We start from the raw sequence: 72089 nt of genomic DNA, 5'->3' as shown, positions 1-72089 counted from the left end.
TCCAGAATGCTACCTAATCATGCGAGATCTTGATGCCATAATAGTCTTCCAGCATCACAGTGGAGAAAGGTCCAAGGCGGGGCCTCTGGTGTTTACTGGATTTGGGTGTAACTCAGCTCAGGACACCGCTCCCAACAAAGAAAAGCTGTAATGGTGAGTGTGAGAGTCCTGGCATGCAGATGTGGGGAAGGAGGAGTTGGGGAAAGTTGTTTAGAAGGCTGGTCTGAGGCAGGCCTCCCCAGGGGTCCTCTCTGGGAATCTGTGGGCCACATCTCCTGGCTGGCACGGCCCTTCCCTGGGCCCACTCTGGTCAGCAGTGTCAGGGCTGGGCTGGCGGCTGGGAATCCTGGAGTCCTGTTTCCTTGCAGTCAGTTGGCTGGGACCAGTTTCTGATAACCAGTGTTGGAGGCATCCTCAGCCTCTGAGATTGTGCAGTGAGCACCAGATGGACACCAGGGAGAATCCAGACCCTGTGTGTGTGGTTCATGCAGGGGAGGAATTGTCCTTCATGGAGTGCTTGGTTATTTTTCCCAGGGCTGACCTCATTCCCCTTGTTTTCTGATTACGTCAGAAGCATAACTCAGCATAACTCTTTCTAAGAGTCTTGCTTCTGTTTTCTCTGACAATAACAGTGTCATAGACTAGATAAATTAAACAAAGCAGTTCTTTTAAAAAATTTTACTTAGTAAATATAATTTTCCAAAGTAGTTTATGGGTTACAATGGCTTTTTTCCCCCTCATAATTTCCCTCCCATCTCCCACTCCCTCTCCCATTCCATTCACATCAAGATTCATTTTCATTTCGCTTTATATACAGAAGACTGATTTAGTATATATTAAGTAAAGAGTTCATTGGTTTGCACCCACACAGAAACACAAAGTGTAAATTACTGGTTGAGTACTAGTTACAGCATTAATTCACATTGGACAACACATTAAGGACAGAGATCCCACATAAGGAGTAAGTACACAGTGACTCCTGTTGTTGACTTAACAATTTGACACTCTTGTTTATGACATCAGAAATCTCCCTAGGCTTTAGTCATGAGTTGCCAAGGCTATGGAAACCTCTTGAGTTCCCTGGCTTCACTCTTATTCCGATAGGGTCATAGTCAAAGTGGAAATTCTCTCCTCCCTTCAGAGAAAGGTAGCTCCTTCTCTGATGCCCCTTTCTTTCTACTGGGATCTCACTCGCAGAGATCTTTAATTTAGGGTTTTTTTTTTTTCATAGTGTCTTGGCTTTCCATGCCTAAAATACTCTCATGGGCTCCTCAGCCAGATCCGAGTGCCTTAATGGCTGATTCTGAGGCCAGAGTGCTGTTTAGGACATCTGCTGAGTATCCCGCTTCTCATGATGGATTGCCCCCCCCCCTTTTATTATATCAGTTAGTATTAGGAGACACTAGTCTTGTTTGTGTGATCCCTTTGTTTCTTAGACCTATCAGTGTGATCAATTGTGAATTGAAATTGATCACTTGGACTACTGAGATGGCATTGGTACATGCCACCTTGATGGGATTGTATTGGAATCCCCTGGCACATTTCTAACTTCACCATTTTGGGCAAGTTAGCTTGAGCATGTCCCAAATTGTACATCTCCTCCCTCTCTCCTTCCCACTCTTATATTTGACTCAGGTTTTTTTCCAGGTTATGAGGGGGCAGGAGGACACTGTACATTGAAACTTGGATGTCATCTTTGCCCTGCTTATTACATGGATGGGCTGTCATCTGTCTCTGAACTTTCAAGATACAAATTTTAGCTGATCACATATTTATTTGTTTTATTTTTTTTGCCTTTGGTTTGTTTTTGAAAAAAATTTTTAAATTAAACTTTTATTTAATGAATATAAATTTCCAAAGTACAGCTTATGGGTTACAATGGCTTCCCCCTCCCAAAACTTCCCTCCCACCCACAACCCTCCCCTTTCCTGCTCCCTCTCCCCTTCCAATCACATCATGATTCATTTTCAATTCTCTTTATATACAGAAGATCAGTTTAGTATATATTAAGTAACGATTTCAACAGTTTGCCCCCATATAGCAACACAAAGTGAAAAAAAATACTATTGGAGTACTAGTTATAGCATTAAATAAGAGTTTACAGCACATTAAAGGCAGAGATCCTACATAATATATTTTTTAAAAAATTAATTAATTTTCTTTTTCATTTCCAATTTAACACCAGGGTTTTTTTTTTTTTCATTTCCAATTATCTTTATATACAGAGGATTGATTCAGTATATAATTAGTAAAGTTTTCATCAGTTTGTACCCACACAGAAACACAAAGTGTAAAAATACTGCTTCAGTACTAGTTATAGCATCACTGCACATTAGACAACACATTAAGGACAGATCCCACATGGGATGTAAGTACACAGTGACTCCTGTTGCTGAATTAACAATTTGACACTCCTGTTCATGGCGTCAGTAATCTCCCTAGGCTCTAGTCATGAGTTGCCAGGGCTATGGAAGCCTTTAGGGTTCGCTGACTTTGATCTTAGACCGATAGGGTCACAGTCAAAGTGGAAGTTCTCTCCTCCCTTCAGAGAAAGGTACCTCCTTCTTTGATGGCCCCGTTCTTTCCACTGGGATCTCACTAACAGAGATCTTTCATTTAGGTCTTCTTCTTCTTTTTTTTTTTTTGGCATCTTGGCTTTCCATGCCTACAATACTCTCATGGGCTCTTGAGCCAGGTCCGAATGCCTTAAGGGCTGATTCTGAAGCCAGAATGTTGTTTAGGACATCTGCCATTCTATGAGTCTGCTGTGTATCCCACTTCCCATGTTGGATCTTTCTCTCCCTTTTTGATTCTATCAGTTAGTATTAGCAGACACTTGTCTTGTTTGTGTGATCCCTTTGTTTCTTAGACCTATCCAGGCCATCAAATGTGAACTGAAATTGATCACTTGGACTAGTGAGATGGCATTGGTACATGCCACCTTGATGGGATTGTATTGGAATCCCCTAACACATTTCTAACTCCATCATTTGGGGCAAGTCTGATTGTGCATGTCCCAAATTGTACACCTCCTCCTTCTCTTTTTCCACTCTGAAATTTAATATTTATTTATTTATTTATTTATTTATTTATTTATTTATTTATTTTGACAGGCAGAGTGGACAGTGAGAGAGAGAGAGAGACAGAGAGAAAGGTCTTCCTTTGCCGTTGGTTCACCCTCTAATGGCCGCCGCGGTAGCGCGCTGCGGCCGGCGCACCGCGCTGTTCCAATGGCAGGAGCCAGGTGCTTATCCTGGTCTCCCATGGGGTGCAGAGCCCAAACACTTGGGCCATCCTCCACTGCACTCCCTGGCCAGAGCAGAGAGCTGGCCTGGAAGAGGGGCAACCGGGACAGGATCGGTGCCCCGACCGGGACTAGAACCCGGTGTGCTGGCGCCGCAAGGCAGAGGATTAGCCTGTTAAGCCACGGCGCCGGCCCAGTTAACATTTAAACACCTAAGAATAATTGTGTGCTAATTACAGAGTTCAACCACTAGTACTAGAACAACAACAACAACAACAAATACTAAAAAGGATAAAGTATTACATTGTACATCTAGAGTCAGGACAAGAGCTGATCAGGACATTGTTTCTTATAGTGTCCATTTCACTTCAACAGGTTTCCCCTTTGGTGCTCAGATGTCGCCGGTCAGGGAAAACAAATGATATTTGTCTCTTTGGGACTGGCTTAATTCACTCAGCATGATGTTTTCCAGATTCCTCCATCTTGTTGCAAATGACTGGGTTTCATTGTTCCTTACTGCTGTATAGTATTCTATGGAGTACATGTCCCATAATTTCTTTATCCAGTCTAGTGTTGATGGGCATTTGGGTTGGTTGCAGGTCTTAGCTATTGAGAATTGAGCTACAATAAACATTAATGTGCAGATGGCTTTTTTATTAGCCAAATTAATTTCCTTTGGGTAAATTCCAAGGAGTGGGATTGCTGGATTGAATGGTAGGGTTATGTTCAGGTTTCTGAGGAATCTCCAGACTGACTTCATAGCTGCTTATCCAGTTTGCTTTCCCACCAACAGTGGGTTAGTGTCCCTTTTTCCCCACATCCTCTCCAGCATCTGTTGTTGCTAGATTTCTGAATGTGAGCCATTCTCACCAGAGTAGGTGAAACCTCATTGGGGTTTTGATTTGCATTTCTCTGATTGCTAGTGATCTAAAACATTTTTTTCATGTTCCTGTTGGCCATTTGGATTTCCTCTTTCGAAAAATGTCTCTTGAGGTCCTTGGCCCATCTCTTAAGTGGATTGTTTTTTCTGTTGTTGTGGATTTTCTTGATTTCTATGTAGATTCTGGTTATCAACCCTTTATCTGCAGTATAGTTTGCAAATATTTTTTCCCATTCTCTCTTTGCTTTCCTGACTGTTTCTTTTGAAGTACAGAAACTTCTCAATTTGAAGCAATCCCAAATGTTAATTTTGGTTTTGTTTGCCTGTGCTCCTTGGTCTTTTCCAAGAAGTCTTTGCCTGTACCTATATCTTGCAGGGTTTCTCCAATGCTCTCTAATAATTTGATGGTTTCAGGTCATAGATTTAAGTCGTTAATCCACATTGAGTGAATTTTGGTGTAAGGTAAAAGGTAGGGGTCTTGCTTCAGGCGTCTGCATGTGGAAATCCAATTATCTGAGCACCATTTATTGAATAGGTTGTCCTTATTCCAAGGCTTGGTTTTGGATCTTTGATCAAATATAAGTTGGCTGAAGATGTTTGGATTGATTTCTGGTGTTTCTATTCTGTTCCATTGGTCTATCCATCTGTTTCTGTACCAGTACCATGCTGTTTTGATAAAAACTGCCCTGTAGTATGTCCTGAAATCAGGTATTGCGATGCCACCGGCTTTGATTTTGTTGTACAAGATTACTTTGGCTATTCCAGGTCTTCTGTGTCTCCATATGAAATTCAGCATCATTTTTTCCAGATCTGAGAAGAAGGTCTTCGGTATCTTGATTGGTATTGCATTGAATGTATAAATTGCTTTTGGGAGAATAGACATTTTGATGCTATTGATTCTTCCAATCCATGAGCATGGAAGATTTTTCCATTTTTTGGTATCCTCTTCTATTTCTTTCTTTAAGGTTTGTAGTTTTCATCGTAGAGATCTTTAACATCCTTAGTTAAGTTTATTCCAAGGTATTTGATTGTTTTTGTAGCTATTGTGAATGGGATTGATCTTAGAAGTTCTTTCTCAGCCATGGCATTGCCTGTGCATACAAAGGCTGTTGATTTTTGTGGATTGATTTTATATCCTGCTACTTTGCAAAACTCTTCAATGAGTTCCAATAGTCTCTTAGTAGAGTTCTTTGGGTCCCCTAAATAAAGAATCATATCATCTGCAAAGAGGGATAGTTTGAGTTCTCCCTTCCCAATTTGTATCCCTATAATTTCTTTTTCTTAACTAATAGCTCTGGCTAAAACTTCCAGAACTATATTGAAGAGCAGTGGTGAGAGTGGACATCCCTGTCTGGTACCAGATCTCAGCGGAAATGCTTCCAACTTTTCCCCAATCAATAGGATGTTTGCCGTGGGTTTTTCATATATTGCTTTGATTGTATTGAGGAATGTTCCTTCCACACCAAGTTTGCTTAGAGTTTTCATCATGAAAGGGTGTTGTATTTTATCAAATGCTTTCTCTGCATCTATTGATAGAATCATATGGTTTTTCTTCTGCAGTCTGTTAATGTAGTGTATTATATTGATTGTTTTCTGAACGTTGAACTATCCCTGCATACCAGGGATAAATGCCACTTGGTCTGGGTGGATGATCTTTCTGATGTGTTGTTGCATTCTATTGGCCAGAATTTTATTGAGGATTTTTGCATCTATGTTCATCAGGGATATTGGTCTGTAATTCTCTTTCAATGCTGCATCTTTTTTCAGCTTAGGAATTAAGGTGATGCTGGCTTCATAGAAAGAATTTGGGAGGATTCCCTCTTTTTCGATGGTTCTGAATAGTTTGAGAAGAATTGGAGTTAGTTCTTCTCTAAATGTCTGGTAGAACTCAGCCGTGAATCCATCTGGTCCTGAGCTTTTCTTTGTTGTGAGGGCCTTTATGACTGTTTCAATTTCTGTGTCAGTTATGGGTCTGTTTAGGTTTTCTATGTCTTCCTGGCTCAATTTAGGTAGGTTGTATGTGTCCAAGAATCTGTCCATTTCTGATAGATTTCCCTGTTTGCTGGCATACAAGTCCTTGTAGTAATTTCTGATGATTCTTTTTATTTCTGTGGCGTCTGTTGTTATGTTTCCCATTTCATCTCTGATCCTATTGATTTGGGTCTTTTCTCTTCTTTTTTTAGTTAGTTGGGCCAATGGGGTGTCAATTTTTTTTTTCTTTTTCGGAAAACAGCTCCTCATTTGCATGATTTTTTGTAATGTTTTTTTTTTTGGATTCAATCCTTTTGATTTCTTCTCTGATTTTATTTATTTCTCTTCTGCTACTGGGTTTGGGTTTGGTTTGCTGCAGATTTTCTAGATCCTTGAGATGACTTGAAAGCTCATCTATTTGGTGCCTTTCCAATTTCTTGATGTAGGCACCTATTGATATAAACTTTCCTCTTCACACTGCTTTTGTTGTATCCCATAGGTTTTGGTATGTTGTGCTGTTATCCTCATTTACTTCCAGAAAATTTTTGATTTCTCTTTAAATTTCTTCTATGACCCATTGTTCATTCAGGAGCATGTTGTTCAATCTCCATGTGTTTGCATGTGCTGTAGGGATTCCCGAGTTGCTAATTTCCAATTTCATTCCTTTGTGGTCTGAGAAGCTGCATGGTATGATTCTAATTCTTTTGAATTTACTGAGACTTGCTTTATTGCCTAGTATGTGGTCAATCCTAGAGAAGGTTCCATGTACTGCTGAGAAGAATGTAAAGTCCTTAATGTAGGATGAAATGTTCTGTAGATATCTGTTAGATCCATTTGGGCTATAGTGTCATTTAAATCTACTGTCTCCTTGTTGATCTTCTGTCCTGTTGATCTGTCTATCTCTGAGAGTGGAGTATTGAAGTCCCCCAGTACTATTGTATTGGGTTCTAAGTCTCCCTTTAAGTCCCTTAACAAGTCTTTTAAATAAGCTGGTGCCCTGTAATTAGGTGCATATACATTGATAATCATTATATCTTCCTGTTGAATGGATCCCTTAATCATTAAATAGTACCCTTCTTTGTCTCTCCTAACAGTTTTTGTGGTAAAGTTTATGTTGTCCGATATTAAGATGGCTACGCCCGCTCTTTTTTCATTTCTGTTGGCATGGTATATCTTTTTCCAGCCTTTCACTTTCAGTCTGTGTGCATCTTTGTTAGAAAGATGTGTTTCTTGTAAGCAGCAGATAGATGGTTTTTTTTTCCTTAACCCAATCAGCCAGTCAGTGTCTTTTAACTGGACACTTCAGGCCATTAACATTCAATGTGACTATTGATAAGTAATAACTTTGCCCTGTCATTTACCAAAGATTTTTTCTAATATATGGTTTGAGACTCCTGTGATCTTTTGGTGTGAGGTTTCCTTCCTTTACCTTCTTTCATATTGGTGACCATGTTTCTGTGTTTCTGTGTGTAACACATCTTTAAGCATCTTTTGCAGGGCAGGACGAGTGCCGACAAATTCTTTCAATTTCTGTTTGCTGTGAAAAGTCTTAATTTCACCTTCATTCACAAATGAGAGCTTTGCAGGATATAATATTCTGGGCTGGTGGTTTTTCTTTCTTAGTACCTGGGTTATATCTTGCCATTCTCTCCTAGCTTGTAGGGTTTCTGATGAGAAGTCTGCTGTGAGTCTAATTGGAGATCCTCTGAGAGTAATCTGGCATTTCTCTCTTGCACATTTTAGGATCTTTTCTTTGTGTTTCACTGTGGTGAGTTTGATTATGATGTGTCTTGTTGAGGATCTCTTTTGATCATGTTTATTAGGGGTTCTATGAGCTTCCTGTACTAGGATGTCTCTGTCCTCTAAACCTGGGAAATTTTCTGCTAGTATCTCACTAAATAGGCCTTCTAATCCTTTCTCCCTCTCCATGCCTTCAGGAACTCCTAGAACCCGAATGTTGGTTTTTTTAATAGTATCCTGTAGATTCCTGACAGTATTTTTTAGATTTCTGATTTCTTCTTCTTTTCTTTGATTTGACTGTTTCCTTTCCTGTTCTCTGTCTTCTAATTCCAATATTCTCTCTTCTGCTTCGCCCATTCTGTTTTTAAGGCTCTCTAATGTGTTTTTCATTTGATCTATTGAGTTCTTCATTTCATTGTGGTTTTTTGTCACTGTCACAGTTTCATGTTCTACTAGTTGTTTCATTTCATTTTGATTACTCCTTAATATTTCATTTTCACAAGAGAGATTTTCTATCTTGTCCATTAAGGATTTCTGTAGTTCAAGAATTTGTTTTTGAGAACTTCGTAATGTTCCTATCAATTTTTTGAGATCTGCTTCTTGCATTTCCTCTATCTCTTCATCTTCATAATCTTGCATTGGGGTGTCTTGTTCATTTGGAGGCATCATAGTGTCTTCCTTGCTCTTGTTACCTTGGCTTCTAAGTTTGTTGTTTGGCATGTTGGAGATAATTTATGTTTTTGTTTTGTTTTGTTTTGTTTTTTTGCTGTTGTGTTTTTTTTCTTGTTATACTATGCCTCTAAGTGGGCTGTCTGCTTTGATGGATCCTTAGGGGCTGTGATGGGTTGGCCAGAGAGCTATGCTTGATTCTTCAGGTTTAAGGCTGTGCAAAAAGCTACTCGCCCAAATTGTTCACTCCCTTGTTCCTTGCTGGATTGCTCTCTCTCTCTCTCTCTTTTTTTTTTGTTTTTTTGTTTTTTTGGTTTTTGACTCAATTGGGAAGTAATTCGGCACCAGAGAGTGGAATTGAAGGTAGTTGAAATATGGCCTCTGTGAGTATTCATTTGATCTACCCCTGGGACCACACAAAGAGTTTATGCAGCTCTCAATGTGTTCTCAAGTTTCACCTAAGTTCCAAAGTTACTGAGTTTGTGGAGGCACTTTAGATATGTAAAATGGTGCCTGCTCTTTGTTTTGCTCAGTGAGTGAATAGAGAGGCCTCTGCTTTTCCCCCAATGTCTTGGGTTTCTGATGCCTTTGTCTTACCTCCCATTCGTTCCCGCGCTGGTGAGATTCTGTGGCTCGTATCCTGCGGTTGGGTTTCCATGCGGTGGGCTCCCTGTAGGTCCTCTGTGTCACATCCACTAGATCCGGAAGCATTTCCCCTGCAGTTTTTTTCTTGAGTCTTTTCCTGAGGCTACAGTAATTCCACTTTTATGAAACTTTATTTTCCCAAACTACGGCGCATGTCTTCACTATCTGCCATCTGGGCTCCGCCCCCATATTTATCTGTTTTAAAAACTATTTATGTTCTGTGATTATCTTCCCATCTCAAAATATAAGCCTGCATTCCTAAGTTAGTTTTTTAATTTTTATTTTGATATAGGGTGATTTTTTAAAGATTATATAAGTATAATTGACAGACAAAATCTGTATACATTCAAGGGCTGCAACTTGTTGTTTTGCTATGTGAGGAACTTTTAAAAGCTTATGGAATATTCACATTATATTTTAAGCCCTTTATAAAAAACCTTTTGGTGTCCCCTTATACATATATATTATGAAATGATTAGGACAATTAACTAAGCATCACCTTACATAGTTTTTAAAAGATATTTCAGATGTTAACCTGTTGTATCTAATACTGTATTCATATCATTACTGTACTCTATTATACATCTCAACATTAATTTATTTCCTAACTGCGAATGTGTCATTCAACTAGCATATTCCAGTTTCTTTCACCCTTAGCCCCTCACAACCCTCATTATATTCTGTGTTTGTGATTGACTTTTTTAGATTCCACAAATAAGTAGCATTTATTTTTCTCTGTGTTATGTCAAGCTGTCTAATGTCCACATTCATACTTTGGGATCCATGCTGTGACAACATGTCAGAATTTATTTTTTAAGTTTGGATGTGATTCCATTGTGTAAGTATCATGCTCTATCTTTTGATCTGATCTGTTGACAGACAATGTGGTTATTTCAATATCTTATTCTTGTAAATAATGCTTCCATGAACATGGATGTGCAGGTGTACATTTGAGATAGTGATTTTATTTCTTATGGATGCACATCAATTAATGGGATTGCTCTGTCATTTGTTCCATTTTTAGAGGCACCTCCATAATGTTTTTCATGGTGGATGTACCAATTTACATTCCTACAACCAATTTATATGTTCCCGTTTCTCCACATCTGGTTCAATACTTGTTAGCTTTTTTTGTACTTTTTGATAATATCTACTTTACATATATGTAATTATAACCATTTTAGTCTTGATGATCCATACTGAGCCCCTTTTCAAATACCTGTTGGCTGTTTGCATATCTTCACTGGAACAACTGATCAGATCATTTGTCCAAACCAATTACGTCATTTATCAATTTTTATTATATTTGCTTTTGATTTCTGTCTGTCTAATGTATTATTCCCTTAATCATACTGTTTGCCAATATTTTCTCCAATTATTTTCTTTCTGTTTTTATTTTTTCCTTTAGCATGTGGTTTTTTGGTTTGTTTTTTACACTCCTATTTCCTTATTTTCATTTTTGTCACCTGTGTTTGGTATCATATCTAAATCATTGTTGAATTTTTAAGCATTTGTGAAGTGACAAGTTGAAGAGAGCATTTTTTCTGTCTTTCTCTTTGTATGTCTCTTTTTTAAAACTAATTTTCACTCCCCTCAATGAACCCTTTACTTGAGGAATACAAACTTTATGCATTTCATAAGTACAAGTTTAGAAGCATAGTTATTCTTCCCACCATACCTGCCCTAACACCCTCACTCTCTCTCAGTCCTCCTCCTCCCTTTCTCATCCACAGTCCCATTCACCATTAAGACCTATTATTGATTAACTTTATACACAGAAAAACCACTCTATACTAATTAAAGAAGTCAACAATTTGGACATCAAAAAAGAAATTCTTCCTCAACAGTTGAGACAAAGGCTGTTCAAAGTCATATTGCATCTTCAAGTTAATTTCACTTTTTTGTTAGAACCTTAATTTTTAAGAAGAATCCAAGAATTATACACCTTTTGTGAGCACTTATACATAGTTATAATACAACTCTTTGAGGACAGAGGTCCTGCATGGGAAGTTATGCACAATGAATCTTTTGGTTAATTTAAAAATTAACACTTTTATGTATGACATCACTGATCACCAAAAGTTCTTAACATGAGCTGCCTAGTCTATGGAAGCATTTTCAACCCACAAACTCCATGAGTATTTAGACAAAGCCATAAATAAAGTGGAAGTTCTCCCCTCCCTGCAGAGAAAAGTACTTCATTTTTTGATGACCACTTCTTTCCTCTGAGGTTTCACCCACCAAGTTCCTTCATGTAAGACATTTATTGCCACAATATCTTGGCTGTCCATTCCTGAAATGCTCTCATGGGTATTTCAGCCAGGCTAGAATACCTTAAGGGCTGATTCTGAGGTCAGAGTGCTATTTAAACTGATTGTCATTCTGTGAGTCTGCTGTGTGGAATAATTCCCATGTTGGAGCATTCACTCTTGTTAATTCTATTATTATTACCAGAACCTTAATCTTATTCATATGGTATTTTCCCCACCCCCCTCCAGCTTAAGAGGATTTAGGACCTCATGGAAAGTTTTTAACCTGTACCCTTGGAAGTAAGACTATAGGAATGTATGAGGAGCTGTAAAGCTTTACAGCCACAAACTTTATACACTTCATAATTACAACTTAAGTACATTGTGGCTCTTCCCACCATGCCCATCCTCCCACCCATACTTCCAAACCACTCTTCCTCCTCTCTCTTATTTCCACTATTTTTACTGAGATCTATTTTCACTTGACTTTATATGCAAGAGTTCAACAAATAGTAAAAAAATGCTCCTCCACTATCAAGACAAGGACTGTTCAAATCACTGCTTCTCAAAGGGTCAATTTCACTTCTACAGATCACCTTTTAGGTGCTCTACTAGTTATCACAGGTCAGGGAGAATATGTGGTATTTATATTTTGGGGACTGGCTCATTGTACTAAGTATAATGTTTTCCAGATTCTTGCATTTAGTTGGAAATAACTAGATTTCATTTTTAGCACTGTGTAGTATTCCATAGTGTACATTGCCCATAATTTATTTTTTCAGTCTTCAGTTGATGGGCATTTGGGATGATTCAATGTCTCAGATATTGTGAATTGAGCTGCAATGAACGTGGTTGTACAGATAACTCTTTCATATGATGGTTTCATTTTCCTTGGGTACATTCCAAGGAGCAGAATAGCTGGGTCATATGGTAGGCCTACATTTAGATTTCTGAAGTATCTTCATTTTGTCTTCCATAGTGGTTGCACCAGTTTACATTCCCAGCAATAGCAGATTGGAGTACCTTTTTTCCCACATCCTTGCCAGCATTTTTTGTTTGTTGATTTCTGTATGAAAGGCATTCTAACAGGGGTGAGGTAAAACCTCGTGGTGGTTTGGATTTGCATTTCCCTGATGACTAGTGATTGAGCATTTTTTCTTGTGTCTCTTAGCCATTTGAATTTCCTCTTTAGAAAAATGTTCAGATAAGCCTTTTGCTTCTTCTTCACTGGATTGTTTGTTTTGTTGTTGTTGAGTTTCTTGATCTCTTTATATATTCTAGTTATTAATCCTTTTTCCATTGCATAGTTTGCAAACAATTTCTCCCATTCTGTTAGTTGCCTCATCACTTTCCTGAGTGTTTCTTTTGCTGTACAGGAACTTTTCAACTTGATAAAATCCAATTTATGAATTCTGGCTTTGATTGCTTGCACATCTGGGTTTTTTTTTTTTTCAAGAAGTCTTTGCCTATGCCAATGTCTTGAAGAGTTTTCCCAATATCCTCTAATAAGTTGATGTTTTCAGTCATAGATTTAGGTTTTAATCCATTCTGAGTGGATTTTTTGTATGGTGTGCAAGATGAGGGTCCTGTTTCATACTTTTGCATGTGGAAATTCACTTTTCCAAGCACCATTTTTTGAAGAGACTGTTTTTGCTACAGGGATTGATTTTAGTTCCTTTGTAAAATTTAAGTTGATTGTAGATGCTTGGATTAATTTCTGGCATGTCTATTGTGTTCTAATAGTCTATCCATCTGTTTTTGTAACAGTATCAGAATTTTTTGATTATAAATGCCCTGTAGGATGTCTTGAAATGTGGTATGTAAACACTATTTAGATAATTGACACCAAATCTGAGTTAGATTATACGTGTGAGTACCTAGTCTTACATAGAATGCTGGGGTGACTGTAGTGCACTTTAAAGTATTCTATACTTTATAAGCAAACAGAACAACAGTGTTCCAAGACTTGATCATGAAGTGTAATTCCAGAGAAGGGAGAATGTTGTTTACCCTGATTTTATCAGTAGACACTGTTTTCAGTGATTGAAATTTCACATTGTAGACCATCTATATGTATAACTATAGACAAAAAAATTTCAAAAAGCATCTCACTAAGTGTTTAAAGAGTGTTAAAATATTTAAATTAGTATCACAGCTAAAATTATGATCTTTGCAAGCAGTTTATTAAGACAAAGGATTGGCCGGCGCCATGGCTTAACAGGCTAATCCTCCGCCTTGCAGCTCCAGCACACCGGGTTCTAGTCCTGGTCGGGGAGCCGGATTCTATCCCAGTTGCCCCTCTTCCAGGCCAGCTCTCTGCTATGGCCCAGGAAGGCAGTGGAGGATGGCCCAAGTGCTTGGGCCCTGCACCTGCATGGGAAACCAGGAAAAGCACCTGGCTCCTGGCTTCGGATCAGCGAGATGCGCTGGCCATAGTGGCCATTGGAGGGTGAACCAACGGCAAAAGGAAGACCCTTCTCTCTGTCTCTCTCTCTCACTATCCACTCTGCCTGTCAAAAAAAAAAAAGACAAAGGATTTGGAAATAACTGAATTGATATTTTATCATGGTACATGGTTTGGTTAGGAATCAAAACTTTCCTTAAATTGTTGATTAATACATCCTTTACATTGTTTCACATAAGGAAAATGAGATATTTCTCAAACATATGTGGAATTAATTTGGATTAGAGCAATCGAGCAATCTCAAGCAATAAATAAGGAATTGAATGGTGCAATGATTTCTAGAATCATATGCATAATTATTTCACACAAAACCATTATCCATGAATTGTTTTAACCAAATTGAGGATGTTTTAATTGCACGTTCTACAAAGCATGGAAAATCCTCTCATATTTGTTTTTTCAAGACTTATTTTATTTATTTGAAAGACAGAGCTACAGAGAGAGGCAGAGAGAGAGAGAGAGAGAGAGAGAGAGAGAGAGAGAGAGAAGAGAAAGAGAGGTCTTCCATCTGCTGGTTTATTCCCTAGATGGCTGCAACAGCCAGAGTGACACCAATTCAAAGCCAGGAGCAAGGAGCTTCTTCCAGGTCTCCCACGCAGGTGCAGGGGCACAAGGACTTGGGCCATCTTCTACTGCTATGCCAGGGCATAGCAGAGAGCTGGATCAGAAGAGGATCAGCTGGGACTAGAACTGGTGCCCATATGGGATGCTGGCACTTCAGGCCAGGGCTTTTACCTGCTGTGCCACAGTGCCAGCTACAACTCCCTCATATTTGTTAATTTTCACTTTGTTCTTTGAAGACCAAACTCAGGATGCTATCTGCCTAGTCCTAACTACCCCATGTCTTAAGTGAGTTTTCCATGCTTTATAAAATTTTGGGAATTTCATAATGATTACCACAGTCTAATATAAGCACATTTTGTTAATTCCAAGTAATTGATATTATTCACAATAAATCTCATTCACCATCAGCAACAGACAGGCACCAATTTAAAATCTGTTTTCAGAGATTGAACTTTTTTGGATATGTCATAAAATTGGAATCATAAAGTCTTCAGTATTTGGGGTTTTACTTTTGATTTCTTTTTTCTTGTGAATTTCACTAGATCTGTAGTCTGTCATTTCATAATTAATTTTGATTGCCAAATAGCATACCATTATAAAAGATGTACTATATAACATTTTTTTCTTATAATTCAGTATTTGCATTGCTTTTACATTTGGCTTTCATGAATATTGCTGCTGTGAGCCTTTGTGTGCTTGTGGATTTTGAATATTTTTGTGGCATAGCTGGGAGAGAAACTACTGAGGCAATAAATTGTCCCTTGTAAAGTTTTTTTTTTCTTTCTTTATGTGATTTCTTTGGCAGAATCCTGTACTCAACTGCTGAATAGTAGTGTTAAAAGTATCTTTGCCTTATTCCCATTTACTGGAGTTTGCTGCAGATTTCCTATATGTGCCCTTCTTGTGGAAATTCTCTTCAATTCATAGTTTGCTTAAGGTTTTAATGATAAGGTGAATTTAGTCAAATTTTTCTTTTTTGACTATTTGACAGGTAGAGTTATAGACAGTGAGAAAGAGAGAGAGAGAGAGAGAGAGAGAGAGAGAGAGAGAGAGAGAGATGAAGAGAAAGGTCTTTCTTCCATTGGTTCACTCCCCAAATGGCCGCTATAGCCAGTGCTGTGCCTATCCAAAGCCAGGAGTCAGGTGATTCTTCCTGGTCTCCCATGCAGGTGCAGGGACCCAAGCACTTGGGCCATCCTCCACTGTCCTCCCAGGCCACAACAGAGAGCTGGACTGGAAGAGGAGAAACCAGGACTAGAACTCAACTCCCATATGGGATGCCAGCACCACAGGCACTGGATTAACCAAGTGAGCCACAGTGCCAGCCCCAAATTTTTCTTGATTAATGAAATTTATGAATTTTTATTTTATTTTATTAACATATCTTATTATATTAAATGCTTATCATTAGTAGTAGTAGTATGTTAACTTGAATAGCAGAGTGAGAAGGACAGAGAGTCCTAACTTCTGGTTCACTCACCAGATGTCTGTGATGACCAGGTCTGCACTGTAACTGGAACCAGAACCAGAAGCCATAGATATAATCCTGGCCTCTTAAGTAAGTAGCAGAGACCCAATTATTTGTCTCATCATGACTGCTTGTCATATTTAACATTGACAGGAAACTTGAGTCAGGAGCCAGAATTGAACCCAAATACTGTAGTATAGGATGCAGGCTTCTTAAACAGCATTTTTACTGTGAGACCAAATGCCCACCCTTAGCCTCTCTATTCCATTACTTTGACCTTTGCATCTGTGTTCATGCTACTTCCACAATTTTTGATTACTTTTCCTTTTGAATTAAGGGATTGTGAGACTTCCATCATTAGCATTATTTTTGAGAATATGTTGGGCATTTGCATCCTTTGTCATTATATACAGATTTTCTGTTTTTTTTTATTTTTCCTTTAAAATATAACTATTGGAGTATTATAAGGAATCATTTGAATCTATAAATCAATTAGATCATTTTTATTATTTTTATTTTCAATTATTTATATAAGGTGAACAAATTTGATATTTCTTATATACAGATTTAGGAGCATTGTGATACATCCTACCCATGCTACCAACCTCTCTACAGCCTTCTTTTCTTATTTTTTCTTTTAATAGTTACATTAACATACTTTCAGTTTATTCTACTTAGCCTTCCACTGAGCAAACAATTCAACAAATAGTAAGTACAAAAAAAAAAAAAAAAACTGTTCCTCAATAGTATAGACAAGGGTTATAAACAATAGTTAAATCTCAAAATGTCAATTTCATTCATATAATATACAGTTTTGTACTCTGTATCATAGTTACTACAAATCAGGGAAAATATAGGATATTTGTCATTTTTGGGGACTGACTTATTTTATTAACCATAATGGCTTCCAGGTCCATTTGTTTTATTACAAAAGGCAGGAATTCATTATTTTAAGGCTGAGTACTATTCCACAGACTGTGTGTGTGTATCACATTTTCTTTATCAAGTCATCAGTTGATTGTCATCTGGATTGATTTCACATCTTAGTTATTGTGAATTGTGCTGCAATAAATATGGGGGTACAGATCACTCTTTCATATGCCAATTTTATATCTTGTGGGTACATTCCCAGCAGTGGGTTGTGAATATATTGTCAGATTACAGAGAAATTATGGTACTGTCACCAATAATGGTTGTACTAGTTTATGTCATAGCTAACGTGTATTACGATACCTTTTATCCCACATCCTCACCAGTATTTATTTATTTGTTTATTTACTTATTCATTTTTGAATGATAGCTATTCTAACTTTAATGTGGTAAAACATCACTGTGCTTTTTTAAAAGCTTTACTTATCTATTTGAAAGAGTTACAGAGAGAGGCACAGACATAGAGAGAATGTTCCATCTACTAGTTCACTCCCCAAGCAGCTGTAATGATCAGGTCTGGGACAGATCAAAAGCATGAGCAAGGGGCTTCATTTGGATCTCCCACATGGTACAGAGGCCCAAGGACATGGGCCATCTTCCACAACTTTCTAAGGTGAATTAGCAAGAAGCTGGATCAGAAGTAGAACAACTGGGACTCAAATTGCTGCTCACAATGATGCTGCAGGAGGTAGCTTTACATGCTACAGGGACAGTGCTGGCCTCTCATTGTAGTTTAGATTTGCATTTCCCTGGTGGCTACTGATTCTGAGAACTTTTTTATTGTTGTCCATTTGAATTTCATCCTTTGAAAAATGTCTGTTCATGTCCTTTGCCCATTTATTAACTGGATTGTTTCTTTTGTTTTTGTTCAGCTTCTTGAACTCATAATACATCCTTTATCTCATAATTTGGAAATAATTTAACCAATTCCATTAATTACCTCTTCACTTTGTTGAGTGTTTCCTATGCAGTCCAGGATCTTTTTAGCTTAAGTTAACTCCATTTGTGTATTTGCTTCTATTATCTGTAATTCCGTGTTTTTTTTCCAAAAATATGTTTCCAATGCCAATGCCTTGCAATTTCTTTAATGTCTTCCTCTAGTAGCTTGATTGTATCAGGACATAGATTTGGATCTTTAGTTCATTTTGAGTTGATTGTTGTATGAGATGTAATGTAGGGGTCTTGTTTCATGCTTTTGTATGCATAGATATAATTTTCAACATAATTTGTTGAAAAGACTCTTTTTTCACAAGGGATTGATTTTAGCTCATTTGTGAAAGATTAGTTGGTTGTAGATGGGTATTTTGATGATATTAATTCTTCCAATCCACAGACATGGGAGAGTCTTCCATTTTTTGTGTCTTCTATTTATTTTTTTAATGTTTTTAATTTTTATTATAGAGATTTTTCACATCCTGGGTTAAATTTATTCAAGGTATTTAAATTTTTAGTAAATATCGGGAACAAAACTGATCTTACAAGTTCATTCTCAGCCACAGAATTTTCTTTGTATATAAATGTTATTAATGTTTGTGTGTTGATTTTATTTTCTGCAAATTTACCAAACTATGCTATGAGTTGCAATAGTCTCTTGGTGGAGTCTTTTGGTTTCACTATATATAGGAACATGTCATCTGCAAACAAGGATAATTATTTTACTTTCTCCTTTCCATTTGGTATCCCTTTAATTTCTTTTTCTTACCTAATGGCTCTGGATAAATCTTTGAGAACTATATTGAATACCAATGATGCGAGTGGACATTCTTGTCTGGTTCTGGATCTTAGTGGAAAAGCTTCATACTTTTCCACTTTCAGTATAAGGCTTGCTGTGAGTTTGTAATATATTGCCTTGATTGTGTTAAAGAACAAAGACTTTTATCATTAAATGATGTATTTTATTAAATGATTTCTCAGCATCTATTAAGATAATCATATAAATTTTATTTGTCAATGTGATGTGTCATATTTATTTCCATATGTTGAACCATTCTTGCATACCAGAGATAAATTCAACTTGTCCAGGTGAATGATCTTTCTAATATGTCATTGGATTCATTTAACTGCTATTTTGTTAGGGATCTTTATATTGTTCATCAGGAATATTCATATATGAGTACCTTCTATCTTTTTCTGCTTTAGGAATTAAGGTGATATTGACCTCATAGAAGTAGTTTGGGAAGACTACTTCCCTTTCAAATATTTTGAAGTTTGAGAATTGTAATTAGTTCCTCTTTAAAAATTTGGTAGAATTCACCAGTGAAGCCACCTGGTACTGGGTTTTCCTTTTTTGGGAGGTTGTTTATTACTGAGTTAAACTCCCTCTTGGTTATTGGTCTGTTTAGGAGTTCAGGAACCAATTATGCCAATTAAAACAACAGAGTGACTATTCTCAGGCAATAAGTAAATGCTTGTGAGGATGCATAGAAAAAGGAGCCCTTACAAGTTGTTAATGAGAATGAACTTCACTACAGCCACTGTGGAGACCAGTATGAATGTTCCCCACAAAATTAAAAAAAAATATCTGATTTACGATGCACCTACTCCACATCTAGTCATATGTTTGAATGGAATGAAATTAACACATAAAAGAGAACCTGTGCTCTCATGCCTGGCCTTATTCACAGTAACAAGGTAAGGAATCAACTTAGGTGTCAATTGATTCATGAATAGGTAAAGAAAATGCAATATATAGAGAACAGGATATTACTGAGCGATAAAAAGAATTAAATTATAACATTATCGAAAAATGGATCCAACTGGAAATTATTATATTAGGTGAAATCAGCCAATATTTCCCAAAAGAAAGTTGAATACAATGTTTTATCACACTTATATGAAAGTTTAGTAAAAAAAAAGATCTGAAATTGGAATAATAACTACTGGAAACTAGGGATTATGGGGTCAGAGTAGAGAAAGGTTGGATAAAGAGTGTCAAACATAGAATTAATAAATTTTAATGTTTTACAGTACAGTTGGATGACTAAAACTTATAACAATAAGTTTATGTTTACTTTTTTGAAAATGAATCAATCAATATCACAAAATGGATTATTGTAATAATCATAGCATGGGAAAATGTGGTATATTCTCATATACATGGCATAATTCGGTAAAGAACTATTTATATAAAATAATATATCCATGTATTTTTATATACTTTCTATATTAATGTCTAGAAATAACAGAAGCAGAATAATCTCCAGTTGTATCCATTTCAATGCAAATGTCAGGAATTCATTCTGTTTTGTGGCTGTCAGATTCAATCACATATGTATGTATGTGTGTATATATATATATATATATATATGTGTGTGTGTGTGTGTGTGTGTGTGTGTGTGTGTGGGTGTGTGGGTGTGTATGTGTGTGTGTATATAATATTTTCTTTATCCAATCTTCAGTTTATGGACAACTAATCTCATTCCATATCATTTCCATTGTGCATTTGGCTGCCATAAACATGTTTTATATGTTAATTTTATTTCCCCCCATAACTGTGCTACCACCTGCAACCATCCCATCTCCCACTCCCTCTCCCATCCCATTATTCATCAAGATTCATTTTCAATTATCTTTATATACAAAAGATCAACTTAGTATATGCTAAGTAAAGATTTCAACAGTTTGCACCCACAAATCAGTACTATTTTCTATAACAGTTATAGTAACTATTGGTGGTTTCCCCACGGATAGTATATTAGTGCATTGTTTTCTCTACAATGTTGCATTTTTCACATCTTGATTTTGGCATTGTAGCCATTCTAACTGGGCTAGATTGATATATAATTGTTTTCATTTTCCTGAAGGTTAGTGATACTAAGTATTTCTGCATGTGTCTGTTGGCCATGATATCCTTTGTCCATTTTTTAATCATATTGTCTTGTTGATTTCTTGAGTTGCTTATATGTTCTGGATATTAGTTATTTACCAGACACATAGTTTGAAGATATTTTTCCACTCTCATTTTTCTCTTCATGTTTAGAGTTGATTTTTTTAAAACTTCTTTAATCATTATTTCCCTTATATCTTGCAATTTTACTCGGGGAATTATCACATTAATGAGTTTTGGGATGCTGTCCTTAGATGAGGAGACTCCTAGTCCAGCAATGTCTTCTCTTCCCCAAATTGTCATAGTCTCCCTCCTGATCATCCCGTTTTGCTGTCTTGCAGATAACATGATCATTATAGGCATCATTGCAACCCAAGTATAGTAGCTGAATTGAAAGAATTGATCTAAATGAGTTGTCAGATTAAGTGGGTTTTCTTGAAGTGGCTTCATTTCTTTCTTGAAGTTTCTGAGTTCAATACCTGTAAAGGAAGCTTACTAAGACAACATCTCCCTGAAACATTGGGACTTCCTGAGGTAGATGGATAAAGATGTCATCTATTTAAGCAGAATAAGGAAGTTTTCTACATTATTTTTTACATTTTTGCTTTTTTTCAATTTTGTAGATAAATCAGGATGTGCAGTAAGTTCAGCCTTTCCATATTTTTAAACCCCTCTTTCCTTGGCTCCTCTTCCCATGTTGCTCATTCTGGGCCCCTTTTTAGGGTGTGTACGGAGACAGATATGATAATGGATCCCAGAATTTAGCCCTGGAACCTTTTTCCTCTTCTATTAGAGGAAATATGGGAGTAGGAATTAAAACATCAGGACTTAGAGTTTTCATCCAGCAAAGAGAATAATCTCTCTCCTGGGAAGACAAAGTTCTATCATGTATAGACAAAATGAGACCCTGACATATCTGGACTTCATGTGAACCAAGTTTAGGACATAAAAATGAAGGCATCACCGGCACCGTGGCTTAACAGGATGATCCTCTGCCTTGCGGTGCCAGCACACCGGGTTCTAGTCCCGGTTGGGGTGCTGGATTCTAACCCGGTTGTCCCTCTTCCAGGCCAGCTCTCTGCTATGGCCCGGGAAGGCAGTGGAGGATGGCCCAAGTGCTTGGGCCCTGCACCCACATGAGAGACCAGAAAAATGCCTGGCTCCTGGCTTTGGATGGGCATGATGCGCCAGCCGCAGGGGCCATTGGTGGGTGAACCAATGGCAAAGGAAGACCTTTCTCTCTGTCTCTCTCTCACTATCCACACTGCCTGTCAAAAAAAAATTAAAAAGAAAATGAAGGCATCATGATTTTATTTTCTTTTTCACAAGTGAAACACAGATTTCACAAATATAAGCATGCATATACCATACATAATTAAAATGCTTCCAGAAAGAAATAATTGAAGTTCCATTATTTAGGACTCACAATTTATGACCCAAGACTTCAATTTTTGGATAAAGTTTCTTTTTTCAAAGAAAGTTTCAAGACAGATGAGACAAAAATAGAAATTTGAGAAGTTAAACCTAACAAACTATCTCTTAAAAAGATTCTCTGTATGTGTAAGTAGTTTATCCTATTGATAAAAACTACATGTATTTTAAAGTAGAATAATTTTATACAATGGGGAGTAAACTCCAAGCAGAAATAATAACATTAAGGGATAAAATAATTTATAATAACACAACACAGAATCAAATTTAGACCAAGCTTTATGACAGTCATAGCCAAAGGAAAAACAGGAAGATACTTGTAGAGTTTGATACAAAGTAAGGAGCCAAGTATAACTTTTTTTTGTTTGTAGTTGAAAGTTTGTTCATTTGTAGTTGAAAGACAGAGAGACATACTGAGAGATCTACATCTTCTGCTCACTTATTTACACCCCAGATGCCCACAACAGACAGGGGTGGCCCAAGTTAAAGCCAGAAGTCAGGAACTCATTCCAGGTTCCCACCATGAATGGCAGGAATTCAAGTCCTTGGACCATACTATGTCTTTCATTGTACATATTAGCATGAAGCTGGAATTGGAAGCAGACCCAAGAATTGAACCCAAACACTCCGGCATGAGGTGAAAATGTCCTAAGTAATATCTTAGCTACTATATCAAACGTACAATCTTGAAGATATGTTTAATTTATTCAATGAGAACAAATTTTTTAGAGATTTATTTAATTTATTTGAAAAGCAGGGCTGGCACCGTGGCTCAACAGGCTAATCCTCCACCTAGCGGCGCCAGCACACCGGGTTCTAGTCCCGGTTGGGGTGCCGGAGTCTGTCATGGTTGCCCCTCTTCCAGGCCAGCTCTCTGCTATGGCCCGGGAGTGCAGTGGAGGATGGCCCAAGTGCTTGGGCCCTGCACCCCATGGGAGACCAGGAGAAGCACATGGCTCCAGGTGCATTAGCAGGGAGGTGGATTGGAAGAGCAGCAACCCAGATTTGAACTGACACTGTGATGTGGAATGTCAGGATTGTAAGCAGTGGTTCACTCTGTTGTATTACAATGCTGGTCCTGACAGTTGGTTTTTAAGCCATGGGGCAATGAACAGCTACAGGTGTGAGTAAGGATTTGGGAGGCAGGGTGGCAAAGAACACATTCCAAAGGTTACCTCAGTATTCCTGGTGATATATGGTATGCACTTTACCTTGGATAAAGGCACAGGAGGAGCAGAATCAACAAAAATGACTCAGAAGAATACAGAATACACTGGGAAGTATCTTAATTCCTTGTATACACAATACTCTTTCAACTTTAATATAAAGTGACTCTCTGAAATGGCCAGCATTCTAATGTATCTGTGTTCCAGGTGAAGTGCTAAGAAATGTGCGTAGATATTTTATAACTCTTGCATATACAAAAAGTGGCCTTATATTCATTGAATGTTCTTACCTTCACAAAGCATTTCAAGTGGTCTAGGTATCAACATAGAAATTTAAAGTAAGACCATTCATAATAGTCTGGGTGTTTCAGATGACATTGGGTTAGCATAGCCATTTGTATCAATCATTTTGTTGTCCTTTAAAAATACTTACGCCATATACTTAAATGATAATTATTTTATATAAGCAAAGTCATATGAGTTTCTTTAAAGAACTGATTTATTATAAAATGATACTTTTTGAAATTTTCAAAACTATTATCTCTGATGACAAGATTATTTTTCACTGTACCTTTCATGATTTATTTTTATCTGTATTTTTTTAAAAAAACAGCTATTTATTTATTTTATCTAATTGAAAGAGCAAAAACAGAACAAAAAGAAAGGAACAGAGAACTTCCATCTGCTGGTTCATTCCCCAATGATCACAACTGTCAGGGATGGAAAAAGCCATGGCCAGGAGCAAGGATCCAAGATCCAGGGCTCAGATATGTCTCCCTGAGGGTGGAAGTAGCATAAACTATTGAGGCATCATCTTCTGATTTTCTTTTTTTTTTTTAACACTGCAAAAAGGTCATCTATTTACATGAGTGATTTAAAGACATTATGGTTTTCTTTACAAACAGATGTAGGAACAGGAATTGTCCACTTTTAAAAACTCTACATTTCAACCCTCCACTATTAGAATCCACTGAATTGCGACGTATCAAAGGCTATTTTCTGTTTCTTCCCGTTTGATGCTCCAAATGAACTTCCATCATTTCTCCATCATCTATGGCCCTGGCTCTCCTGAAAAGTCTCTGGGCACAAATCATATGGGCAGGTTTTTGACCTGCAATTAAAATACCCCAGAACGAGCCCCTCCCCATGCCATGTCCCCCGTCTGTGTGGTTCAGTCGTCACTGTCCGACAGTGTCTCGTACTGTGCTGAGAGCAGCGGGGCGGGCTCTCGCTCCCAGATCCTGTTCTGTTGGTGAGGAGCTGCCTGGTTCCCAGCAGAGGGGGCACATGGGATCGGTGTTGGTGGCGTGCTGCTGAGCATCCGCAGTGTCAGGGGGTTATAAGGGAACTGTGTTGAGCCTGTTGAAGATGGCCTGTCTTCCCAGGCCCACCCTGGCGTCTGCCTGTGGTAGTCCCCCTCGGAATGCACAGAGGAGACCGAAGAGGGCCGTTCACTTCCCAGGTAGGCCTGCCCAGGGATGGGAGATTTTGATTTCCTACTGTTTGACTTGCTAATCAGCTTTGGTTTGCAAATGCCTCCTGAATGAGGTGATGGGTCCCCTTCCTCTCTCCGCATCTCACTACTGGTCACAACTGACGTGCTGGCGCCACCAGGCACTACTCCCACAGTCTGCAACAGGACCACTCTATGCTCCTCTACTTTGTCATCAAAGCTCCCCATGAGTGCCTTCCTGATAATGTCTTCTAGACCAAGATTACTGGCAGGATCAGCAAAAGAATGGCCTCGAGAGCTAACTGAGCCTGATGTGGTAACCGCTGGCAGATTAAAGATCTCAGTTCCTGGCTGAGCTGCTGCCATATCAGAGTGACCTCCACCAGAGGAGTTCAACTTACGAAAAATCTCCTGCTTCTTTGATTTAACCATGGGTGATATGTTTTCAAGCTTGGTGAAGAATGAAGGCAAGTAGCTAATACTGCCTGGTGAGCAGGAATCACTCCTCTGCTCCGAAGGCTCAGCTCCCTGCTGAGACAAGAGCAGCATGCTTTCCTGCTTCTAATGCACAACTGGAACCTGGGGTGGGGAGATGGGCTAGTAGGGCTCTGAAGAGACGTGACTCCTCTCTGGGGACTTTCCAGGCCTGCTTCCCCGGGATTTATCCACAAGATTTTCTGGAGAAATTCTGGAACCTGGTCTCTGATGGTGAACAGACTGAGATTGGGACTCGGGGCTGTAACGACTTGATGTTTTAGTCTTCACAGGCATTGACACCAAAGCAGAGGGTGAATTTTGGAATGTAGAAGTGGGAGGTTGCGGGGGAGTCTGCGAGGGAACTTGATTTCTAGCAAAATCCTGTGTGATAATTTGACAGATGTGATCGGCAAGTGTGATGAGCCGATGGGTCCTGGGCTCTTGCCCCATCCCCTCGCCTGTGAGGAAGTGGGCAGCTGCTGCTGTGGAGATGGTGACTCCTGCTGTGGTCGATAGTGATGTAATGGTCCTTCATACTGTCTGCCTGGATCGTTTTTGGCTTGATTTGCCTTAATCTCTGGCTGATAGGCCTGCAGTTTTTCCTGGGGTGGTGCAGGTGAGCTGGCAGGACTTATGACCTCAATAGCATTGCTAGTTGTTTCATACCTGTGAGAAGACAAGCTACTGGAAGAGTCTGAACCTTGAGAGCCACGTTCCCTTGCATCCTTGTCCGAGGCAATTTGCCAGGTGATGATCATGTCTATGAAGTTAGCTGCAGAAATGGTGGTCTTCCCTCTGGTCCTGAGCTCTTCCTCATATCTGGACTTTGGAGGAGGCCCTTTATCTTTCCCAGCCTCAGAATAAACTACTGAAGAGTGAGGCTGGGGCTTGCCACTTGGAAAGGCTGAAGAAGTGTACAGACACTGAACAGATCTCTTCTCCACCTCCAGGCTTTTCTGCTCTAGCTGCTGCTGCTCACTAACTTCTGCTGACCTGCTTCTCAAATTGTCTTCTAACCTGGCAGCTTCATGCTTACTCTCTTTTGTTTTGGACACATCCATCTGGGGTGCAGAAGCTGCAGCGTCCACAAGAGCAGCCAGGGCGTCTGCAGCAGTGTTGTAGCGGGAGGCTGGCAGGCCTTGGCTTATGGAAGGGCCCCCAGCGGGCAGTGGCATGATTCGTAGCTGAGCAGTTGGGTCCAAAGGTGTGATTACGCTGGTTCCATTGGTTCACTGGAAAACACTGGGTCTCTGCTGCAACATGGTCTCCTGAGCTCTTACTGACGGGGACGGGGAGCGAGCGTATCCGTGACTGCCAGGCCGGCCGGGCTGCTCTGAGCCTGGTCGCAGGTAGAGGTCGGAGGAGGCTGCGGTGATGCGCTCCTGCTCTTGTTCCCGTTCCTGCCCTTTCTCCCTCTCCCTCTCTCTCTCCCTCTCCCTCTCTCGCTCTCGTTCCCGCTCCCGCTCAGCACTTGCGGCTGCAGCAAGGTGTGTTGGGTGTCCAGGAGACATAGACGCAGGGTTGTACAGCCTGGGAGGGAAAGTAATCTGTGTACCAGGAATATATGTGATTCTGTCCATGGGAGGAGTGCTTGTTCCCCCAGGGTGAGGCACTAAAATTGCTGGAGGCATATTGGTCAGGTCAATGATTCCTCTTGTTGGTGGGTATGGGAGACCCAGTGGCTGTTCTCTTGGGGAGAGTCCTCTGGCTACATCAGGGCACAAGTTCACCTGCATCTGCTGTGAGGTAATGTAATCATTTAAGATTGTCTGTCTTCTCCATTGCATACAGCTGATACTGACTTGGGTAGCCTGGAGTTGGTGAAAGCTGTCTCTGAAACAGGTAAGCAGCAGCTGCAGGGTCCAGAGCCCTGTGAAACGGCATGGCTGGATCCAAATGCGTGGGCAGATGGCTCCGGTAGACCTCTCCTGCCGTGCTGCCCCTGTGATGGGGGTCAAATGGGCTGTGGCTCACAACAGGGTCCACCCCAGGCACTGGAGACTTCGCTGGTATACTTTCCCTTTGGGTAGGGGTCAGTGTGGATTTCCTTTCATGATTGGTAGACTTGCTAGAAGAAATTGTAACATCGGAAGCTCTGCTCATCATGGGTGAGCCTCTGGACATGGTGTTCTGGTAACTCACGGGAGTCCTCCGAGCACTGGTGTCGTCATAAATGCCCGGGCTCAGCTGTGCTTTGGGAGCTTCGTGAAGTGTGGACCTGAGAACGGAGGGGCCCGAGCTCACCACGGATGTGTGCCGGGAACGCACTGGCTCGCCTGTCTTTACGTCTTCGTATTTTGCCCGTTCCACCACTTTTATGTTCTCTGGCACAATCTCCAACGGAGGCATTCCGCGGGGTAGTTTACTAGGCCCCGTGATCAAAGATTTGACATTGTGTTTGATGGCAGATTGACCTGAGTTGCTGTCAAACTTTATTGGTGTGCCCTGGGAAATGGAACCTTCAATTATGGGCCTCGTGCTCTGGACTACTTCTGGAGTCTTCCGGCTCTCCTGAGTTAAAATATCTTGCCGTGGGATCTGTGAATGGAACGCCCCATCTCCTTGATGGTGGTGATGCCATCATACGGTTTGCCTTTGGTAATGGCTCCTTCAAATGCTCTTATGGGAGGACTTTCCCTTTTAATTTGTTTGGGATATTTAAGGCCATCTTCAAAGCTTTCAGTTGTTGCTCTTGGTGTGCCTTGCATTATGGAGCCAGACAGCACAGTCCTTTCTTTGAGGTCAGAATGAGGGCTCCCTCTGGGTAATGCTCGGCATATCAGCCCCTCTAACGGTGCTGATACAGGAGACTCCCTCATTGACATTCCTTGCTTTATATTTCCTTCCACTGATTCATAGCTTCTTTTTAAACTGATTTCATGAGCTGTTCTTGGACTCCTAGTCCCCTCTCGGGCATTCTTAATATTATCATAGGATAAGATATGTCCACTTTTGCCTTCATAAATAACATGGCCTTTGGATGCAGCTTCTTCTCTGCCTTTCTCAGGACTGCTCTCTGCAATGGGCATTCGAGAAATGGATCCATTCACCAGCGCCTCGGTTGGTATGCCAGCCTGGGACAGAGCCAGGGTACCCTGAGTGATGGAGCCCCGCAGGAATGAGATGCTCTCCACTGAGACTTTGCTGGTTGGAGTTCCCCGAGTTATACTTCCCTCTTGGATGGCTCCTGTGATTTTTTTGTATTGTTTAACAGGGAGCTGGGTTGGGGGTAGAGGTGCCAGGACTGCAATCAGCACTCCAGTACCAATGTGTGCATTTTAAGTGGTGTCTTATACCACTGTGTGAAACTTACCCTTGATTTACATTCCCACAATGTAGCATTTTACCTTTTTAACATTTTTGGTTTAGGCAAGTAATCAGCCCTACTTTATAAGATGCATAATATATTACTTCACCTAATTTTGTTGTGTGGATTAAAATTATTTTAACACATCACATTTAGTGCTTGCATTGTAAGTTCTGAAAGAAGACAAAACCATAGACTGCTAGGATCTTATGCAAAGAAACTCATAAAAATTATTTTCCAAATAGATTTAAGTACTCATAAAACTTGTTCTCAGGCCAGTGCTGTGGTGTGGTGGGTTAAAGCAGGCCAGTGCTGTGGTGTGGTGGGTTAAAGCCCTAACCTGAAGCGCTGGCATCCCATATGGGCAACCGTTCTAGTCTAAGCTGCTCCACATCTGATTCAGCTCTCTGCTATGGCCTGGAAAAGCAGCAGAAGATGGCCCAAGCCCTTGGGCCCTTGCACCCATGTGGGGGATCTGGAAGAAGCTCCTGGCTCCTTGCTTTGGATCAGCTCAGCTCTGGCCATTGTGGTCATTTGGGGAGTGAACCAATGGATGGAAGACTCTCTCTCTCTCTGGCTCTACTTCTCTACCTATGCTTTTCTTTTCTTTCTTTTTTTTTTGACAGGCAGAGTGAACAGTGAGAGAAAGAGACAGAGAGAAAGGTCTTCCTTTTGCTGTTGGTTCACCCTCCAATGGCCACCGTGGGAGGTGCACTGTGTGTCACCACTGTGTGGCCACTGTTTGACCAGAATCTCTGAATCATATGTTTTATACTTGTTGGTAGAAAGAAACTAAAAACATTTTATATGGTTGTGCTTAAGTTTACTGGTTAAAAAAACTACACCCTGTTAGATATTTAAGAGATGTTTTCAAATACATGATTCTTAAAATTTATAGAAGGCATTGGACCTTCTGGTAAATGTTTTTATAAGTTGTTATCTAATGGTTGAAACGGTTTGCTAAGTATTCATGTAATATTGCTATTGTCAGCAAGCGATCTAGGACTTGCTCCCTCATTTCTCTATTCTAAGCCCAACTTGTTCTTTCATTTCTCTATTCTCTTCAAGGTAGGAAATTAAATTTATGATAAAGGAATCTGTAGGACACGCAATTTAATCTTTAGACCTTATAAAAGAGATGGCTAGCATTTTTATGTAATAGTATAGCCAAAATAAGAGCTTAAATAATAATCTCTTAGCTAGATTTACTTCGCCATCAGCGAAGTATACAGTAAGCAGAAAAAACCTCCCTTTCAGACCAAAGGGAAAGAAAGTTTTAAAGTGAGAATGTAATTTTCCTCATGGGCATTGTCTACCTTAGAAAAACTACTACAGAACATGCCTGTGACTATAGACTTGTAGTTCAGGCCACCGAAGATTAGAGATGGGATATGGGCACTCCCTTGACTTGCATCCTCTGGTCTGCTTTAACAAAACCCAGGAGGAAAACAAAGCTGGGCATCAGAAACAATGGGTGGCAGGCCTATTAATGGCTGATCTGTACAGTGATCTGCCCTCAAGCAGACCCAACAGGCCAGTCCACTGCAGTGGCTTTCAATGTGGTAAGCCTGGGCTTCAGCAGAAGTCAGCTTGTGAAGAGCCCTGGCAGCTCTGCCAAGAGTTGGATCACTGGAAATGGACCTGCCCTGGAGTCGAAGGATGCCTAGGTCAGAGCCACAGATCTTATTGCCTCTAAGCTGAGATGCCCTTCACTCTGCCCAGCTTCCAAAGTGACCACTGCAGCTGAGGGGACAGCCAAGTAGGGTCAGCAACATTGCAGGCAGAACTGTAAATTTCTTGTTAGAGATGCCACCTGCCTTTACCTGGCCAGCTCTCCTCCCAGGCCAGCCAAGTAATGAAAGTCAACAGAGTGACTTCCCCTAGGAGGTTCACACCTCCCTTAGGATGTACCCCATGTAAACAGATAGATAGGTTTGGGCCTCTTAACTTACAAGGCCTAAAGCCCAACAGATTATTATCAAGCCCCTTCTATCAGGTTCTATTTGCCTCTCAATCAGAAAACTTAATTGTAGCTTAGACAGCACCTTTCTTAGCTCCTCTAATAATGACTCTGTCCTTTGTTCTAGATCCTGTCTAGTGCACTTGGGCCTCATTCCTTTGTAATCATAACCTCTACTTCCAATGGCTCTACTCCCAACCTGTGTGTACTGATGGTCCTCTTCCCCACTTAATGCTGTAGAATTGTTCAGACCTGGTTAATGCCACTCTTAGGATCATTGGTTACTACCCTCACCCTGTCTTTTATGACCTTGTCTAAATATGATCAGAGTCAGCGAACTTGGAAGGCTTCCATAGCCTTGGCAACTCATGACGACAGCCTAGGATGGTTACTGGCGCCATAAACTAGAGTGTCAATTTGTTGGGTCAACAACAGGAGCCACTGTGCACTTGCTCCTCATGTGGGATCTCTGTCTTTAATGTGCTGTACATTTTGATTTAATGCTATAACTAGTACTCAAACAATACGTTTCACTTTGTGTTTCTATGTGGGTGCAAACTGTTGAAATCTTTACTTAATGTATACTAAATTGATCTTCTGTATATAAAGAGAATTGAAAATGAATCTTGATGTGAATGGAAGGGGAGAGGGAGTGGGAGAGGGGAGGGTTGTGGGTGGGAGGGAAGTTATGGGAGGGGGAAGCCATTGTAATCCATAAGCTGTACATTGGAAATTTCTATTCATTAAATAAAAGTTTAAAAAAATTGTTACTTAATTTGGTGTCCTGTGCTTATACAAAATGTCATAGTATATATGTGTATTTATATGCATGTTTCTGTGTATGAATTTTGGTGTTCATAATATGGTGCATTATAAAATAATAGGATAATTTATAAGTATTTTTTATTCTGGGTAATTTAATGAAAGGTCTACAAAGTGATTTCAAGAAGGAATTATTATCAGCAACAGAACCTAATTTTTAAAATACTGTTTTGAGCAATACAAGTGAATTTTCTAAAGAAAACATTCATGTGTAGTTAATTTTCCAAGTCTCAGACATTGAAGTTTTCATCTCTCTTCACTCTACTACTCCTTGTTTACTTTCCACTAGAGAATAAGTCTAGATAAATAGAGATAGAGGTAAGTTGGGATTTTTCAGGATCTCAGACGTGTTGGTATTTATCCACATAATACTTACAGAATACTTCCAAAAATAAAGAACATTCACTTCATTGTATGTATGTGCTTTAGACACTAAATGCAGACAACCAACTCAAGTTCCCTCTGTCAAAATATAAAAGGTCAGAGGACAGTTGCCAGCCTGAAAGCCAATCACTATTACCTTCTTTGCAGTGGTACCACATAGGAAACATATCATAAGAGAATTCTGTAATAACCTAGCAGCCATAATTTGTTGAGGAACAAAAGTGGTTCATTTTATTATTGTGTACAGCACACACAATGACATAAGAATTTGCCTCCAATATGATAAAACTAATGTTAAATTTTATTTGAAATTATATGGCTAAGTGATTCCCCTGTACTCTCATACCCCAATACACTGAAGAAGTTATTTCTCTGCAAAAAATTGTAAAGAAATTATTCCTTTGGATTATATAATTTTTTAACTTTTATTTAATGAATGTAAATTTCCAGTGTACAGCTTATGGATTACAATGGCTTCCCCCTCCCATAACTTCCCTCCCACCCACAAACCTCCCCTCTCCCACTCCCTCTCCCCTTCCATTCACATCAAGGTTCATTTTCAATTCTCTTTATATACAGAAGATCAATTTAGTATAAAGATTTCAACAGTTTGCACCCACATAGAAACACAAAGTGAAACATACTGTTTGAGTACTAGTTATAGCATTAAATCAAAATGTACAGCACATTAAGGACAGAGATCCCACATGAGGAACAAGTGCACAGTGGCTCCTGTTGTTGACCCAACAAATTGACACTCTAGTTTATGGCACCAGTAACCACCCTAGGCTGTCATCATGAGTTGCCAAGGCTATGGAAGCCTTCCAAGTTCGCCGACTCTGATCATATTTAGACAAGGTCATAAAAGACAGGGTGAGGGTAGTAACCAATGATCCTAAGAGTGGCATTTACCAGGTTTGAAAAATTATACAGCATTAAGTGGGGAAGAGGACCATCAGTACACACAGGTTGGGAGTAGAGCCATTGGTGGTAGAGTAGAGGTTATGATTACAAAGGAATGAGGCCCAAGTGCACTAGACAGGATCTAGAACAAAGGACAGAGTCATTATTAGAGGAGCTAAGAAAGGTGCTGTCTAAGCTACAAGTAATTTTTCTGATTGAGAGGCAAATAGAACCTGATAGAAGGGGCTTGATAATAATCTGTTGGGCTTTAGGCCTTGTAAGTTAAGAGGCCCAGACCTATCTATCTTTTCACATGGGGTACATGCTAAGGGAGGTGTGAACCTCCTAGGGGAAGTCACTCTGTTGACTTTCATTACTTGGCTGGCCTGGGAGGAGAGCTGGCCAGGTAAAGGCAGGTGGCATCTCTAACAAGAAATTTACAGTTCTGCCTGCAATGTTGCTGACCCTACTTGGCTGTCCCCTCAGCTACAGTGGTCACTTTGGAAGCTGGGCTGAGTGAAGGGCATCTCAGCTTAGAGGCAATAAGATCTGTGGCTCTGACCTGGGCATCCTTCGACTCCAGGGCAGGTCCATTTCCAGTGATCCAACTCTTGGCAGAGCTGCCAGGGCTCTTCACAAGCTGACTTCTGCTGAAGCCCAGGCTTACCACATTGAAAGCCACTGCAGTGGACTGGCCTGTTGGGTCTGCTTGAGGGCAGATCACGGTACAGATCAGCCATTAATAGGCCTGCCACCCATTGCTTCTGATGCCCAGCTTTGTTTTCCTCCTCGTTTGTGTTAAAGCAGACCAGAGGATGCAAGTCAAGGGAGTGCCCATGTCCCATCTCTAATCTTCGGTGGCCTAAACTACAAGTCTATAGTCACAGGCATGTTCTGTAGTAGTTTTTCTAAGGTAGACAATGCCCATGAGGAAAATTATATTCTCACTTTTAAACTTTCTTTCCCTTTGGTCTGAAAGGGAGGGTTTTTCTATTTACTGTATACTTCGCTAATGGCGAAGTGAATCTAGCTATGAAATTATTATTTAAGCTCTTATTTTGGCTATACTATTACATAAAAATGTTAGCCATCACTTTTATAAGGTCTAAAGATTAAATTGTGTGTCCTACAGATTCCAACATAATAGAATTACTTTCCTATCTTAAAGAGAATAGAGAAATGAAAGAACAAGTTGGGCTTAGAATAGAGAAATGAGGGAGCAAGTCCTAGATCGCTTGCTGACAATAGCAATATTACATGAATACTTAGCAAACCATTTCAACCATTAGATAACAACTTATAAAAACATTTACCAGAAGGTCCAATGCCTTCTATAAATTTTAAGAATCATGTATTTGAAAACACCTCTTAAATATCTAACAGGGTGTAGTTTGTTTAACCAGTAAACTTAAGCACAACCATATAAAAAGTTTTTAGTTTCTTTCTACCAACAAGTTTAAAACATGATACACAGATTCAGGTCACACAAATTAAAATGTATCTTTGATTGATTTTAGCAGCTTAAATTTATGGACAATCTTATCTATAAGCCATTTACAATAAAACTTTTAATAAAATTTCCTATGTGGACATACAGTATGCACACACATATAACATAGCATAATAGACCAATACAGCAATTTTAATAATAGCTTTTAAAATCTTTAACTCTTTTTGTAGATTGCCAATGGATTTGAATTGCTTTTTGTTTTTAGATTACTTTAACACATTGCTTTAACAGAGCATCAGAGTTTAATTCTATGTCAAAGAGAAATTGAGCTTCCTGTGATCTTTTGCTGTGAGGTTTCCTTCCTTTACCTTCTTTCATATTGGTGACTATGTTTCTGTGTTTCTGTGTGTAACACATCTTTAAGCATCTTTTGCAGGGCAGGATGAGTGGCAACAAATTCTTTCAATTTCTGTTTGCTATGAAAATTCTTAATTTCACCATCATTCACAAATGAGAGCTTTGCAGGATATAATATTCTGGGCTGGCAGTTTTTCTCTCTTAGTACCTGGGCTATATCTCGCCATTCCCTTCTAGCTTGTAGGGTTTCTGATGAGAAGTCTGCTGTGAGTCTAATTGGAGATCCTCTGAGAGTAATCTGACGTTTCTCTCTTGCACCTTTTCGAATCTTTTCTTTATGTTTCACTGTGGTGAGTTTGATTACAATGTGTCATGGTGAGGATCTCTTTTGGTCATGTTTATTAGGGGTTCTATAAGCTTCCTGTACTAAGATGCCTCTGTCCTTCTCCAAACCTGGGAAATTTTCTGCTATTATCTCACTAAATAGGCCTTCTAATCCTTTCTCCCTCTCCATGCCTTCAGGAACTCCTAGAACCCGAATGTTGGGTTTTTTAATAGTATCCTGTAGATTCCCGACAATATTTTTTAGATTTCTAATTTCTTCTTCGTTTCTTTGGTTTGTCTGTTTCCTTTCCTGTTCTCTGTCTTCTAAGTGTGATATTCTCTCTTCTGCTTCGCCCATTCTGTTTTTAAGGCTCTCTAATGTGTTTGTCATTTGATCTATTGAATTCTTCATTTCATTGTGGTTTTTTGTCACTATCATAGTTTCATGTTCTACTAGTTGTTTCATTTCATTTTGATTCCTCCTTAATATTTCATTTTCACGAGAGAGATTTTCTATCTTGTCCATTAAGGATTTCTGCAGTTCAAGAATTTGTTTTTGAGAACTTCTTAATGTTCTTATCAATTTTTTGAGATCCACTTCTTGCATTTCTTCTATCTCATCATCTTCATAATCTTGAATTGGGGTGTCTGTTTCATTTGGGGGCGTCATAGTGTCTTCCTTGTTCTTGTTACCTCGGTTTTTGCGTTTGTTGTATGGCATGTTGGAGATATTTGGTTTCTTCACTGTGGTGTTTTTTCTTGTTACACTATGGCTCTATATTAAGTGGCCTGTCTGCATTCAGTGGAGCCTTAGAGGCTTGAGATAAGTGTGGACTGAGAGCTGTGTTTGGTTCCTCAGGGTTGAGGGTGTGTCAAAGATGACACTCCCAGGTTAGGCGTGGTAAATCTCTCTTTTTTTTTTATTGATTCAAAAAGGAAGTAATTCCGCACAGCTGAACATAATTGGAGGTAGTTAGCAGGCGAATGATATACCCACAGGAGCCAGAGATCAGAAGCTCTTTCCCAAGGACCACACAGGGAATCTCTGCTGCCCTCAGTGTGGGCTACAATTCTCCTGCAGTCTCCCACTGGATTGCCAAGTTAGATCCTGATCTCCTGTTATTTCACCCCTCCCTCCAGAGTCAGGTTTTTCTGCTAGGCTCAGGGCCGGTGCAGACCTGAGGTCGCCCTGCTTATGACGTATGTCAAAATGGCGCCTACTCTTTGTCTTGCTCGCCTTTGAGAGGTGAGCGGAGAGAGAGAAACTCATGTCCGTATCGGTCACTTTTTTAATTTTTTTCCTCTCTCTCTTCTAGTTAGCCTGGTGAATTTTTCCCCATGGAGTTTCAACCCTCGTTCCCTCTAGCCTCCTCTTTCCACTTGCCCTCTGGTGTCTCGGGCTATTGAGGTTCAGCTCACCTTGCGTTCCAGCGCTGGTGTGTTGAGTCTGCCGCTGGTGTCCCGAACTTGGGCTCCCACGCTCTCCACGCAGGTCCACTGTGAATCACTAGTTCCGGAAGAGTTTCCTCTGCTGTTTCTTCTCCTACTCTTCCTTGACCCTGCAGTATCTCCACTTTTATTAACCTGTGTGTCTTGCTGAACTATCAATGTGTTCCCTGCCTATTCCATCATCTTGCTGCTCCTGGATTATATAATTTTTTAAAAGATTTATTTACTTACTTGAAAATCAGAGTTACACAGAGAGAGAAAGAAAGGCAAAGAGAAACAGGTCTTCCATCCACTGATTCACTCCCAATTGACTGCAATGGCCAGAGTTAAGCTAATCTGAAGCCAGGAGTCAGGAGCTTCTGGGTTTCCCATGCAGGCACAGAGGATCAAGAACTTGGGCCATCTTCTACTGCTTTTGCAAGCCGTAGCAGAGAGCTAGATTGAAAGTGGAGCAGCCAGAACTGGAACCGACACCCATATGGCACCCATACTATGCCACAGGGCCAGCCCCCATAACATTTTCATTTTTTGTTTCCTGCATCTTAACTTAGCAAATAGTGAATAAAGCCTATAACATGCAAAGCAAGATTTTGATATCTTTGATATGTGACTGCTTGGACAAGAGAAATTCCTTAAGAAAGATGAGCTTCTAGAAGAGTTAGAAATATTAACCATTTTCCATTCAATTTTTTTTAATAATTATCTGCTGAATGCTCACTATCCAGATAAAAGGATAAGTGTAAAGCACTTGGGGATGAATAATAATGATGAATAATTGATACTTATTAATAGTTTCCATCTACACTAAATTTTTGTAGATGTCATAGTAAATCATTGTCATAGTAATAGTTGTCATAAATGTCACTGAGTTTTAGCATATTTTAAGAGAATACATGTAAAACACTTCAAGCATCATTTAAAGAGTCATCAAGATGGATTAGATTTTTTCTGTATTTCTATTGTGTTTTTCATTTTTGTGGTTAGTTGGAAGTTGCATAGAAATAGCTGAATTCTGGTTCAGGAAACCAAGCCATTCTTATATTCCTTGACCTTATTTTTCTGGTGGGTATCATTTTAGTGTTTATTTATATAAAAGTACATATTTATTTGAAGGGATTACAGAGAGAGAGAAAGAGAGAAAGTGAGAGGGAGAGACAAAGAGAGAGAATGAGAGAAAGTGAGAGAGAGATCAAGGCATTGAAAGCCATCTTCGGTCCTTTGGTTCACTCCCCAGATGGTCATTGCCAGCCATGGGCCAGGAGCCAGGAGCTTAAGCTAGGAGCCAGGAACTTCCTCCAGCTCTGCCACATGGAGAGCAGGGGCAAAGCACTTCAGCCACCTTCTTCTGATCTTCCTAGGACATTAACCTGGAGCTAGATTGGAAGCTGTTTCAAGAACTGGTGCCCATAGGGGATGCTGGCACCACAGGCAGAAGCTTTACCCATGACACCAAAATGCTAAACCTTCATTTCACCACTTTGTATTTAAAATAATTCTAAATCTATAAAATTTCTCCAGGAAATTTGTTTTAAAATGGTCATGATATTGCCATCCTTCTCTTGTATATTCTGTGTGTGTGTGTGTGTGTGTGTATATATATATATATATATATATATATATATATATATATATATATATATATATATATATATATTCTGTATATATAATACATACATATATATAATATATATATATTACACACATATATATACACATATATATATTCTGTATATATATAATACATAGAATATATATAGAATATATATATTCTTGTATATATATAAAAAGTCAAATAACATAAAATACACTGTTTTGCTATCGATACGTCTACCTCTCTATAACAAGTTTCTGTCTGATATGCTTTAAAAAGGCTTCATAGAGCTAAAATTATTGCAATAGTCTATTATGATCTTCCCTATAAGTATTATAAATAAAAATTTAAAATTAAATGCCTTTAGACATATGTGTCTCATGACATTTACCACCACATATTCCTCTATGAATTCTTCATGTTTCTCTCCCTCTTGAAATGAATTTAGTGAAAGAGTCATTGCGAGAAAGACCTAAAATTAAAAGCCAATAAATAACAAAAGATACCTTATTTACATTATATATATGTATTATATATAATATATATAATTATATAATAAATATATAAATATAAATATATATATATACAATGATTTAAGGGGGGACTGAAAAAATTGTGGCACTGAAAGAACTGAAGTGATATTCTGAGGTTACACTGAGGTATTATACAATTAAATAGGGACGAATTGCTTCAACTTCACATTTAGGGAATTCAATACTGTTGTGCCCTTAGAAGAAAATTATAACATTATATTTATATATTTGCTTTTTAATTCACCACAACATAAAATGTTTCAAAAATAATATCATGGGTGCCAGTGCTGTGGTTCACTTGGTTAATCCTCCACCTGTGGCACCAGCATCCCATATGGACACCGGTTCTAGTACTGGCTGCTCCTCTTCCATTCCAGCTCTCTGCTGTGGCCTGGGAAGGCAGTGGAGCATGGCCCAAGTGCTTGAGCCCCTGCATCCACATGGGAGACTGGGAGGAAGCATCTGGCTCCTGGCTTTGGATCAGTGGAGTTCCAGCCATAGCAGCCATTTGGGGAGTGAACCAATGGAAGGAAGACCTTTCTCTCTGTCTCTCCCTCTCACTGTTTATAAATCTACCTGTCAAATAAAAAAAATAGTATCACAGAAAGTGATTATTTAAACTATTTCAAGTTGTTTTTTTTTTCTTTGACAGGCAGAGTGGACAGTGGGAGAGAGACAGAGAGAAAGGTCTTCCTTTTTCCATTGGTTCACCCTCCAATGGCTACTGTATTATATTTGCATAAGAAAAGAATTTTCTTTTTTTTTACTTAGTAAATATAAATTTCTAAAGTACAGTTTATGGGTTACAATGGCTTCCCCTCCCCCATAACTTCACCCCCACTCACACCCCCTCCATCACCCGCTCCCTTTCCCATTCCATTCACATCAAGATTCATTTTCAATTATCTTTATATACAGAAGATTGATTTAGTCTATATTAAGTAAAGATTTCATCAGTTTACACCCACACAGAATCACAAAGTGTAAAATACGGTTTCTTTTTTTTTAAACTTTTATGTAATGAATATAAATTTCCAAAGTCCAGCTTATGGATTACAATGCCTTCCCACACCCAAAATTCCCTCCCACCCACAACCATCCCCTTTCCTGCTCCCTCTCTCCTTCCATTCACATCAAGATTCATTTTCAATTCTCTCTTTTTTTTTTATTTAGTGAATATAAATTTCCAAAGTACAGCTCATGGATTACAAAGACTTCCCCCCCACAACTTCCCCCCCACACGCAACCCTCCCCCCTCCCACTCACTCTCCCCTTCCATTCCCATCAAGATTCATTTCCAATTCTCTTTATATATAGAAAATCAGTTTAGTATATATATATATATATACATAGATTTCAACAGTTTGTCCTCCCATAGCAACACAAAGTGAAAAAATACTATTGGAGTACTAGTTATAGCATTAAATAACAGTGTACATCACATTAATGACTGAGATTCTGCAAGATATTTTTTTTAAAAAAAGATTGATTATTTTTCTATGTAATTTCCAATTTAAAACCAAGGTTTTTTTTTCATTTTCAATTATTTTTTTTTTTTTTTTTTTTTTTTTTTTGACAGGCAGAGTGGACAGTGAGAGAGAGAGACAGAGACAAAGGTCTTCCTTTTGCCGTTGGTTCACCCTCCAATGGCCGCCGCGGTAGCGCGCTGCGGCAGGCGCACCGCGCTGTTCCGATGGCAGGAGCCAGGTGCTTCTCCTGGTCTCCCATGGGGTGCAGGACCCAAGGACTTGGGCCATCCTCCACTGCACTCCCTAGCCACAGCAGAGAGCTGGCCTGGAAGAGGGGCAACCGGGACAGGATCGGTGCCCCGACCGGGACTAGAACCCGGTGTGCCGGCGCCGCAAGGCGGAGGATTAGCCTAGTGAGCCGCGGCGCCGGCCGATTTTCAATTATTTTTATATACAGAAGATCACTTCAGTATATACTAAGCAAAGATTTCATCAGTTTGCACCCACACATAACCACAAAGTGTAAAAATACTGTTTCAGTACTAGCTATATCATTACTTCACCTTTGACAACCTATTAAGGATAGGTCCCACATGGGACGCAAGTACACAGTGACTCCTGATGTTGATTTAACAATTTAACACTCTTGTTTATGGCATCAGTAATCTCCCTAGGCTCTAGCCATGAGTTGCCGAGGCTATGGAAGCCTTTAGGGTTTGCTGACTTCAATCCTATTCCAACAAGGCCATAGTCAAAGTGGAAGTTCTTTCCTCCCTTCAGAGAAAGTTACCTCCTACTTTGATGGCTCCATTCTTTCCACTGGGATCACACTCGCTGAGATCCTTCATTTAGGTCTTCTTCTTCTTCTTCATCTTTTTTTTTTCCCCAGCATGTCTTGGCTTTCCATGCCTAAAATACTCTCATAGGCTCTTCAGCCAGATCCAATTGCCTTAAGGGCTGATTCTGAGGCCAGAGTGCTATTTAGGACATCTGTCATTCTATGAGTCTGCTGTGTATCCTGCTTCCCATGTTGGATCCTTCTCTCCCTTTTTTTTTTATCAGTTAGTATTAGCAGACATTTGTCTTGTTTGTGTGATTCCTTTGACTCTTAGGCCTATCAGTATGATCAGTTGTGAACTGAAATTGATCACCTGGGCTGGTGAGATGGCATTGGTACATGCCACCTTGATGGGATTATATTGAAATCCACTGGAACTTTTCTAATTTCATCATTTGCGGCAAATCCAATTGAGCATGCCCCCTATTATACATCTCCTCCCTCTCCTTCTCTCATTCTTATATTTAACCAGGATCACTTTTCAGTTAAGATTCAGACACCTCAGAATTATTGTCTGTTAATTACAAAGTTTACAAAAAAATACTAAAATGGATAAAGTGTTACATTGTACAACAACAGTCAGCACCATAGCTGATCAGGTCATTATTTCTCATAGTCTCCATTACACTTCCACAGGTTACCCTTTGGTGCTCAATTAGTTGTCACTGATCAGGGAAAACAAATGATATTTGTCTCTTTGGGACTGGCTTAATTCACTTAACATGATGCTTTCCAGATTGCTCCATTTTGTTGCAAATGACTCGGTTTCATTGTTCCTTACTGCTGTATAGTATTCCATAGAATACATGTCCCATAGTTTCTTTAGCCAGTCTACTGTTGATGGGTATTTGGGTTGGTTCCAGGTCTTAGCTATTGTGAATTGAGCTGCAATAAACATTAATGTGCAGGCGGCTTTTTTGTTTGCCAATTTAATTTCTTTTAGGTAAATTCCAAGGAGTGGGATGGCTGGGTTGAATGGTAGGGTTATGTTCAGGTTTCTGAGGAATCTCCAGACTGACTTCCATAGTGGCTTAAAAAGTTTACATTCCCACCAACAGTGGGTTAATGTCCCTTTTTCCCCACATCCTCTACAGCATCTATTGTTGGTTGATTTCTGAATGTGGGCCATGCTAACCGGGGTGAGGTGAAACCTCATTGTGGTTTTGATTTGCATTTCCCTGAAGGCTAGTGATCCTGAACATTTTTTCATGTGTCTGTTGGCCATTTGGATTTCCTCTTTTGAAAAATGTCTGTTGAGGTCTTTGGCTCATCTCTTAATTGGACTGTTTGTTTTGATGTTGTGGAGTTTCTTGATTTCTTTGTAGATTCTGGTTAGCAACCCTTTATCTGTTGCATAGTTTGCAAATATTTTTTCCCATTCTGTCGGTTGCCTCTTCAGTTTCCTGACTGTTTGTTTTGCAGTACAGAAACTTCTCAGTTTGATGCAATCCCAATAGTTAATTTGGGCTTTGATGCCTGTGCTCCTGGGGTCTTCTCCAAGAAGTCTTTACATGTGCCTATATCTTGCAGGGTTTCTCCAATGCTCTCTAATAATTTGATGGTGTCTGGTTGTAGATTTAAGTTTTTGATGCAGGTTGAGTGAATTTTTGTGTAAGGTGAAAGGTAGGGATCTTGCTTCATGATTCTGCAAGTGGAAATCCAATTTTCCCAGCAACATTTATTGAATAGACTGTCCTTACTCCAGGGATTAGTTTTGGATCCTTGATCAAATATGGGTTGGCTGTAGAAGTTTGGGTTCATTTCTGGTATTTCTATTCTGTTCCATTGGTCTATCCATCTGTTTCTTTTTTTTTTTTGACAGGCAGAGTGGACAGTGAGAGAGAGACAGAGAGAAAGGTCTTCCTTTTTGCCGTTGGTTCACCCTCGAATGGCCACCGCGGTAGCACGCTGCGGGCGGCGCACCACGCTGATCCGATGGCAGGAGCCAGGTGCTTATCCTGGTCTCCCATGGGGTGCAGGGCCCAAGGACTTGGGCCATTCTCCACTGCACTCCCTGGCCACAGCAGAGAGCTGGCCTGGAAGAAGGGCAACCGGGACAGGATCAGTGCCCCTATCCAACTGTTTCTGTACCAGTACCATGCTGTTTTGATAACTACTGCCCTGTAGTATGTCCTAAAATCTGGTATTGTGATGCCTCCGGCTTTGTTTTTGTTGTACAAGATTGCTTTGGCTATTTGAGGTCTTCTGTGTCTCCATATGAATTTCAGCATAATTTTTTCCATATCTGAGAAGAAGGTCTTTGGTATTTTGATTGGTATTGCATTGAACGTATAAATTGCTTTTTGGAGAATGGACATTTTGATGATATTGATTCTTCCAATCCATGAGCATGGAAGATTCCTCCATTTTTTGGTATCCTCTTCTATTTCTTTCGTTAAGGTTTTGTAATTTTCATTGTAGAGATCTTTAATGACCGTGGTTAAGTTTATTCCAAGGTTTTGATTGTTTTTGTAGCTATTGAAAATGGGATTGAATTTCGAAGTTCTTTCTCAGCCATGGCATTGTCTCTGTATACAAAGGCTGTTGATTTTTGTGCATTGATTTTATATCCTGCTACTTTGCCAAACTCTTCAATGAGTTCCAGTAGTCTCTTAGTTGAGTTCTTTCAGCCCACTAAATAAAGAATCATATCGTCTGCAAAGAGGGATAGTTTGAGTTCTTCCTTCCCAATTTGTATCCCTTTAATTTCTTTTTCTTGCCCAATAGCTCTGGCTAAGTCTTCCAGAACTATATTGAAGAGCAGCGGTGAGAGTGAGCATCCCTGTCTGGTACCAGATCTCAGTGGAAATGCTTCCGACTTTTCCCGGTTCAATAGGATACTGTTGGCCGTAGTTTTTCATAAATTGCTTTGATTGTATTGAGGAATGTTCCTTCCATACCCAGTTGCTTAGGGTTTTCATCATGAAAGGGTGTTGTATTTTATCAAATGCTTTCTCTGCATCTATTGAGAGAATCATATGGTTTTTCTTCTGCAGTCTGTTAATGTGGTGTATCACGTTGGTTGTTTGCGAACATTGAACCATCCCTGCATACAGGGATAAATCCCACTTGGTCTGGGTGGATGATCTTTCTAATGTGATGTTGCATTCTATTGGCCAGAATTTTATTGAGGATTTTTGCATCTATGTTCATCAGGGATATTGGTATGTAATTCTCTTTCAATGCTGCATCTTTTTCCAGCTTAGGAATTAAGGTGATGCTGGCTTAATAGAAAGAGATTGGGAGGATTCCCTCTTTTTTGATTGCCCTGAATAGTTTGAGGAGAATTGGGGTTAGTTCTTCTTTAAATGTCTGGTAGAATTCAGCTGTGAATCCATCTGGTCCTGGGCTTTTCTGTATTGGGAAGGCCTTTATTACTGTTTCAATTTCTGTGTCAGTTATGCATTTGTTTAGGTTTTCTATGTCTTCCTGGTTCAATCTTGTAGGTTGTATGTGTCCAGGAATCTACCCATTTCTGATAGATTTCCCTGTTTGCTGGCATACAAGTCCTTGTATTAATTTCTGATGATTGTTTTTATTTCTGTGTTGTCTGTTGTTACATTTCCTTTTTCATCTCTAATTGTATTGATTTGGGTCTTTCCTTTTTTTAGTTAGTTGGGCCAATGGGTGGTCAACTTTTTTTATTTTTTCAAAAAACCAGCTCCTTGTTTGGCTGATTTTTTGTAATTTTTTTTTTATTCAATCCTGTTGATTTCTTCTCTGATTTTAATTATTTCTCTTCTGCTACTGGGTTTGGGTTTGGTTTGCTGCAGATTTTCTAGATGCGTGAGATGAGTTGAAAGTTCATCTATTTGGTGCCTTTCCAATTCCTTGATGTAGGCACCTATTGATATAAATTTTCCTCTTAACACTGCTTTTGCTGTATCCCATAGGTTTTGGTATGATGTGCTGTTATCCTCACTTACTTCCAGAAAATTTTTGATTTCTCTTTTAATTTCTTCTGTGACCCACTGTTCATTCAGGAGCATGTTGTTCAGTCTCCATGTGTTTGTACGTTCTCTAGGGATTCCTAAGTTGCTAATTTCCAACTTCATTCCTTTGTGGTCCGAGAAGCTGTATGGTATGATTCTAATTCTTTTGAATTTGCTGAGACTTGCTTTATGGCCTAGCATGTGGTCAATCCTAGAGAAGGTTCCATGTACTGCTGAGAAGAATGTAAAGTCTTTCTGTGTAGGATAAAAAGTTCTATATATATCTGTTAGGTCCATTTGAACTATAGTGTAATTTAAATCTACTGTCTCCTTGTTGGTCTTCTGTCCTGTTGATCTGTCTATCTCTGAGAGTGGAGTTTTGAAGTCCCCCAGTACTATTGTATTGGGGTCTAAGACTCCCTTTAATTCCCATAACAAGTCTTTTAAATAAACCAGTGCCCTGTAATTAGGTGCATATACATTGATAATTGTTATAACTTCCTGTTGAATGGATCCCTTAATCATTAAATAGTGCCCCTCTTTGTCTCTCCTAATAGGTTTTGTGGTAAAATTTACGTTATCTGATATTAAGATGGCTACTCCCGCTCTTTTTTCATTTCTGTTGGCATGGTATATCTTTTTCCAGCCTTTCACTTTCAGTCTGTATGCATCTTTGTTAGAAAGATGTGTTTCTTGTAAGCAGCAGATAGATGGGTTTTGTTCTTTAACCCAATCAGCCAATCAGTGTCTTTTAAAAGGATTGTTCAGGCCTTTAACATTTAATGTGACTATTGATAAGTAGTAACTTTACCCTATCTTTTTGGGTTTCCTGTGATCTTTTGCTGTGAGGTTTCCTTCCTTTACCTTCTTTCACATTGGTGACTGCGTTTCTGTGTTTCTGCATGTATCACATCTTTAAACATCTTTTGCAGGGCTGGACGAGTGGCAACAAATTCTTTCAATTTCTGTTTTCTGTGAAAGGTCTTTCTTTCACCTACATTCACAAATGAGAGCTTTGCAGGATATAATATTCTGGGCAGTCAGTACCTGGGCTATATCTCGCCATTCCCTCCTTGCTTGTAAGGTTTCTGATGAGAAGTCAGCTGTGAGTCTAATTGGGGATCCTCTGAGAGTAATCTGACGTTTCTCTCTTGCACATTTTAAGATCTTTTCTTTATGTTTCACTGTGGTGAGTTTAATTACAATATGTCATGGTGAGGATCTCTTTTGGTCAGGTTTATTAGGGGTTCTATGAGCTTCCTGTACTAAGATGTCTCTGTCCTCCAAACCTGGGACGTTTTCTGTTAGTATCTCACTAAAAAGGCCTTCTAATCCATTCTCCCTCTCCATGCCTTCAGGAACTCCTAGGACCTGAATGTTCGGTTTTTAATAGTATTCTGTAGGTTCCTGACTATTTTTTAGATTTCTAATTTTTTCTTCTTTTCTTTGGTTTGCCTGTTTCCTTTCCTGTTCTCTGTCTTCTAATTCCGATATTCTCTCTTCTGCTTCACCCATTCTGTTTTTAAGGCTCTCTAATGTGTTTGTTATTTGATCTGTTGAATTCTTCATTTCATTATGGTTTCTCATTACTATCGCTGTTTCTTGTTCTACTAGTTGTTTCATTTCATTTTGATTCCTCCTTAATATTTCATGTTTGCAAGAGATTTTCTATCTTGTCCATTAAGGATTTCTGTAGTTCAAGTATTTGTTTTTGAGAGCTTCTTAATGATCTTATCAATTTTTTGAGATCTGCTTCTTGCATTTCTTCTATCTCATCATCTTCATAATCTTGAGTTGTGGTGTCTTTTTCATTTCGGGGCATTATAGTGTCTTCCTTGCTCTTGTTGCCTTGGTTTCTACATTTGTTTGGCATCTTGGAGGTGTTGGCAAAGAGCTCTGATTCTTCAGTGTTGCCTAGGCTAAGGAGGTTGTTTTACTTATGTAAAGTAAGTGGTCCCTGCTCTTTGTCTTTCTGGGGTTTGTAAGGAGAGTGCAGAGAGAGGCTAGTGTCCCAGCTGGTTCCCCCCTCTTTTTTTCTTCCAGTCAGCCTGGTGTAGCTCCCCCTCCCCACTGCGTGAGCTCCGACCAAGGTGTAACCTTCATGGTCAATGTCTCTGGATACATTTGCTTCCAGTGCCGGTGCTCAAATTCTGTGGATGGGCCGTGTCCATGGCGCGCCTCCCTGCAGGTCGGGTCAGGTCAGGTCCGCGGGGTGTGGTGCAGCTGGGCGCTGCTAGGTGCAGCTCAGCATGGCTCCATGTGGCTCAGCATGGCTCAGCACAGCGTGGTAGTGGGCCACCTTACTCTCCCAGTAGGTCCTCCGTGTCACTTCCACTAGATCCAGAAAAGTTTCCTCTGCAGTTTTTTCCTCTGAGACTCTTCTTCAGGGTACAGTAACTCCATCCTTGTTTAAATTTCTTTTCCCAAACTGTTGTGTATGCCCTCACTCTTCCAACATCTTGGCTCCGCCCCCAATTCTCTTTATATACAGAAGATCAGTTTAGTATATATTAAGTAAAGATTTCAACAGTTTGCACCCACACAGAAACATAAGGTGTAAAATACTATTTGAGTACGAGTTATAGCATTAAATCACAATGTACAGCACATTAAAGACAGAGATCCTACATCATATTTTTTATTTTTATTTATTTTTTTAATTTTTTTTTTTGGACAGGCAGAGTGGACAGTGAGAGAGAGAGAGACAGAGAGAAAGGTCTTCCTTTTTTGCCGTTGGTTCACCCTCCAATAGCCGCCGTGGTAGGCACGCTGCAGCCGGCGCACTGCGCTGATCCGATGGCAGGAGCCTGGTGCTTCTGCTGGTCTCCCATGGGGTGCAGGGCCCAAGCACTTGGGCCATCCTCCACTGCACTCCCTGGCCACAGCAGAGAGCTGGCCTGGAAGAGGGGCAACCGAGACAGGATCGGTGCCCCAACCGGGACTAGAACCTGGTGTGCCAGCGCCGCAAGGTGGAGGATTAGCCTAGTGAGCTGCGGTGCCGGCCTCCTACATCATACTTTTTAAAAATTGATTAATTTTCTATGCAATTTCCAATTTAAAACCAAGGTTTTTTTTTTCATTTTCAATTATCTTTATATACAGAAGGTCGATTCAGTATATACTAAGTAAAGATTTCATCAGTTTGCACCCACACAGAAACACAAAGTGTAAAAATACCGTTTCAGTACCAGTTATAGCATTACTTCACACTGGACAACACATTAAGGACAGATCCCACATGAGAAGTAAGTTCACAGTGACTCCTGTTGTTGATTTAACAATTTGACACTCTTGTTTATGGCATCAGTAATCTCCCTAGATTCTAGTCATGAGTTGCCAAGGCTATGGAAGCCTTTAGTGTTCACCAGCTTTGATCTTATTCTGCCAGGGTCATAGTCAAAGTGGAAGTTCTCTTCTCCCTTCAGAGAAAGGTACCTCCATCTTTGATGGCCCCATTCTTTCCACTGGGATCTCACTTGCAGAGTCTTTCATTTAGGTCTTTTTTTTTTCCAGAGTGTCTTAGCTTTCCGTAACTAAAATACTCTCATGGACTCTTGAGCCAGATCCGAATGCTTTAAGGGCTGATTCTGAGACCAGAATGCTATTTAGGACATCTGCTATTCTATGGGTCTGCTGTGTCTCCCACTTCCCATGTTGGAACATTCTCTCCCTTTTTGATTCGATCAGTTAGTATTAGCAGACACTAGTTTTGTTTGTGTGATCCTTTTGACTCTTAGACCTATCAGTGTGATCAATTGTGAACTGAAGATGATCACTTGGACTAGTGAGATGACATTGGTACATGCCACCTTGATGGGATTGCATTGGAATCCCCTGGCACATTTCTAACTCCACCATTTGGGGCAAGTCTGATTGAGCATGTCCCAAATTGTACATCTCCTCCCTCTCTTTTTCCCAGTCTTATATTTAACAGGGATCATTTTTCAATTAAAATTTAAACACCTAATAATAATTGTGTGTTAATTACAGAGTTCAACCACCAGTACTAGAACAAAAAAATACTACAATGGATAAAGTATTACATTGTACATCAACAGTCAGGACAAGAGCTGATCAAGTCACTGTGTCTCATAGTGTCCATTTCACTCCAACAGGTTTCCCCTTTTGTGCTCAGTTAGTTGCCACCGATCAGGGAAAACAAATGATATTTGTCTCTTTGGGACTGGCTTAATTCACTCAGCATGATGCTTTCCAGATTGCTCCATCTTGATGCAAATGACCGGATTTCATTGTTTTTGTCTGCTGTATAGTATTCTATAGAGTACATGTCCTATAATTCCTTTATCCAGTCTACTGTTGATGGGTATTTGGGTTGGTTCCAGGTCTTAGCTATTGTGAATTGAGCTGCAATAAACATTAATGTGCAGACGGCTTTTTTGTTTGCCAATTTAATTTCCTTTGGGTACATTTCAAGGAGCGGGATGGCTGGGGTGTATGGTAGGGTTATTATGTATTGGTAGATTTCTGAATGTGGGCCATTCTAACCGGAGTGAGGTGAAACCTCATTGTGGTTTTGATTTGCATTTCCCTGATTGCTAGTGATCTTGAACATTTTTTCCATGTGTCTGTTGGCCATTTGGATTTCCTCTTTAGAAAAATGTCTATTGAGGTCCTTGGCCCATCTCTTAAGTGGGTTGTTTGTTTTGATGTTGTGGAGTTTCTTGATTTCTTTGTAGAGTCTGTTTTAGTACTAGTTATAGCATTACTTCACATTGGACAACACATTAAGGACAGATCCCACATGAGAAGTAAGTACACAGTGACTCCTGTTGTTGACTTACCAATTTGACACTCTTGTTTATAGCATCAGTAATCACCTAGGCTCTAGTCATGAGTTGTCAAGGCTATGGAAGCCTTCTGAGTTTGCCGACTTCAATGTTATTCCAACAGGGTCATACTCAAAGTGGAAGTTCTCTTCTCCCTTCAGAGAAAGGTACCTCCTTCTTTGATGGCCCCGTTCTTTCCACTGGGATCTCACTCGCAGAGATCTTTCATTTTGCAATGTGAGACTCAGAGTCATGATAAGCAAGGTAATGAGGTGCAATGAGGCAGTGCTCCATCAAAATGGATGGACATCTCTTCAGATGAATCTGAGAGGGAATGCCCAGTCATTCAGAGTTGGCTAAGCAAGATAAGAAAATTTAATGAAGAGAATACACTTGACAGTTCAGGTGGGCATCTTAGCAAAGATCTAAGATCAGTTTGCAGATTAGGGCTTATATGGGTATGAGGTCCAATTTATCTTACCTTTTCTCCCCTCCCCTTGTCATGGACAAAATGTTTCCTGAGTGTGAAATAGTAGAATGTCCTCCCAAGGTTTACTTAATGTTATCAGGGCAGCCTGTAGTTGCCAAACATAGATTTTCCTGGGGTGTTTTCTCATAAATGGAATGGAACCCCACCTATGAAGTTATGGGCATTAGTTTGTATAAATATGGGGCTGCTTCTGAGGCCTACCTCTGACAATGCTACGTTCAGAAGAATGCAGATGCATCCCCAGCTGTTAATTGGCACCAGCAGAGAGGTCATAGGAAGTCTGGATTTCCATGGAGCCTCATGGGCTTGGAAAGAGGAAAGAAAGATGGGTGTGCAAGGGAAATTGGTACAAGATCCAAAATGATGGCACAAATGAGTGTGTTGTGAGGACCCTTCCCAGTCATGCTGCTGCGGATCAAAGTGATGTGGGTACTGCCTGAGTTGCAATGTGACACAAACTCTGGTCCCTGACTGGTGTGAGGGGCCCACAAACAGATGGTTGGAGAGGGCTCTGTGTTTGTGTCTCCCCCAGCTGTACGAGGCCAGGCTGATGGCTGGACTCATCAGAGGAAGGAAGTCCTAGACACCAGGTACCCAATGCCCCATGAACCTTAACTGAGCTGAGGTCATTTATTTTTAGCAACAGTAATGAAGACTTTTCAAGACATGAGGGGAGGGGTGAAAATATACACATATCACTTATGCTTCATGTTTTCAGCTGGTGTTTATTTTTAAAAAATGGCATTGGATTCAATAATTTCTAACTTTGAGAATGGCTGGACACCAATGGGTCTTGAGTAATTAGTGAACTTCAATGCAAATTGTGGGCCTGAGGGGTCAGTGCTCACATGGAAAGGCATGGAGAAGGAGGATGGGGAGGCAAGTGGATTGCAAGCAGGCTGTGACTCCACAGGGACTCCATCAGCTAGTCTGGCCCATTTCACAGGTGGAGAAATTAAGTCTGATCATGTTGTTGGCTTGTCTAATCGGGCCTTGGGACTCCTTGGCTCTACTTGATCTCTGCCTTCATAGGAGCCTGGGCACCCAACAGATAGCCATGAATTCCTGAGTATGAACCCTGAGAAGAAGGATGCTGAGGACCATTTCCAGATTACTCAGCACTGTCCAGTTTAGGGTTACAACAGACACTTTCTGCTCCCAGGAGGCATGGTGGGGGCTACCGGGTTGACAGTCAATGGCAGGGTGATGCCTGCACATGGTGTACTGTGCTCTCACATTTGGCATTGACGTTCAAACCTTTAAGTGACATTCCATTGCTCTTGCAGAGAATTTCCAATCCTTCACAGAGCCCAGAAACTCTCCACCTCCTGATCACCCTGGCTTGTCACTACATATTTATCAGAGGCTTCCAGACACTGCACCTAACCCTGCCTGTCTCACACCCAACACCAAGACCACCACAGCCTCATATAAGCTCAGGTTAGCCCTCGGACTTTCTAGTCCAGAGTTGTCCCCTGCAGGTTTCTACTGTTCCTTCTCTGCAGGTGGCTGCACTGCTCATTTTGCATAAATGAAGTGAACAGTAGCCTTCAATGTTGGAGGGGGGCCCAGAAGATTAGAAATGCCATCTGATTTTCTGCTGTAGCCCCGGGCCATCTTTTCTCCTTAAAAGAAGAGTATAAGATACTTTGTAAATGTTAACCATCTTTCCTGTCTGTGATAAAAAATTCCTACTGATGGATACTGCTGGTGTGGCTTTGTATGTGAGAAAAATAGTACCTGGATGTGAAAAGTGTTTTTTTAAACTTTTATTTAATAAATATAAATTTCTAAAGTACAGCTTTTGGATTACAGTGGCTTTCCCCCCCATAACTTCCCTCCCACCTGCAACCCTCCCATCTCCCACTCCCTCTCCCATTCCATTCACATCAAGATTCATTTTCAATTATCTTTATATACAGATCAATTTAGTATATATTTAGTAAAGTTTTCAACATTTTGCACCCACACAGAAACACAAAGTGTAAATTACTGTTTGAGTACTAGTTATAGCATTAATTCACATTGTACAATACATTAAGGACAGAGATCCTGCACAGTGACTTCTATTGTTGACTTAACAATTGATACTCTTATTTATTGTGTCAGTTATCACCCTAGGCTCTTGTCATGAGTTGCCAAGGCTATGGAAGCATTTTGAGTTCACCAACTCTGATCTTATTTAGACAAGTTCATAGTCAAAATCAAAGTTCTCTCCTCCCTTCAGAGAAAGGTACCTCTTTCTTTGATGGCCCATTCATTCCACTGAGATCTCAATTGCAGAGATCTTTCATTTAGGTTTTTTTTTTTTAACCAGAGCATCTTAGCTTTCCATGCCTAAAATACTCTCATGGGCTCTTCAGCCAGATCCAAATGGCTTAAGGGCTGGTTCTGAGGCTAGAGTGCTCTTTAGGACATCCACCATTCTATGAGTCCTGCTGTGTATCCTGCTTCCCATGTTGGATCATTCTCTCCCTTTTTTATTCTATCAGTTAGTATTAGCAGATACTAGTCTTGTTTGTGTGATCCCTTTGACTCTTAGACCTATCAGTATGATGAATTGTGAACCGAAACTGATCACTTTGACTAGCAAGATGGCATTGGTACATATCACCTTGATGGGATTGTATTGGAACCCCCTGGCACGTTTCTAACTCTACTGTTTGGGGCAAGCCTGATTGAGCTTGTCCCAAACTGTACATCTCCTCCCTCTCTTATTCCCACTCTTATGTGAAAGGTGTTTTATAAATTTGAGAAATAAAACAATGAGTGCTTGTTTCACATTAAAATTAAGTCAGAACTCAGATCCTTCCAAAATGTTTTTCTTCATTAAAAAACATCCCTTTCTAGAAATTGATTTGGGAAAATTGGCTTAATTTTTTGTGTAACTGAAATCAGAAAATGTTTCTTGAGTATCTTTTTATGAGAAAACATAAAATTGATTAAATAAGCAGCAAAATAACATTCCTTTTACTATGCAATTTCTCTTAATATGAAGTGTTATTTTGTTTTTCCTCAATTTGAACAAATAAAATAATGTTGCCCACATGCAGCACATGCTTTTGTATGAAGAAGTCAGCCATGAATATGTCTTTAAGATTTTGGAACCTTGAACTGCTGTCACTTTGGAATTCTAAAGTGTCCCTAAATCCACTGCTTCCCAGATATATTAGCAAAGAGCTGTCTCAGAAGCACAGTAGATAGTACTTGAACTGGCACTCTTATAGGGGATGTCCGAGTCCCAAGTGCTGCACCACAGTATCTGTCCTGCCTATAATTTTATAAAAGAAACATGTAAATAGGAATGTCACAATAATAATGTGTATTCTAGCAAAAATGCCACTTCATTTATTTTTTGGGGTTACATTAAATCTTTGGTAGATTTTTCTGAGAGTCTACTTATTTTTTAAATATTAGTCTTGGGATTGGTATGTATGACACAACTGGTTTTGAAATATTTCAGATCTTCTTTGGTTTCCCTTTTCCTTTCATCTTAAACCATTGTAGCCATGAGTATTTGAAGCAATAGCTTTGCTTTATTGTAGTACAATCTCACAGGTCTGCACTTTATATCCCCACACTCTTTGACTACCCCTTTCCACTACATGGTCTTATTAATGCTGAGGAAGGTATTCCTGAGGTCAGAAGTATATAGCAATGAGAATCTTATGAATCTTTCTAGGTACTTAAAAGCCAATTAGGTTACTGAATGGAATCTTGTTCAGAAGTTGTCCTCAAAAATTTGTTTTTTTAAGGGATATTAACTTCATTGCAAGATGGCAGAATAGTGACAGGGAGGTCTGCCCTATCTAGGCAGACAGGAGAAAAAAAGTGGAGAAAATACACTCTCAGGGGGAAATTTGCAGGGCAAACCTCAGTGGGAGGTCCTACAAAAGCAGTGGAAATGGCCTGGACCTGAGTGGAAGGCACAGCAGCAAGCATGAACACAACAAAGTACCCAGAGCCTGCTATGTTGAGCAATGTGAGGTCAGACTGCATGGGCCTGCACAATTGTTAATACAGATGGAAGGAGAAACTAGTGGATTGCAGTGTCTTTGTATCAGAGTGGGAACCTTCATGGGAGTGGGCAACTGTTCACCTTGAGGGGAGGAATAAAAAAGTGATGCATCTGTCTCCCCTTCTTTCCCCTCAATACCAGTGCCCTATGGCTAATTGTGGGAAGGCTGGTACCATTTTGGATATAATCAGGTAGCAGCTGCTCCAGCTCTTACGTGCATACCTAACTAGAACTGTTAGCAGGGGCAACCATTGCAATTCGTGTAAATTTGTGGTGACTGTCTCCACCTTGTCATCAGGTAAACACAAGCTCCTCCATGCCCAACCTGCAATAGGTGGAGTGGATAATCCATCGCAATCAAAGGGAAATGCTACCTGTGGGAGCACTTATACACACCCAGCACAACCATGAAAGGAGTAGGGTTGTGACTTGCAGGTATTGTGCATGCATGTAATCCAGGGATTTTACCATAGGGAAAAATTCATGTCCCTCACTGACTTTCATTCTGGCTGAGGAGCTCCATCTGCCAGCACTGAGCACATGCATAGTGGCTCTAGGAACTCCTGTCATTCTGTGGGCAGGACAGGCTATCAGGACACAGTAGGAGCCCTGGATGCTGAAACTGTGAAAACACTGTATCTTCATGAGAAGGGACAAGTTGTAGACTGGGTCTGGGCAAGTTCTGGATACAGAGCCACACCCTCAGATCTCTTTGTTTTCCAGGGCAGCTCACTTTTGCAGGAAACATGCTCACAGAAAGGACTATAAAGATCATTTGTGTGGTTCATATGGCAGAACAGATGACTGTAAAAGACACTGTGGACAAACACCTGGGCATTGCTCCGCTTGGAGAGGTGAGAGGGTGATCATACCCAATGATGTGACCACCCTCCCTGCATTTCTGTTAAGAAGAGAGCTACCAGGTCCAACTTGATTGTTACTCTGGATACTCACCCCACCAAGGAGTACTGACCAGGACTCCCTGGCCACACCCATCACACACCTCTTGGTATTCAAGGAAAGTACAGACAATCCACTAAGCCACATAGGCATAGCTCAAAGATACAAGCCATCAGAAGAAAGAAAAACAATTAACTCCACAAAAGCCTGAAAATAAATGCAGAAATTCAAGAAACAAGAATAAGAAACCATGGCTCTCTAAAAGAACACAACAATTTTTCAATATTAGAATGTGAAGATGAAGAGATGGATGTAATGAGGGAAACAGAATTCAAAAATACAGTCATAAGATTACTTAAAAGCAATCAGAAGCAAATCCATGAACTAAAGAAAACTATACATGACATTAATAAGATTTTTAACTATGAAATCAAGATTTTAAAAAGAAATCAAAATGAAATATTAGAAAAGAATAATTCAGTAGATCAAATGAAAAATGTGGTAGAAAGACTTAACAACAGACTTGGAGAAGCAAAAGAAATAATATCAAAGCTAGAAGACAAATCTTTGGAAATAATTCAGTCATACCAAATAAATGAAATTAAAAATCTTAGAAACACTTGGCCGGTGCCGTGGCTCAACAGGCTAATCCTCCACCTTGCGGCACCGGCACACCCGGGTTCTAGTCCCGGTCGGGGCACCGATCCTGTCCCGGTTGCCCCTCTTCCAGGCCAGCTCTCTGCTGTGGCCAGGGAGTGCAGTGGAGGATGGCCCAAGTGTTTGGGCTCTGCACCCCAGGGGAGACCAGGATAAGCACCTGGCTCCTGCCATCGGAACAGCGCGGTGCGCCGGCCACAGCGCGCTACCGCGGCGGCCATTAGAGGGTGAACCAACGGCAAAGGAAGACCTTTCTCTCTCTCTCTCTCTCTCTCACTGTCCACTCTGCCTGTCAAAAAAAAAAATCTTAGAAACACTGTTGGAGATGTATGGGATACTATCAAACAATCCAATATATATGAATTAGGAGTTCTTGAACATGTGTAAAGAGAGAATTTACTAGAAGGCCTATTTAGTAAAATACAGAAAACATCCCAAATTTGGAAAAAGGCATATTGAAGTACAGGAAGCATACAAAACTCCTAGCAGACAGGACCAGAAAAGATCTTCACTACAATACATTATAGTCAAACTCTCTATAATAAATCATAAAGAAAATATCCAAAATGTGCATGAGAGAAATACCAGATTACTTTCAGTGGATCTCCAACTAGTCACAGATAAATTCTCATCAGAAACCCTACATGCTAGTGGTGAATGGTGAGATTTAGCCCACATCCTAAGAGAAAAAGCTGTCAACCTAGAATATTGTAACCTGAAAAGCTCTCATTTATGAATGAAGGTGAAATAAAGACTTTCCATAAAAAACAGATTTTGAAAGAATTTTTTGCCACTCATCAAGTGGCAAAACACAAGGAGGTGCAACACAAAATCACAGAAAAATAGCCATAACTATGAAAGAATGAGAAGTCAGATAATCCCCCAAGTAGAATTAAAAAAAATAATTCCAAAGTAAACAACAGGAATATTTATGGAAAAATGCCAGGGTCATTACTTATCAATATTCACTGTGAATATAAATGGCCTCAACTCTCCATTTATAAGACTGGCTGAATGGATAAAAAACAAGACTCATGTTTGTACTGTCTACAAAAAACACATCTCACCAACAGATACATGCAGACGGAAATTCAAAGGATTGAAATAGTTATTCCATGGTAACAGAGACCAAAAAAAAAAAAAAAAGAGCCAGTGTTTCCATCCTAATATCAGATAAAATGGAAGTTAACATAAAAACTATTAAAAGAGACCAAGAATGGCACAATTCAACAAGAAGATTTCACTATAATAGATATATATGCAACCAATTACAGGGCTCCTGAATATACAAAAGAAATGTTAACTGATCTAATTGTAGACATAGAATATAATACAATATTAAAGGGGACTTCAACACCACACTTTTACCACTGAATAGATCAATCAAACAGAAAATCAACAATGAAATGAAAGAGCTAATTAAAACTGTAGACCACATGGACCTGAATGATATCTACAGAACTTTCACCCCACAGTTGCAGAATACACATGCTTCTCATCAGTGCACAACACTTTCTCAAGCATAAACCATGTATTTAGCCATAAATCAAGCCTCAGTAAATTAAAAAAGGATCAAAATCATGCCATACATCTCCTTTGAACTCAATGGATTGAAACTGGAAATCAACAACTAAGGAATCTCTGAAACATTTGCAAGCACAAAGAGACTGAACATGTTCCACATGTTCCTGAATGAACAGTAGATCATATAGGACATCAAAACAGAAATCAAATAATTTCTAGAAATGAATGAAGATGACAATATATCATATCAAAATTTATGGAATACAGCAAAAGCAGTATTAAGAGGGAAGTTTATAGTGATATGTGCCTACATCACAAAATTGGAAAGTCAGCAAATAAATGAATTATCAATGTATCTCAAGGGCTTATAAAAGCAAGAGCAAACCAAAGAGCACATTAATAGGAGAAAAGAAATAATTAAAATTAGAGAGTAAATAAACAAAATTGAAACAAAAAGCAATACAAAGTATCAGTGAAATGAAGACCTGTTTTTTGAAATAGTAAAGAAAATTGGTATGCCATTGGCCTGACTAACCAAAAAAATAAGAAGACTAATATCAGGAAAATTGTAGATGGAAAAGGAAATGTAACAACATATATCACTGAAATATAAAGAATCATGGACTATTTTAAAATTTGGATTATTTGAAAGAAGTTAAACATCTTTTGATTTGATTATTGTTTATACCCCTTTCCTACTGGATTGAGACTTTTAACATTTTATGTGTTGATCTCTTTAGTTGTTAACATCATTAAACCTTTGACAACAATATAAATTACAATGTTACCCCAAAAACATAATGAAATATTGTTAGAAATAAAGAAAAAACAAAAGTAAGCTTGTGATGGAATAAAAATTCTTAATTTTAAATATAAAAAACCCAAAAGTCTCAAAAGAAAACCAAGTCATAAATGACATTTTTATGTCAACAAAGACCTCTAAAGAAAGTATTCTGAAGTTTCATTTCTCAAAATAAAAATTCAATTCCCTAAAATTGCAGTTGCAGCAGATTAAGCTACTGATTGAGATGCTGACATTCCCTATGAGCTCGGGTTCTCCTGGCTGCTCCTCTTTTGATCCAGCTCTCTGCTAATCCATCTAGGAAAGGAGAAGAAGATGGTCCAAGTGCCTCTGCCATCCATGTGGGAGACCAAATGCAGTTCTTGGATTCTGGGTTTGGCTCAGGGCATTGGGGCCAATACAGGAATGAAACAGCAAATAGAAGATCTCTGTGTGTGTGCGCGCGTGTGCGCACGTGTGTTGTCTGCTCCTATGTCTTCCCATTCCTGACTGATGGTCTTAAAGTTATCCCAGGAAACACCACATCACAGGACTCTGCCCCACATGAGGCAATCAGATCATAGGCTGTGGATCATGACTGCTGTGTGAGTATTGAGCACATACTTGACTGAGGGTAGAGGGGTCTGCCTGTGAACTCTGAGACTAGAGGGAGTGGTGGTCTTTCTCCTACACTCCCACCCCACAAGAAATGAGCTGGGATATGGCATTCTTCCTTGGCAAAGGCAGCTTTGGGATCCTGTGAGCTCTTCCTCAGGGATGGCAAGTACATCTGGCCTTTCAGTGTATGAGGCAACACCACGGTGGCCAGCTCACCTTGTCCTTCATGGTCATGCTTGCCTGGCCATCAGAAATGTAGCAGGGATGCAGCTGGGGCAACTTGTGCAGACTCTACCATCAGCAGTGACCCAGTGTCCTGTGAAGGACCTCTGTGTAGGTAGGCATAGGAGGGTGCTGGCTCAATGCATCACACCGTTGCAATCATGCATGTCACTTCTCTGATCCTCAGTCTCCTCTTCTGGCTCACAAAGGATAACCCTTGCCCTAGGAATGAATGGGACTGCAGGAGGTGGGAACTCACTGAGGACAGGATGGAGAGTGGCACCTGAAACCTCAACCCATGACTCCTATGGAAAGCCATTCATCTTCTTGTTGCCGTGCCTTCCAGGAAATCTAGGAATGCTGAACTGCTTCCTATGGGATCAGAGGACCCTTGTTCCAGTTTAGACTGTGACTCAGGACACCTGCCTTGTACCTATCCATGGGACCAACAGCATCAAGCAGAAGAGCTAGCCCTGTACCTTGTAGCGTGACCGGCAGATACCAGGCCCAGCAAGCTGCCTGTGCAGCTAAGCAGGATTCCCTGAGTGGGTTCAATGCCAGATCCCAGAGATTTGCTGCACAATATCAGAGCTGCAAGTGATCCCCTGCTGTGTTCAGTCTCTGCACCTGTAGTGGAATGAGAAGGCCATGAGAAGGTGGCCACTGGCAAGCGAGCATCAGTTAGTCAGGAATGGATTTGAAACCCATCTGGCTTTGGAAACTGCCTGGCAACAGGCTGTGATTGGATGGCTCTGGAAACTGCCTGGCAACAGGCTGTGATTGGATGGATTTGAAACTGCCTGGTGACAGGCTGTGATTGGATGGATTTGAAACTGCCTGGTGACAGGCTGTGATTGGATGGCTGTGGAAACTGCCTGGCAACAGGCTGTGATTGGTTGGGACATAGACTGCCCCTTCACCAGATTGGCTGGTCTTGGCTATATAAGCTGTTGTACCAACTGTAATAAATGAGTCTGCAGGCTGCTTGCCTCAAGCCTGCTTTCACCCGAATCCCGGGGTCTGTGTGTTGACTCCGCGCCTCTTGCCCCCACCATGCTGCTCCTCTCAGAAATGAACCCATTGCAATATTGTAGAGAAATCAACTGCAACATCTGGCGCACAAACGTGACTGAGAAAGAAACAGCGTGTCGGACTCGGCGAGGTCCCCCCTGGGTTTCAGCAAGTAGGCCCCTCGGTGTTTTGTATGCTGTTCGGTTCTGTGAGGGTGAGCACAGAACCCCCTACTACGCCCCTTTCTTTGTCCTTGTCCTCGGTCTAAGTGACCCCCAGGTTAGCACACACCGCCCTGAAGCGTACATCGCTCCTCAGCTCCTCCTTTTACTTTCGGTTCGCCCGGCGAATTCACATAAGGGATTGATCATCCCAGAATTCGGAACCAAGTCATCTTCCCTCACTCGAGAGAGGTGATGCTCCGGAGACACTGTGTGGGCATACGGCCTTGACCTAACGAATCAAGGAAGTCCCCCACTAAGCACAGGACATATGTACGATCTGATACACCACTATCTGTTTGTCTAGCATAGGGAAACCTCCTACAAAATGCCATCCACAGTTGAGGTGCTAGGAATTTGCTTTGTTACGGCAGCAGTGCTGTACGTGTCTTTCCTCTGGCTAGAGTTGGCATACTGTGCCGCTCTTAAGCACTCAGACATAGGAAAGATACCCTCCTCTCAGAATCCTGTGCAGATTATCAAACATAGTGAATCTGTGAGTGATAGGAGCCTGACACTCCAGGTCCCTGTCTCACAGACAATGGTTGATGACTTAGGGAGAGAGAGCTCTGACAGTGAAAAAAAGAACATAGCAAACAAGGTAGCAATGCCTAGTCAGCCACCCCCCACATACCTGTGGGATGAACTAAGAGGACCTCTACACAATAACTCATGCAATGTCATCCCATCCACACCCAGTGAGGATCCCCACATTTGTGGAAGTCCCCAGGCACCCCAATATCTCAGGGCAGCCGCTAAATCCCATGACATCAGCATGTTTGCTGTTAACGTTGAAGTGTACACAAAATTCAGGCCCTGGATTCCAATGCCTGTAAAAAGGCTTTTATTAACCAAGGGTCGAGGATATGCTTGTGTCTTTCCAGAGAATTCAGAACAGCCCATTTGGGTACCAGCCAGAAACATCAAGCCTGCAACTGACAGCCAACCAGAACCAGTTGAACAAGACCGAGACTCTGCCTTGTTAGCAGACGCACCTGCCCTATCATCCTACCCTGAGAAACTGCCCAAAGCCATATCTGTTACTGTTGTGTACCCCACTAGCTCTGGTCAGCCACTCAAATGGCCCATAGCCTGTGTGCGGTCATGCCATTCCTGATAACCATTATTCCTCATTCCTACCACTATCTGAGCAAGCAATACTGTGGTCTCTCGATTTGAGCGCTGGTTAGTCAATGATGGGTAAGATCCCCTGGGGGACAACCTAAGACAGGCACAGCTGCGTACGGAGACCACATGGAAATGGGGTCAACAATGGTATGGCCAAGAATCATGCCTCCCGTTGCTCAAAAAATAAACAAAAAGGGGGAAATGTAGTGGAATGAGAAGGCCATGAGAAGGTGGCCACTGGCAAGCGAGCTTCAGTTAGTCAGGAATGGCTTTGAAACCCACCTGGCTTTGGAAACTGCCTAGCAACAAGGCTATGATTGGATGGCTCTGGAAACTGCCTGGCAACAGGCTGTGATTGGATGGATTTGAAACTGCCTGGCAAAAGGCTGTGATTGGTTGGGGCATAGACCGCCCCTTGACCAGATTGGCTGGTCTTGGCTATATAAGCTGTTGTACCAACTGTAATAAGCGAGTCTGCAGGCTGCTCGCCTCAAGCCTGCTTTCACCCAACTCCCGGGGTCTGTGTGTTGACTCCGCGCCTCTTGCCCCAACCACGCTGCTCCTCTCAGAAATGAACCCACTGCTACATTGTAGAGAATTCAATGGCAACATGCACCATCTGCTTTCCTTTGCTCAGTGCTGTCCCAGTGCCACCCAGCACCTCTGGGGACACCAGGACCCCTACCCACCAGCTGAACACCAAGTTGTCCAAATGTTTGTGTTCACTGGAAGGTTTCTCTGGCAGCCACTAGAGGTATGGGGAGGGACAGCCTCCAGAAGCCAGGATCCTCGAGTGAGTTCCTATTAGCCAAGATCCAGGTCCAGAAGAAGCCTAGTAAGAAGTTTGGACTGAGGATGAGGGTGTCACCAGTCCCTTTAATTCTGAGGATGGGATCTTTCCCATCAGCAGGGCACCTCAGCCTTGGATTTTCTGAGTGAATTAGGGAAAAGGGGGGGATGCAGTGGTGGTGTAGACAGCAAATGGAAAGAAGAAATTCCAGCTGTGATTGAAGCCAAAGGAGGCCCAGATGGGCAAGAAGGGGCCCTTGAGGGTTTCCACACCAGACTGTAGATCCAGTGGGCACTAAAATGGCTTGTTGCTGCCAGCAGGAGCCCAGGGACCACTAAGGGACTCCATACTCTGGGGGCTATGAGTGGTAGGGAACACTCTATTTGGCCATGGGTGCCCTGGGAGGCAGAGCTGAGTGGAGGTGCCACGATTGAGCACTCGACTGTTATGGCTAACATTAAGAGTTATGACTTTGTCTAGACAGGTCAGTCAACTGAGCCCCCAGGGCTGGGGCTCCTTGCAGGGGTGGGAAGGGACTTGACTGGGAAGTGTGAGCAGGCCCTGGAAACAGGTGAGTGAGGGTTAGGACAAGGAGGGCTTGTGCAGGAATGAAGATGGGAGCATTGCATGTAAGCAACAGGACTTGGAAAGGCCTTTGCCATTTGGACATAATGTTGGGGTAGCAGGGCCGGCAAGACAGAGTTGGGGAAGCAAAGGAGGACTCGATCCTAGAGCCTGATTCCAGTCTGGGATGGCAGACAGGGTCTCCTGGGCTTCCAACCTCAGTAGATTGGGCAGACCTATCTCCCCACAGAAAGATGGCACCCTCGGACCAGTGGATTCGACCTTCACTTGCAGCCTAAAGAGGGGTATTGCTGAGAATGCAGCAGGGTCAAATTCAGGCTTAGGGGGTTCCTGCAGCTTAGTGAAACCACCTCCTTTACATTTCCTTCCAGCTGGTGGTGGTAAGGAGGTCTAGGTGCCTCAGGTGGACCTATGTCACCCCCTGAGGGTTTTGCTCCAGTGGAACATGCTCTGCTCTTGTACTGGTTCAAGTGTGCGATGATCATCAGGCACCGGACATGGAAACATGCAGGAGAAACCTGGGAATTGGAGTTGGGCTGCCCAAGCCACAGGCTGACTGAGTCTCTTCTGGTCTTCCCTAAGTTCCAAACTCACCAACCCAGAATGGCACCCTCCAGGCAACTAGACATGCTCGGCACCTATCCTCCCCATGCCATCCCTGTGGGCTTAGTACTCCACATTCCATTGCTCTCCCTCCCACCCAGAGCCTTCTCCCTCCTAGTGTGGGGGCCATGTGTTTCCAGGCCAGGATCCTGGTGCCAATTACAGTGCTGCTGATCTCTGATGGGCACACTGGATGTCTGACATCACTGGTGGTCATTGGCAGCATGGCCATTGTGGAGGTGCACTTAGTAGAGCAGAACCAGGGATCTTCAAGATTGGAGAGTGCTGCTCCTGCTGGTGGGTGACTTGGGCTTCCCTCTGGTGCTGCACTACATGACTGCATGGGTGGGCGCTGAGGTGTGCACTGCCAAGCACCTACACCATGATTCTCCGGGTCTTGTACATCTTCATATTGGAAATGATGATCTGCTTCATCTGCCATAACTACAAGACAGCACGGAGCAGGGCAGTAAAGTTTACTCATAGGTGTGCAATGATGCTGCTGCTGCCAATGTGCATCCTTAGCCTCTTTCTGCTGCTTGCAGTGTGAGGTACCAGTTTAAAGGATCCTTGGGAGGGAAACTGACTACTAAAGCACACTCTTCTTAGAGCACCAGGGAAATAGCATGTTCATTGACAATGAATTGACATAGCTGAAATGGGAAAATACTGGGGGCTATAATGGAAAACAAACTAAAACTAATTACACTCATTATAATTATTTTGTAATCATTCATCAAGTTTATATTGTGAAGTATAACCAGTATCAGCTCTAAATTCTTACATATTCTTTGGTGTTTCTGGATTTACTATCAAGTTCCATTCACTTGTCTTTTCAACTGTCCGTAAAGAATATTTTGTGAAAATTAGTAGCATACTTTCATATCTTCAATAGCAAGTCTTTAAAGCATCCCCGTCAAGTTTTGTTATAACAGTAAATGAAAGCATGGTAACTCAGAAATTTTAAAGCCCTGCTATCATTATTTTGCTTATGTAAAATGAATAACCCTATAAAGAGCTCACATTGTGAGAAAAAATAATTTCTTATTGACACAGAACCACCTTCCCTGTCCACGCTCCCATCTAAGGCCTCTCATTAAAGAATGTGTATATGTAAATGTTCACTGATATGAAACGGATACTGGATTTTACCAAAAGAATTATTGGCTGAGAAGTTGATATATGATGGAAATTATTTATCTCTGGATGCATTTTACTATAGTGTGTACAGGATATGCAGTAGAATGTGTACATTAAAATAAGCCACTCCACAGATGTAATTGTGTTAGTTAAATCACTTACCCTCATTAGGAAGGTGTTCTATAAGGGGATCACAGGTAGCTCAGAAACCAGCTGAGGTTTTGTTTTTGTTTCAGCTGCTCAGAGAGGCAGCCTAGGCACTGTTCTCCATCTCAGGTGCTGAGAAGCCTGCGGGGTTGGGAGCCCAGGGTTCAGGGTTATGGAAGGAGCTGGCCACAGTTGGTGCTGAGCTCACACTTTGTCCCCATCCACCAATGTTTGTAAGGGGTTCTGGTCTCTATAGTTCCCGCCACTTCTGAGCATCAGGAGCGGCTTCTCTCAAGCATCTTCACCCTCGTTGGCAGCTTTGCACAGCTTCCCAAGATCCGTGAGTGGGAAGCAGTACCAAGAATCTAATTTAATCTCATTTGCCATTCTCAACAGCTGATGGAGGACATCAACATCCATAGACACTCACCCTACTTACATGGGAAAGTAAGACTTTCACATCCTAGACTACTGGCGATCTTCCCAGCCAGAGAAACCTAAGGTTAGCCCTGTACATGAGCCACCTGTCTCGCCTCCACGTCCCAACAGAAAAGCTCAGCGCTTCCTCAATCTTGGCTCACAATGACTGTTGCCAAGCAACGCCGGTAAATGCCATGTCGGATCCCAGCCTCTGGGAGCCAGGCTCTGCGCATGCGCATGGAATCCCAGTCCCCAAGAATGATCAGCGCTGATTTGCAGGGCCCTCAGCCTCTGTTGCATTGTTTCATTTTCAAATGTGGGTAGTTTCTGGCTGACTGCTGGAAACTGTTTTGTGAAAGAAAGATTCCTATCTGAAACTTTAAAAGGCTGAAGGCTTTCTCTGGAGTAAACTTGCCACAAGTCTCTGTAAATTGCCTTAGCCCTCAGTTCCACATCTACCCATGGGATGGCATGGGAAGGATTCTAGCCATTTTCCATGGGAATTTACAAAAACATTGTGTTTTCATGATTTTTAGTAACTGTTGCCCTATGTATCATTGATGGTATTCTTGGGAGTAGAAATCAGAGACAATAAAATTTGTTCCTGCAAGCCACCTACTCTCATTTGGCCCAGTTGGTCTTAACATTTTATTTATTTTTTTGTAATTTTCTGCAAATGAAACTTTATTAATCCATGGTTCATTTTGAAGTATGATATAATATGTATGAATCTCTTAAAATGATGTTTCATTTATCTTACAGTTCATATTTTTGCACTAGGGCTTCAATGAAAAATGATCAAATCCACTAGTGGGAAGGGGATGGAATTTTATGTGGAAGTTAAGTACATTTTGTTTAGATTGTTTTTTGCCATTTCACCACTGGTTTTTGCTATTGGTTTTTGCCATTTTGACATTAAGAGTGCCAAAGATGCCACTCTTAATCCAGTGTCATCAATTTGGAAATTCATATTTTCTTGGCCGGCGCCACGGCTCACTAGGCTAATCCTCTGCCTTGCAGTGCCAGCACACCGGGTTCTAGTCCTGGTCGGGGCACCAATACTGTCCTGGTTGCCCCTCTTCCAGGCCAGCTCTCTGCTGTGGCCCGGGAGTGCAGTGGAGGATGGCCCAAGTGCTTCGGCCCTGAACCCCATGGGAGACCAGGAGAAGCATCTGGCTCCTGCCATTGGTTCAGTGCAGTGAGCAAGCAGTAGCACGCCTACCACGGTGACCATTGGAGGGTGAACCAATGGCAAAAAGGAATACCTTTCTCTCTATCTCTCTCTCACTGTCCACTCTGCCTGTCAAAAATAAATAAATAAATAAATTAATTAATTAATTAATAATTAATTAATATTTTCTCTGCATGATGTCAGGGAAGTGCGAGCTGGGTGAGGAGGACAGATCTGGGATTGGCGGGCCTGAAGTTGATTTATATCTACTGTTTCACTCCCCAAGTGGCTTTAATGTCCAGGGCTGGGCCAGAACAAAGCCAGGAGCCAGGAGATTCTTTTGTGTCTCTTATGTTGGTCCAGGGGCCCAACCACTTGGGACATCTGCTGCTTTATCAAGCACATTAGCAGGGACATGGATGGGAATTGGAGCAACTGAGACTCAAACTAGTGCTCATATACGATGCTGGTTTTGCAGGCAGGGGCCCCATGTGGTTATCTAACCCATCTAACCCAGCTGTATGTCTACTTTACCTCTTCACACTGCTAAACAAATGAAACAGCAAGGGGGACCCACCTGATATTCGAGTACACACCCTGCTGCATTCTTCCTGATTGTGTGACTTTGAGAATATCATTGTCTTTCCTGGTCCTCAGGTTTTTCATTGGCAAATCAGGGCCAATGAGGATGAGCCTGGGAACACAAGGTTAGAAGCCCAAGATGTACTGTGTACAGATTAAAGCCTCATGAAATGAGAGCTGTGCTCTATCCAATGATCAGTCCATCCATTGGAGGCAGAGGCATCCTCTGGATGGAAGAGCAAAAGGGGAGAAGACTCTGAAGTCAGACATAAAGTCAAGGAGCCCTGCATATAGAGATGAAGATTTGTGCAGAAGGCCTAAGATGGCATGTCATGGGTGATGTGGGAAGACAGGATGGTCATCTAGGGCCAGGTTTAGGTTTGGAGGCTGAATGCCCAGGAGCAGCACTTAGGAGGACCCTCACAACCTCTAGCTCTGTTCTTCCCTGGCCCTTCAGTTTGGGCTCAGTCACAGTATGTCTGTTGTGCTTCTATTTCTTATTGCTGCCTGGGACCAGCAGTGGGAAACAGTGGGTTGCATGGGATTTTGTGAGTTTATAGCCCCAAGAAGCTCAGTTTTTGCCCATTTTCCTCTCACATTCAGGTGGGAGGCCACTCTTTGTGAGAACTCTCTGAGGTAGGTAAAGATAGGGCACATGCAGGGCTGAACTCCAGTAACATGCATGACTGGGCAAGCCATGCAACCTGGAATGGGCCAGTCCATTCCAGGAAAGGAGCATCTTTTCTCCAAGTTACCCCAAGCATATGACTACTAGGTTATTGTGACCTGTAGTCTTCTATATATTCTGGGTAACATTAGGAACTAATTCTTTGATCTGACTGCCCATTATGTAAACTCCCTCTGTCTCCTCTCATCCTCTAATAATAACCATTCAGATAGACTTTTGTTCGGCTTTGTTTTTAGGTCCCACATATAAGGGAGATTATGCAGTATTTGTCTGTGTCTGACTTATTTCACCTAACACAATGTCCTTCAGTTCTATTCATTTGCTGCAAATAACAAGATTTCATTTTGAGGGTGGAATTGTAGGAGCTTTTTGGGTGGAGTGCTTAGGTTTTGCATGTAAAAGTCATATAATCTGAAAACATGCGTGTTTTGAGCTTCTATTTTCCATTTTTGATGACCTTTTTTCTGTCTCTTCTATAAGTGCTCTTGCTAACATTTCCAATAGTATTTGAATAAGAGAAATGAAATGGACCATCGTTGTTTAATAAAGTCTATTTTGTTCTATATCAAATTTATTGAAAGCTTTTACCATGAAGGTTTTTGCTCTATACATCTATTGAGATAATCACATGGCTTTTTTACCTTATTCTGTTGATGTGATCTATTATGTTTGTTGATTTGTGAATGTTGAGTTATCCTTGCATCCTTGAATGAATCTCCTCCTTACATGTTGTATTATCTTTTGATGTACTGTTGGTTTTAGTTTGCTAATATTTTCTGAGAATTTCTGCACCTATGTTCATCAGGGATATCAGTCTTTAGTTTTCTTTTTGTGTTCTATCCTTCTTTTGTTTTTGGTAGCGTAGCAATACTGGTGTTATAAAAAGAGTTTGTCAGAATTCTATCTTTTTCAATATTTTGGAATTGTTTGAAGAGTATTGGAGTTATTTCCTCTTTTTTTTAAAAAAAAAGATTTATTGCAAGTAAGAGAGAAACTTCATTCCACTGGTTCACTCCCCAGATGTCCACAGTGGCTGAGGATAGGGCATGCTGAAACCAGGAGCTGGCAGTTTCATCTGGGTCTCCCAGGTGGAGGGTAGAAGCCCAACTACTTGGGCCATCTTCCCCTGTTTTTCTCATTACCAAGGAGATGGATTGGAAGTGGAACACAGGACCAACACCGTAGGGGATGCTGGCATCACAGACAGTGGTTTTACCCACTACACTGCAACAATGCTCCCAGATTTATTTCCTCTTTAAATGTTTTGTTGAATTCAGCTATAAAACCATCAAGTCCTGGACTTTGTTAGGAAAAAAAATTGTTACTGCTTTGATCTCATTGCTTGTTATGGGTTTGTGCAGATTTTCTATATCTTCTTGAATTAATGTTATTAGGTTGCTAGTATTCAGTCATATATCCACTTCTTAAGGTTTTCTAATTAGTTAGCATATAGCTTCTTATGATCCATGGCACTGTATCAGTTATAATGTCTCCTTTTTCATATCAAATCTTGTTAATTTCAGTTTTTTCATTGTTTCTCTGCCATGCTTGTTTCTTTTAACCAACTTTTCAAAATCATCTTTTCCTTTTGTTGATCTTTTGTATTGTTTTCTTAGTTTCAATTTATTTTTTCCTTCTCTGATCTTCATTGTTTCTACAGTCCTAATGATTTTGGTTAGTTTTTTTATTGCTTCTGTAAGTCTTGGAGAGAGTTTATTTGAAATATTTCTTTTTTAAAAAAAATTTTTACACTTAATGCTGTAAACATTCCTCTTAATAATATTTTGGTATGCCAAATGTGTTTTGTTAAATCGTGTGGTTGAAATCTGATGTACATTTGTTGATTTTGTGTCTGAATGAGCTGTCTACCAATGATTGTCAGATGTTGAAGTACCCAAGTCTACTATGGTTGTATTGGAGTCTATCTTTCTAATAATATATGTGGTATATATTTGGATTATCTTATGTTGAGTACCTACATATTTGATTGTTATATTTTCTTGCATTTCTTGTACATTGTTCCTTCTCACAATATGTATTTTCTTTGTATCTTGTACAAGCTTTTGACTCAAAATCTATTTTACTACAGCTTGTTTTTGGCTCCCATTTGTATAGTATATGTTTTTCCAGCCATCCACTTTCAGTTTATGCGTATCTTTAATCTGTGAAGGGAGTTTCTCGTAGGCAGCATATAGTTGTGTCTTTTTTAAAAACAATCCAGTCAACCTGTATCTTTTGACTACTGAAATCATTTTACTTACATTCAAGATTAATGTTGATAGATAAAAACTCACTCCTGTCATTTTCTTCATTGGTTACTGATTCTATCACCTCTGTTAGTGAAGTTTGTAACACTGTGTGCTTTCAATATTGTTACTTCTAATGTAGGACTCCATTCAGGATTACAGTATAACCTGTACAGTTGGATTGGTGGTGAGGAGTTCTCTCAGATTTTGCTTGTCTGGAAATACTATATTGTTCCCTCACTTTGAAAAGAAAGCTTTTCTGTACAAATCATTCTTGGTCGGAAGATTTTTCTTTCAAGACTTTAAATACATCACCCTACATGTCAATCTTTGGCCACCTGAGGTTGTGGCTTATGGAACACTCTGCAGAGCTTGGGTGGTTCTGGGGTCTTCCTGATTTCATCATTGGACAAACAGGCCAGGAGAATAAGTGACTTGTTGCTAATGCCTGCCCAGCTAGAGACGCCTATTCTTCCACCTCAGACTATGTGCAGACAAAACACAAGTGGAAACAAGGGGCCTCTCAGGGTTTCAGATGTTTCCCTCCTTGTTCCACATTGCACTATTCTGAGAACAACCCCTGGAAACATTTGTTTTCCTGTGCCTGGACCTTTGTTACTTCAGATGATTTTTCTGTGTACAACCCAGAAAACAATGTCCTCAGTGGACCTCTGATAAAGATCAACCAAGTTGGGCAGGCACAATAATCAGTTCCCAACATGTGTTTGGAAATAATGAGTATCCTTGTATAAAAGTGTTATTGTGGTTTCATATGTTAGGGAAACTCACATACAGGTACTGGAGACTTTCTCAGGGTCTGTAGAGAAGCTATGTCAGTCTCCAACAAGGCTCCTGTGTGCAGGGCTTCCTGAGGATATTGAAGACTAATGGACACCATATCCATGAAGTATCAGTCTCTGGCTCCCAGGCCTGGTATTCTGGAGTCATGGTCAGAGTAAGAATTTTTGGAGCCAGGATGGCCTGTGGAGGTGTTGCCCAAGCATCTTATTCTGTCACTGGGAAAACTAAGTCCTTATGGGAGGAAGGAATTTCATGGAAGTGCCTTCAAGGCATTCTGGGTTCAGAGACCCTGGCCACCATATTCCCTCCTGTGTGGGCTTCATGTTACCCCCTTCTTCCTTGGTACTCATGTGTTTAAATTCCTTGATCTGTGCACTGCATCTTCTTTCCACTGGTCTCTTCTGGAAGGAGAATTTGGGACCTTAGCCATGGGTCAGCTGACTTATGGCACTGAGGCTGGGGTATCCATGTTTGAACATTTGAAGTCAATGGGGAGGAGGGGGGGAAACTAAAGAATGTGAAGGCCAGAGGTGCAGAGGTGGAAACTACACAGTCCTGAGGGTCATGGGGATGGAGAAGGTCAAGAACTCACCCAAACATCTCTGGTCCCTTGGCCTATACCTGCACTTCCTGACTACAGCTCTTCAATTCCTCAATACAGTTCCTATACCTCTGACTAAATTCACATTTGTGAGCTTTATTGAATGAACATCAGTCACTGCCAATTGAATGATCCTTGGAGAACCTGTTCTTTCATGCTCATGGTAGGATGGAGCCTTCAGAAGAAAGTCTGGCTACAAGGGGTTCTTGGGGTGATTAGCAGCAATATTGCTGCCCTAAGTCTGATGGGATGATGTTGGACTTCAACAGCCAAACTGGCATCACAATAAATAAAGGCAGATCAAAATTATGTCTGCTCAGGAGAAAGTGGCATGGAGAGTACCTGGACACCTGGACACTGAGGAAAAACCAATAGTTCCCACTTTCAGCCCAGAGGGAAGCAAAGTTGGTGAAGGACATATAGAGACATTTGGAGTTTGAAACAAGGAAGAGGAAAAGAGGAGCTTGTGTTCTGGGTTCTCCAAGGGAGTTAGTGAGTTCTAAGGTCAAGAGTCCATTTATGTCTCAGTGTAAGTGAAATTTTCCAAGTAATTTACTGCCTCAGTATGGTGGCATTGGGCAAAGGAAATAGCTTGCCTTTACAGGAGGTAGACCACTTTAAGGTGTTTCATTGCATGTGGGTAAAGAGTAATGGTATGCACTGCATAATCATAAAAATATTTTTTCCCTCAGGGAGGACTCTATCCCAGGGCAGGGACATCTCCAATCCATGACCATGAAGAATATCTCCATCTGTACGTGTGACCCAGTTCTGGGACAGGGATAGCACAAGCTATGGTGGTGAACATGAGCTGCTTTCAGAATCAGATGGATCCCTCCAGCCCATGGAGGAGTTATGTGAGGCCTCTGAGCCAGAGGGAGTCAATGGGGCTGCACAGGACAAGGAGGAAACAGAGAAATCTCCAGGAAGAGGAACGGAATTGTGAGAATAAGGAGAGATATTAAAAGATATTTTTAAAATATCTATTTATTTGAAAGGCAAATTAAAAGTAGGGGACAATCAGAGGGCGAGAGGGAGATCATTTATTGGTTCATACCTCAAAATAGCCTAGGCTGGGTCAGGTCAAAGCCAGGAGGCAAGAACTCAATCTGGGTTGTCTCCCACATGAGTGGTAGGAGCCAAAGTACTTGGTTCATTATCCATTGCCTTCCAGAGCATATTAGCATAAGGTGGATGGGAAGTGTTGGTGCCAGAACTGGAATCTTCCCTGCCAAGTGACAGCTTATCCTATAGCCCCACAATGTCCACACTTTAAAAAGTATTTTACGGTACTGGCATTGTGGTGTAGTGAGTTAAGCCACTGCCTGTTAAACTGGCACCCCATATGAGTGATGGTTCAAGGTCTGGATGCTCTAATTCCAATCCATATTTCTGGTGATGCTCCTGGTTCTTGGGGCATTGCACCTAGTGGGAGACCTGGAAGTAGCTCCTGTATCCTGGC

General features: G+C 40.7%; 1 protein-coding gene across 1 annotated transcript; it reads right to left on the bottom strand.

Moving 5' to 3' along the window:
- Positions 1–24389: 24389 nt before the first annotated feature.
- Positions 24390–58505, bottom strand: LOC133754142 (nuclear receptor corepressor 1-like). The gene is given in 5 exon segments (XM_062184697.1): positions 24390–25635; positions 25638–26953; positions 26955–27717; positions 27720–28395; positions 58488–58505. Coding segments are annotated over 5 exon segments (3990 nt in total). The 3' UTR covers positions 24390–24418.
- Positions 58506–72089: the final 13584 nt, after the last annotated feature.

This window comes from Lepus europaeus, chromosome Y, assembly GCF_033115175.1.
Source record: "Lepus europaeus isolate LE1 chromosome Y, mLepTim1.pri, whole genome shotgun sequence".
Taxonomy (NCBI): Eukaryota; Metazoa; Chordata; class Mammalia; order Lagomorpha; family Leporidae; genus Lepus; species Lepus europaeus.
This window is presented reverse-complemented; position numbering and strand designations above follow the sequence as displayed.